The sequence below is a fragment of the Triticum aestivum genome, chromosome 6D (genome assembly GCF_018294505.1).
Source record: "Triticum aestivum cultivar Chinese Spring chromosome 6D, IWGSC CS RefSeq v2.1, whole genome shotgun sequence".
Taxonomy (NCBI): Eukaryota; Viridiplantae; Streptophyta; class Magnoliopsida; order Poales; family Poaceae; genus Triticum; species Triticum aestivum.
Window position 1 is genome coordinate 184,955,448 of NC_057811.1, and position 72,089 is coordinate 185,027,536.

Genomic DNA, 72,089 nt, shown 5'->3' on the forward strand with positions numbered 1-72,089 from the left:
TTGGCAACCAATAGATGTATCTTCTTTTATGCGTTTGCAAAACTATGTGAAACATTTTTATTTGTATCCGGCTTGTAAAACTATAATATTTTTATTCGGTAAAACTATGTTATTTGACAATATGTTTGAATGCAAATCAATGTAAATACTGGGCGGCCAGCCGGCCAAGCCGGCACATATGGGTCGGCGCGTTGGGCGCGCTGCCGACCCAAATCTAAAAGAGAGCGGACGCAGGGCGGGCGGCTGACCCAAACGGACAAAAAGCGGACGAAATCGCCGTCCGTTTGAGTCGGCCCGTTGAAGTTGCTCTAAACAAAAGGGAAAAAATGTGTGATGGCAGGCATGACGAGAGCATGTCATAACTGGGCCGGCCTACTACCGGCTAGCTGCAGGTGATGCTCGCGTACAGCTCGCTTCGAGCGGCGCATAGCCGCACCCGGTACCGGTAGCTCCTACCCGCCGCTCTCTGCGGCAGGTTGTCGCTCGCACGCACAGGGGGTCTACACCTGGGCCGGCTCGATTGAGAACTGTAGCTTGAAAATAAAGGCCTGATCAAGAACTGTAGCACAAAATAAAAGCACCGAGCGGGTATCGAACCGAGGATCTCATACTAGCGTCAATACGCTACTATGAGTGGACCTAGCAAGCTTTAATGCTCAGAATACAGCACAAACCTTTAAGAACGAACTACTGAGCGCAAATCCAATTTTTTTTTCGAAATTTCAAACGCATTTTTTGAAAGAAAAAAAGCCTGAATGTTTTGTGAAACGCAACTACTTTTGAATAACGTGAACAATTTTTTTCAAAAACTGCCACATTCTTGAAAATCATGAACAATATTTTGATATGTGAACAATTTTGTAATCCCAGAACAAAATTTGTAAAGGTAAAAAATTATGAAACCGTGAACATTTCTGAAATGTGAATAAATATTTAAACCGCACATTTTTCGAATTATGAACAAATTTTGAAACATGAACAAATACCAAATTCGCAACCAGAAATTGTGAAATATTTTTTGAACTATGAACAAATTTTGAAACCATAAACATTTTTTGAATTGTGAACAAATTTTAACACACGAATAAATTTCAAATTCGTGAACAAAATTATAGAACGGCAAGTATTTTTTAAATCTGCGAACAAATTTTGAAACTGCGAACATTTTTCTAATTGTGAACAAATTTGGAAACATGAACAAATTTCAAATTCGTGAACAAAATTATAATGTTGTGAACATTTTTCGAATTCTGAACAAATTTTGAAACTGCAGTTTTTTTCTAATTGTGAACAAATTTTAGAACATGAATAAATTTCAAATTCGTGAACAAAATTATAAAATGGTGAACATTTTTCAAATCTGAGAATAAATTTTGAAAAGTGTGAACATTTTTGAATTGTGAACAAATTTTGGAACACGAACAAATTTCAAATTCATGAACAAAATTGTAAAATTATGAACATTTTTCGTTAAACCGTGAACATTATGAAAATAGAAACAAATGAAAAAAACAGAAAAAGGAAAAAATAAAGAAAAAGAAAAAAAATAGAAAATAGAAAAAACAGAAAAAAGAAAAAACCAATTCATAGAACCTTCTAGAAGTTTCCCGAAACCGGGAGCGTTGGAACGGTTAAACGGGCTGGCCCGTTGCGTCGCTGCTCGGTCGCTCGCCTTTGCGAAGCGTCGGCAGTTTGACGCAGCAAGCGGTAAATAGGATTTTTCCCCAGTACCAGCGTCAGCACACGCTTTACGTCTCCGTACCACACCGGCCCATTAGGCTGGTCATAGTGGGGAGTATAATAGTAATGTATGATACTTCATCTATGGTGTATAGTATCATAAATTAATATCATATGTGATCTTATTTATTGCCATGCAAGATACATGGTAACATAACATTAATTATGATACAGTATCTACCTATGTTCTTAGAACCCTCTCTCTTTTCTTTAATTATTTGCGACATAAATATGTTTGTGAGTCCCAAATGCATGATACTGCTTATATTATCCCCATCATGGCCAGCCTTAGTCACCTGCTCGCGTTGCACTGCCAGTGCCTAATAACTAGTACTAGCACACGTTGTGATAAAGAAACTTGTACCAACACACACGCACGCACGCACGCACGCACGCACGCACGCACGCACCATTAAGAAAAAAAGGTAAAAATCTAATCAAGTATTGCAAGAACAAAAATGTTCGCGTATACAATCAGACCATTTTTATAAGTACATCATTAATATTTTTCTAAATAAATGATTTTTAAAAAGTACATGTTTAACCTTTTTTGAAATATTCACAATGAACAGTTTTTAAAATACATGTTGAACAATTTCTCAAAACATGATAAACATTCCTCAACAACAAAATGAACATTTTGTAAAAGTATGTGATTAAAATTTTCAATATGCACGACACACATTTTTGAAAAACACTATGAATTTTTTAATACATGTGATAAAAGAACTGAAATAACTAAAAAGGAAAATAAAAAACATTTTGCTGCAAATCAATAACATTTATTACAATATGCGTAAACATTTTTGTTGCAACACATGAACAATGTTTTCAGAAGAAAACACTTTTGAAAATACATGAAGTTTTTGTTATGCGTGTGGACAAATTATTTTTGCAATACATGAACATTTATTACAGTATGCGCGCACATTTTTGTTGCAACACATGAACAATTTTTTCACAAGGGAACATTTTTGAAAATGCATGAGCGGTGAGAACAGTTTTTAGCAGAAGTTGAATAATACGTAACCGATTTGAGAACAATTTCTAGTATTTTAGAGAGAAAAAATTACATGTTCCAAAAAACCTAGTTGGGATCCTTCATCTCGATCTTCCTGGCGGTCCATGATTCAATTGCCCTTGGATTGGATTTCAAACATGCCACGACTTTTGGCCCGCGAGGTCATCTTGTTCCTCCTCCGTGCGCCCCATGAAGGCGCTCCGGTCACTTCACCGGAGGATGTTTTGCCCTTGTGAAGGCGTCGACAAGGTCCTTCAACATGAAGTTCTCATGAATACTTCATGCAAAAAAGAAATTGCATTGAATACTCTTTTTTAGTTGAATGTATACTTTTCTTCTTGATAAGGACATATTGAGCATTAGGAGATCTCCAATGCCATATGCTTTGACATGCGTCAGGATCAATTTTTGATCGATTTCCCAGCTAATTAGCGGCTGGGCTGTGCCAATCGTGGCATCAACGCAAAGGCTGGCATCCGACGCTTGGCCCTTTTCTTCGCTGCACCAAGCACCCCTGGTTGCTTCTATACCTAATGATAAAGAACTGCGCATTTCTCCGATTTTTTGATCTATCTGGAAGTTGATATTAATTACCCACCAGACCACCCATAAGTGACGAAAATAACCCTTTGTTTCGTAGGTTTCATTGCACTCAACGTTTGGCCTCAAAAAAGAAATAGCAGAACAAGGACTTGAACCATGACCGCGTTGAAAGAGCCTGCATGCATGAAGTCATCTAGCCAACTTTGCTTGAGAAATAAAGGGAGGCACTCTTTTATTGGTTAAGTCAGTTTAAAAAAAACTTAGAAGCCACGTATCGATGTTGTAAATCTGTCGCTCGCGTTGGGACTTCCGTGCGCAACTCCCGTCCCGTCCGCGCCGCGCATGCACTCCTCGGCCTTTTCCTACACTACGTAGCAGCTCTGCTGGGCCTTTTTTGGGTGTCATCGAACTGGGCCACGCTGGGCCAAAACGAAAAAAATTGCTAGCGTGCAGGATCCAGTGAGTTCAACTAGCTTTTTATTGTGATAAAAGACATGCTTCACTTATTAATCAATAGCCCCACCTCGCTGTTTTACCTCGGATCTCACCAATTTATATATGTCCGTCGATAGACAATCAACAAGCCCTTTCAAAGGAAAGGAAAGAATTAAGATAAACAGGGTGATGTGTGGAACATATATGGTTGACTGACTCTAATTTAAGCGGGGTTATGGGGGAAAATATTTTGAGTAATGCTACATCCACGTAAAGAATTTTACGTGTTTTGCGTAACTTGCCACATGGACAATTCTGATTTGAGAAGGGGGCCCACCTGAAAATGGGGGGGGGGGGGGCAGAGAGAGTTATTCGCAAATGCCTACTTTGCTCGACCAGTTGTTGTCCGTCACCACGCACGACGAGAACTTGGTCGGAATCAAAATCAAAATCTAAAAGTCCCTGTTGCGCCTGACATAATTTTTTTTCAAATTTTGAAGGACTTATTTTTTTCCATTGGAACACACGGCCTCTTTTCCTATGAGAGTTAGTGCCTGACATGGGAGCTAGGGCGTTTAAACATTTTCTATTCATGATATTTATTTATTTCCTTTTATAAAGCGCCTCCTGAAGAGTCTAGCATTGGACATGCCCTTAGATATGCGGGCCAAGGCGTTGTAGTTGTCCTTTTTTATCATCAAATCTTTAGTCCTCAAACAATGGCCATATCATTTACAATTTGAGCCAAAATAAAGTTGGGTGCATTATAGTCCCAAGATTCAGATAAGCTAACTCTAAAGCAATGTTTTGCTAGACTATCAACAACTAGATTTGCTTCCCTACATAAATGAACATAATCAGCGCTTGAAAACTCAAACGATAGGAGAGTAGCATTTGTAATGATTAGCGTGTCCGGACCCATATATCCCCCCGGATTCGGAATTGCATCCAAGGCACTCCTACTGTCTGATTTGATGACAACTTTAGTGCAACTGATGTTAGCCGCTAGGATTAGTCCGTTGCGAATGGCGTTGATCTCTGCTGAGACCACAGTTGATACTGAAGGAAATATGCCCTAGAGGCAATAATAAAATTATTATTTATTTCCTTATTTCATGATAAATGTTTATTATTCATGCTAGAATTGTATTAACCGGAAACATGATACGTGTGTGAATACATAGACAAACAGAGTGTCACTAGTATGCCTCTACTTGACTAGCTCGTTGATCAAAGATGATTATGTTTCCTAGCCATGGACAAAGAGTTGTTTGATTAACGGGATCACATCATTAGGATTATGATGTGATTGACTTGACCCATTCCGTTAGCTTAGCACTTGATCGTTTAGTATGTTGTTATTGCTTTCTTCATGACTTATACATGTTCCTATGACTATGAGATTATGCAACTCCCGTTTACCGGAGGAACACTTTGTGTGCTACCAAACGTCACAACGTAACTGGGTGATTATAAAGGTGCTCTACAGGTGTCTCCGAAGGTACTTGTCGGGTTGGCGTATTTCGAGATTAGGATTTGTCACTCCGATTGTCGGAGAGGTATCTCTAGGCCCACTCGGTAATGCACATCACTTAAGCCTTGCAAGCATTGCAACTAATGAGTTAGTTGCAGGATGATGTATTACGGAACGAGTAAAGAGACTTGCCGGTAACGAGATTGAACTAGGTATTGAGATACCGACGATCGAATCTCGGGCAAGTAACATACCGATGACAAAGGGAACAACGTATGTTGTTATGCGGTCTGACCGATAAAGATCTTCGTAGAATATGTGGGAGCCAATATGAGCATCCAGGTTCCGCTATTGGTTATTGACCGGAGACGTGTCTCGGTCATGTCTACATAGTTCTCGAACCCGTAGGGTCCGCACGCTTAACGTTTCGATGACAATTATATTATGAGTTTATATGTTTTGATGTACCGAAGATTGTTCGGAGTCCCGAATGTGATCACAGACATGATGAGGAGTCTTGAAATGGTCGAGACATGAAGGTTGATATATTGTAAGCCTATATTTGGATATCGAAAGTGTTCCGGGTGAAATCGGGATTTTACCGGAGTACTGGAGGGGTTACCGGAACCCCCCCGGGGGGGGGGGGGGGTTAATGGGCCATAGTGGGCCTTAGTGGAGAAGAGGAGAGGCGGCCAGGGCCAGGGCCGCGCGCCCCTCCCCCTAGTCCGAATAGGACAAGGAGAGGGGGGCGGCGCCCCCTTTCCTTCTTCTCCTCCACCTCTTTCCCCCTCTTCTCCTAATCCAACAGGGAAAAGGGAGGGAGTCCTACTCCCGGTGGGAGTAGGACTCCTCCTGGCGCGCCCCCTCCTGGCCGGCCGCACCTCCCCCCTTGCTCCTTTATATACGGGGGCAGGGGGGCACCCCAGACACACAACAATTGATCGTTTGATCTTTTAGCCGTGTGCGGTGCCCCCCCTCCATCATAGTCCACCTCGATAATACTGTAGCGGTGCTTAGGCGAAGCCCTGCGTCGGTAGAACATCATCATCGTCACCACGCCGTCGTGCTGACGAAACTCTCCCTCAACACTCGGCTGGACCGGAGTTCGAGGGACGTCATCGGGCTGAACGTGTGCTGAACTCGGAGGTGCCGTGCGTTCGGTACTTGATCGGTCGGATCGTGAAGACGTACGACTACATCAACCGCGTTGTGCTAACGCTTCCGCTTTCGGTCGACGAGGGTACGTGGACATACTCTCCCCTCTCGTTGCTATGCATCACCATGATCTTGCGTGTGCGTAGGAAATTTTTGGAATCACTACGTTCCCCAATAGATACATGAGGTAAGGTCTGTGTTGCCGCTGCCATGAAGTTACCGTGATCGTCCCTAGCCGTAGCAGCACATGCCCCTGCCAATGTTTCTGCATAAATGACGCGCCAACGTTGATTTTAACGTACCCTGCATTTGGTTTCTTCCACATATGCTCAAATTTTCTATCAATAGACTGGTCTGGTGTGTATAGCTCTAAATAAAAATTATAGCTAGAACTCAGATGGTTATCATTGTTCTCTCTGGGTTCTTCTGGACGGTTTCACCTTTTGCTCCTTGGTGTCTTTGCCATCAAATATACCACATAGCTACAAGAATCAACTCCACTACCGGTAGTTCATGCACCACCGAACGTAGCCAGAGAAGAGCTTCCAGGTTGATAGAGCCCGAGTGGTCCTAGGCCACTGCATGATGGATTGCATCGACTAGATTTAGTTCAGTCAATACCCTCGTTCGCTCGAGCACAAGTCAATATACAATGTTGGATATCCTCCAATCCAGTCTTACACAATGGGCATTGAGGTATAACAAAGATGTGTCGTTCATCTAAGACAGCCAGACATGGTAACACACCCTTCAAAACCTTCCATCCAAAGTGTTTTTATTTTCCAAGAATCCTTAGCTGCCACAAATCTTTTCAAACTGGATTTATACGAGACATATCAGGACTATCTGCTCTAGAAAAGTGGTGTCCCAATTGATGGTTGAACGTCAAGACTATAATAACAAAGATTATATAACTAGTCTTCTATGCAACAAAACGTGAGGTTTCCAAGATGATGACGGGCGAGAGAGCGTCAAAACGTCAAGTCTCCGTAACCCAAACCGTCAGATCGGTCAGGTGCAGAGATATAGGCGTATTTAGAGGTAAAAGCACCCCAGATACCCCAACTTGCATGGAATGTGATGATTTAGTCCCAAACTTGCAAAATGCAACCCCATCATGCCTCAACTTGCATTGGATGTGATGATTGAGTCCCCGGCCTATCACAGCATGACAAGTGGCAGCCAGCTGGTCGGACCGGTCGTTGCCCGCACTTTTGCAAAAAACACCCTGCCATTTTTCATAATCAACCCGCAGTACATTCCACCTTAATCTGCCTCCAACATGATCATGCACACCGTGCAGCGCGTCCGGTTCGCCGAGGGCGGCCCGGATGACGAGGTAAGCATAGGGTGCTCCAGTGGTGGCGTCGGCGGCAGCGCGGAAGAAGAAGAATTGTGGGTGAGCGTCGACGGGAAGCGCGCGGTGCAGGCGCGTTGGCCGCGGCTGAACTTCAGGGGGAACCAGACCATGTTCGTGGACGGAGCGCCGGTGGACGTCATGCGGGACCTGCACGGCTGGTGGTTCCGGGAGCCTCCGTACGGCAGCGCCATGGTCATGCTCCGGGCGCGCAGCGCGCTGCAGAGCCGGCTGTGGCTAGAGGAGGAGGAGGTCGCCACCGCCGTGCCGGGGTTCTCGCTCGTCCTCCAGGCCTTCCAGTCCCGCACTGATGGGCTATCATTTGCCCCTGCCCATTGATCATACATGTAGCTACTCTATTCAAATGAGAAGATGGCGAACTTCATCGAATTAAGCAAACTGCTTGTTTCACTGAAGTCGAAGGGATAAGTTTACAAGCAACATGATCATGAACATAACAGGTGATATACATTGATGTGAGTGTGTAGTGTATGCAAATATCATCTCCCTTGCTAGTTGATTTTACTCTTCTCCGAATCATAACTTGTGATGTGTGCAAGTACAGAACAACAACAAAAAAGTGTGCAATAGTTTGGATCCTTCTGTGTTGAATGGTGAAATCATACTTTAGATCCTTCTGTGTTGAAAGATGAAATCTTACTTTGGATCCTTCTGTGTTGAATGATGAGGTGGTGTAGATATGGGGGCAATAGTTTCTGCTTGTTGCCACTTACCTTCACTACTGACTGTTCTTATGTAAATACACCAACAACAGTGGTACAGTTACAAGTGATTGTTGCAGCATAAATAATCTATCAACAGGTAATAGTAGATGTAAGTCTACTAACGCTGAGGGGTATTACTGTTTGATGGCCATTGACATTCACATGTTATCCTGGTGAGACCAGTCATGATATTTTAGTTACCAAAAGAAAAGAAAAAATGGATACATGATGCTTCACTAGACATACACTGTCTTCCCAGTCCCAAGTAGATGCAAACAGTTGATGTTCGTCTGAGTACTCGAGTGTGATAAACAGTCAACTGCTTGAGTGTGATCAACAAATAATGTGGTGCTTTAAGAAAAAACCTGAATGAATTCTCATATTTACATCAACTCTCTGTAAAACTAACATATAACAACCATCCTTGCACACATGAAAATGTTTCTGATTCTACAGGTCTGCTAAGACTGCAGGAGAAAACGTCAGCACAAAAAGAGGTAGATTCAACATCAAAATAGTAGTGAGTAGTTGATTTCCAAATACCTGGTAAAATAAGTCAGTGTCACATTTTCTCCATTTGGCTCGTGTTTTTTTGTCCATATACGAATGGTAATTCAGTTTAGTAGCATTTTCTAGCGCATGATTCTCTGTTCTGTCATTGTCATAGTTATCTCCAAAAGGATCAAAATCATCAGTATCTCCAAAATGGGAGCTGCTGTGAAAAGACATCAACAAATAACAGGACAGGGGAAAGTCAGCGAAATCATGATTAAAGCAGCATACCAACTCATCAAATTTAAGCATACAAATTTAGATGCCGAAACAAACAACTGCAGCAGCAACGCCAAGTTCTGATACCCTATCTGAAAAAGTGAAGTATCTACATGATAAAATAGAAAGCTTGAAATCAAACTGTAGCATTGTTGTCAATGACTGGTTATTTTACTACGGTTTAGGTAAAAATATCCAAACATAAAATGTGGAATGTCAGTTAAACATGATACAGAGAAAATATCCATAAATAATATTTTAAGTGGGAAAAAAGCCTACCTTTGATTAGAGGATCATGGTCCTGACGGTGTTTTACTCTAGGAAAGGCCAAAAAAAATCATGAGCAACAACATAATACTCTAATAAAAAAGGTAGACCCAACAAACTTGTCTCAACACAACTCACCTGAATACGCTCTCTGGCCTCTTGTAACAACCTGAGATGCGTCACACTTAGCTTCATGCGATATTTTTTTTTGAAAAGGAGGTCATCCCCCGGCCTCTGCATCGGAGAGATGCATACGGTTTGCAGTAACGTTTGCACTTCTAAAACTACAAAGGCCAAAAATGCAAGGTCAACAACTCATATCATGTTAAATGGATGCTTTGTTATTTGGGTACCGTTGCTATTTTAGCTAGATACCTTTTGCTCCCTTTTGATGAATTCTGTGAGTAAGCTTCTTCTCACGTTGTTCTGTCATTGTATCTTTCAAACAGATTTCAGACAGTGTGTTTTTTCTCAGGATTTCAGACAGATTTAATGCAGGTGCCATGTACTGCGGGTTAATTACATAAAACAACAGGGTGTTTCTTGCAAAAGTGCAGGCAACGACCAGTCCGGCCACCTGGCTGCCATTTGTCGTGCTGTGATAGGCCTAGGACCAAATCGTCACATCCAGTGCAAGTTGGGGGTATTTATCCAAGGGTCTCAAATCAAAGGACATCTAGCTTTTTTTCGAGAGTACGCCAATAGCGTACCATATTTTTATAGAAGGCAGAGAGTATAATTACAAGAAGCCAACCACCAATGCGAACATTATAGGTCGGCACCCACGCAACACCAGTAACCACTAGACTACTCTCTCACGAAAGGATCTAATCCTCCAGCTCCAATGCCTGCAAGCTTCCATTCTTTGATCTCGGCCAACACAATGTGAACTAACTCTGGTGGGGTTCTTTGCTGGTGAATTCTGTTGAAAACTCTCGCGTTTCTTTGTTTCCACAACGCCCAGGCAGTATGTAACGGCCCAGATCCGATGCGCCAGGTGTCTTCCAGCTATTCGTCGTTGTTGCCATGTCATTTGCTTGCGTGTTGCATTTTGCCATGTCATCATCTGCATTTCATCTGCATGTCTTTCAAAACTTGCGTCCGTTCGGGTTCCCCCGGTTCTCTCCGTTGTCCGTTCTGAGCCCAACCACACTCGCACGCGCCCGCGGCACCTCCGAAATATTATTTTATAAGTGACATAAAAATGTTCTCGGAATGGGTTGAAAATTGGCGTGCGGTCTTATTATAGTGTAGGTAGGCCGCCTGCCAAATTTCATCGCATTCGGAGTCCGTTTGATAGCCCAACCGTCATCCGTAGCGGCACCGTTGCCGGTTTAATCGTTGGACGTTTCGGTCTCCGAAACTGCCGCTGGGTTGCCCTTCTCTTCTCTCCCCATTGCCCGAGGCCTTCTACACAGCCCAAGTCCAGCCCATTAAACCCCCCTCCGACCGAAACCGTTCGATTGCGATCCGAGGGCTCCGAAACCCTCCTAACCCTAGCCTCTTCCATATATATACACCCCATGCCAAATTTGGCTAACCCTACCCTTCCCCTACCTCCCAGCCGCAGCAAATCCCTCTCCTTCCTCGGATCTGGCGCCGCCACCCGCGCCCGCCACTTGTCGCCACCAGAAACCGCCGCCACATCGCCCAGGCCAATCCCCAACCTCCACGTCGCCACCTGCGCGCTGCCGGACCAACCGGAAGCCGCCACGCGTCCTCCCCGCCGCCGAGGCCCGCAACCGGCCCGCCCCGGGCCGCATCTGGGCCCGGCGCGCCCGCTCCCCTGCAGCCGCGCCCCGATCCAGCGCCTCGCCCTGCGCCTCCCTCCGCGCCGTCCAGCTCCTTGCCGCCCGTCTCCGGCTGGCTCCGCCGTCACCGTCCCTCAGGCAAGTCGCCGTCGCCCCTTCCCCTTTCTCCTCCTTCTCTCCATCTCGCTGCCTCACTTTCTCTCTCCCGCAGGAGGTCCTCGCCGCCGGCCTTCCCCGCCTGCCAGACCCCGCCGCCGCCGGGAATGGGCTCCCGACGCCCGGATCTGGCCTCCCCTCGCCGGATCTGTCCTCCTCCGTCGCCTCCGCCGAGCTCCGTCGCTGGCGCTGCCATGGCCGATCGGGAGGAGCCCCGATCCGCCGCCGCGTTGACCGCGCGTGGTCTCCGCGTGGGCCCCGTGTCTGGCGCAGCCCCGGCCTTCCCGCGGCCCAGGCCCAGCTCCGGCCCAAGTCTCGCCGGCCTGCTGCGTCCTCTCCAAGCTGGGCCAAAGCCCATGGTGAGCGAGCCCGCCTAAACCCCGCCCTGTGCGCGAGATAACTATATGACGCTCATCCTGTTTTTTTGAAAAACGACCAAGTCCCTGGAAAATTGCATTATGTTGCTCTGTTTATCATGCCATAACTCTCTGTCCGTACATCCGTTTTGCATATATGATATGTCAAAATGTTCATTGCGAGATGCTCTTCATTTTGTTCCATTGTGACATGCTTGTTTGAGATGATCTTGATGCCCTAATCATCGTTGCAAGAGTGCTATATGATATTAACTGCTGTCTGTTATCATAACTTGGTGATTTGTCTTTTTCATTGCATTTTGTGTGTGCATCCTATGAGCATGAGCTCTACATGTGTTTTGGACTACTTCATACCATCTTTATAGGGGTGCTTGTCTTGTATTTTTAGGATCTGTGTGGTGATTAGCACAAGCATGCAAAGTAGCCTCCATGATGTTGCTGATTTCTGTGACTTAGTGATTTCTGCTAAGTCTGAGTCTGTTATGTTGTGATGCCATGTAAACCTGCTGCTACAAGTCATTCTATGCATGATCTGGAGATGTTCACTAAGGGTGTTTTGTTATACATGTTATGCTCTATCCATGCATGCCCTTTTTTGCATTTATGGCCTGCTGTAGCTTGTTGTTAGCTTGCTCTACTTTTGCTATAAAATATTCCTGGCAGATTGTTTACATGTTAATCAATTTTGCCATGGTTGTTACTAGTGACCCATGTACCTTATGACTATGCTATTGCCATTCTTAGCTTCATATTTATGCCATATTACTGTTGGCTACCTTGTCATGCCATGTATTGCTCTGTGGTGAGTGGTTCAAGCTCACCAACATACCTACTTATCGTTGTTTCTGCCATGTCCTGTTATTTTCACTAAGTCTGAATCTGTCATATAACTTGCTATGTTTACATGGGTGCCATCATATCTTCTGTGCCATTTTGGCTCGTGATCAGTAAGGGACTTTTGTTCTATGCAATTAGTAGATTCAAGCCATGCCTTTATTTGCTATGATATGTTCCTGTAGCATGTTGTTTGTTAGCTCTAAACTTTGCAACCTGATGTTACTTCTGCCATGTCCAGTATTTTCTGCCAAGTCTGTAAAACTGTTATTATTTGCAATCTTGCCATGTCCTTTTGAGCATGTTCTATTGATTTCTGGAGATAGCTCAGTGTTCATGTTTTGTCATGCTTTACCTGTACATCATGTCCATGCCTTTTGTTTTCATGTTGAGGTGCTGTAGCATATTGTTTTGTTGCTTGCAATATGCCTAGTTGCTGTTTTGGACAGATTATTGTTATATCTTGGTTGGAGTGTATGTGTTGCACCGTTGCTCCGTTTTGAGCATGATCTATATGAAACTTGCTTAGTTTTGCATGTAGTTTCAAGTTACCTTGTTGCATCCTTGTTTTTAGAGTGTTTGCTTGATGATTGAATGCATTTTGCATCAATGCCATGTTTAACTTGTTTTGCTCATATCTTCTAGGCCGTAGCTCCGAATCTAATGAACTTTATATGTAACTTGACTAGAATTTCGTGTAGATCATCTTGGTGCATCTTAACTTTATGTTTAACAACTTGAACATAAGGTTTATTCAGATCTGGACCAATTTCGAAATTTGTATATGAGGACTTACCGGAATTGTTATATGTTGGTTCCGGCCTCATTTAAACTTGCTTTGATGTGTTGATCTTGTATGCATCCTCTCTTGCCGTGTGTAGCTTCATGTAGCCTTGTCATGCATCATACTTGATTGAGCATCGTGCCTTGTTCATGTGTGGTGTGTTTACCATGTTGTGTGCTTCTTCTCGATAGTTCCCGTGTCGTTGCGATCGTGAGGATTCGTTCGTCTTCGTGGCTTCATCTTCTTCATGGACTCGTTCTTCTTCCTAGCGGGATTTCAGGCAAGATGACCGCCACCTTGGATCTCATTACTATCATTGCTATGCTAGCTATTTCGTTCTATCGCTTTGCTGCGCTACCTATCACTTGCTCTTCAAGCCTCCCAAATTGCCATGAACCTCTAACCTTTGTCACCCTTCCTAGCAAACCGTTGTTTGGCTATGTCACCGCTTTGCTCAGCCCCTCTTATAGCGTTGCTAGTTGCAGGTGAAGATGAAGTTTGCTCCATGTTGGTTTATGTTTAAGTTGGGATATCACAATATCTCTTATATTATTAATGCATCTATATTCTTGGTAAAGGGTGGAAGGCTCGGCCTTATGCCTGGTGTTTTGTTCCACTCTTGCCGCCCTAGTTTCCGTCATACCGGTGTTATGTTCCTTGATCTTGCGTCCCTTACGCGGTTGGGTGATTTATGGGACCCCCTTGACAGTTCGCTTTGAATAAAACTCCTCCAGCAAGGCCCAACCTTGGTTTTACATTTGCCTCACCTAGCCTTTTTCCCTTGGGTTTCCGGAGCCCGAGGGTCATCTTTATTTACCCCCCGGGCCAGTGCTCCTCCGAGTGTTGGTCCAAACTAGAGCCCTTTGCAGCGCCACCTCGGGGAAACTTGAGGGCTGGTTTTAGTTATACGGACTGCTCATCCGGTGTGCCCCGAGAACGAGATATGTGCAGCTCCTATCGGGATTTGTCGGCACATTCGGGCGGCTTTGCTGGTCTTGTTTTACCATTGTCGAAATGTCTTGTAGCCGGGATTCCGAGACTGATCGGGTCTTCCCGGGAGAAGGAATATCCTTCGTTGACCGTGAGAGCTTATAATGGGCTAAGTTGGGACACCCCTGCAGGGTTTTATCTTTCGAAAGCCGTGCCCGCGGTTATGTGGCAGATGGGAATTTGTTAATATCCGGTTGTAGAGAACTTGACACTTGACTTAATTAAAACACATCAACCGCGTGTGTAACCGTGATGGTCTCTTTTCGGCGGAGTCCGGGAAGTGAATACGGTTTCTGGGTTATGTTTGACGTAAGTAGGAGTTCAGGATCACTTCTTGATCATTGCTAGCTTCACGACGTTCCGTTGCTTCTCTTCTCGCTCTTATTTGCGTATGTTAGCCACCATACATGCTTAGTCGCTGCTGCAACCTCACCACTTTACCCCTTCCTTACCCATTAAGCTTTGCTAGTCTTGATACCCATGGTAATGGGATTGCTGAGTCCTCGTGGCTCACAGATTACTACAACACCAGTTGCAGGTACAGGTTTTGCGATGATCATGACGCGAGAGCGATGTTGCTTGTTTTGGAGTTCTTCTTCTGCTTCTTCTTCGATCAGGGGATAGGTTCCAGGTCGGCAGCCTGGGCTAGCAGGGTGGATGTCGTTTGAGTTTCTGTTTGTGTTTCATCCGTAGTCGGATGTTGATCTTATGTATGATGTATTGATGTATTATTGCGGCATTTGTATGCCTTGTATGTATCCCCATATGCTATGTAATGTTGATGTAATGATATCCACCTTGCAAAAGCGTGTCAATATGTGATTATATCCTTGGTGGGACCTTCGAGTCTCTTTAGGATAGTATCGCATATTGGGCGTGACACAGTAGCTATGATGAAGGAGTCAAATCCACGAAGAACTTTCCTCGAAAATCTTCCTCTTTGCCGCAGCCACCAGTTAGTGAACTTCTCCTCCGTGTTCGGCACCTGCACGTTAACCTGTAGAGCATCAAAGCATCAATGTCAGACCTCTCTGGCATAGGCACAGTGGGCAAGAATGTGGTCCACACAATCAATCTCCTGAAGACAGGTGAAGCAGGAGGAAGGCTCATCTTGGAGACCATGACGCGCGCGTCTATCACTTGTCCACAGCCGATACTGCACCATGAGCCAGGCAAAAATCTTGCAGCGCAAGGGGCCCAACTTTTCCAAATGCATCTTGTGGTGGGGGAAGCTAGGAGCCCTAGGCACAACCGGTTGTAAACAGATTTGGCAGTATAGCAACCGGAAGCGTCCACCAGCCAAATGAACTGATCTGGTGCAGTTGCAATGATCGGGACTGTGGCCACCGCTTGGCAGAGGTTGGCCACCTGCATATGGGCCATGAAGGAGAGGTCGCCCTGAACGTCGTGGATCCACGCATTATCCACAATAGCCTGTTGCACTGTCCTCACGTTCTTCTCTCAGGTCCGAACCATGGCGCTGATCAGCGGAGCAATCTCGCTTATCGTGAATCCATGTATCCATCTATCCTTCCAGAAGTAGACATTTTCACCATTGCCCACCACTATTTTGATCATGCTATTGAATACTAAACTGGCCTCATTATCTTTCGTCATCCCAATACCTTGCCATGGTCTCTCGCGATCGACGCGCCTCAGCCATTCCCATCTCACTCTCAAAGCTAGTGCTTGTTTCCTGATGTTCTTGATCCCAAGGCCCCCAAAGATCGTCGGGCGGCAAACCGTGTCCCAGGCAACTAGACACTGGCCACCGTTAGACTTTTCTTTTCCGGCCCAGAAGAAAGATCTCAAGCACTTATCAATTTCCTCGAAAACCCAATCTGGTGCATGAAGTACCATTAGCTGATGGATCGGACACGCCGCGAGCACGGACTTCACCAAGACAAGCCGCCCGGGTTTCTGCATGAGGCCGCGTTGCCAAGTTGGTAGCATTTTTTCGTTTGGTCGAGCAACGGTTGCCAATCAGCCCGAGTCAGTTTCCGGATCGCCAAATGGATGCCCGGGTACTTGCATGGGAAGTGTCCCATCTCGCAGTGTAGCAGATCCGTCACACGTTGTCTTTCTTCATCCGTTCCTCTGATAAGCACAACCATGGTCTTGTTGTAGTTAATGCGTAGCCCAGCGGCTTCCCCAAATAGCTCGAGTGCAGTCCGCACAAAGTTCAAATCTTGCACCGAAGGCTTAATGAATAAGACCACATCATCCGCGTAAAGAGAGAGCCTCTGGGTAGGTGATATTCCACGCAAGTTGCTGATGACTCCTAGCTCAGAAGCTTTGGCAAAAAGTCTCGAGAGTGCATCCATGGCCACCACAAATAGCAGCGGAGAGATTGGGTCTCCTTGTCTCAGCCCCTGAGCGTGATAGATGGTGCATCCAGGTACGCCGTTGACTATGACCTTGGTGCTGGAAGTGGCAAGGATTGTGGCTACCCAATGTAGCCAGCGAGGTCCAAAACCTTTTGCTCTCATGACTTCGAAGAGGAAAGGCCAAGAGAGCGAGTCAAACGCGCGAGAGATGTCGAGTTTGAGAAACAGTCCATGCTCCTTGCTTTTGAAAACTTTGCGTGCCACCTGCCGCACTAACAGGTAGTTATCATGGATGTTGCATCGACCTTTGATGAACGCCGACTGGTTAACGCTGACAATCTCAGGCATCCTTGCTCGAGCTCTAGTAGCAAGCACTTTGGTGAATAGCTTGGAGAAGCTGTGAGGTAGACTGATGGGGCGAAAATCTCCAACCGTTTTGGCATCAGCCTTTTTGGGAATGAGCACTATGTGTGCCTTGTTGAGCTTGCCAAATCCCCTGCTATCACCAACATAGAGCTTGAGCATCGCCGCCATGATATCCGGCTTGATCACCGCCCATGCCTTCTGGTAAAATGCGCCAATAAAGTCGTCAGGTCCCGGTGCACGATCCAGGGGGATGTCCTTAATGACCTTCCAAACTTCCTCCTCAGTGAAAATCTCCTCTAGTTGCGTAAGATCAGCAGCTTCCATATCTAAGGAATGCTCCCTATGATGTGCCACACCCAGCAAACTTTGGAAGGTATCGAAGAAGATCTGTTCCTTCCTCTGCTGGTCCGTTTCAATCACAGACTCATGCTCAATGCACGGGATGAAGTTCTTAGAGCGCCTACCATTTGCTGCCAGCTGAAAAAGTTTGGTGTTGGCATCTCCTTCCCGTAGTCACCTGATTCTAGATCGTTGCCTCTCGATGGTCCTTTCCAACGAGGCTAAACCCAGCAGCGCTAGCTTGAGCGTTCTGCGCAGCCATAGCTCGGCCAAGGATAACCTCCTGAATTCCTACACCTGATCTAGTCTGAAGATTACCCAGTTTGCAACAGACATCAAAACCTTAATGTTCCCAGTACGGCGCTGGCCCCAGGCTTGGAGGTAAACAACCGCATTACGAAACAGAGCATCCAGCCTCTTGAATGGATCAATGATCGTCTCATCGCACACCCAAGCATCCTTGATCGCTTCATCAAAGCCCTCTAACTTTGTCCAATAAAGCTCGAATCTGAATCTCTTCTTAGGGCAAAAATGCATGCTGGTTGTTAGGTGCAAAGGCGCGTGATCGGAGACATTTGAAGAAAGTGCTTGAAGCAACTTGTCCGGGTGACCCAGATCCCAATCAACCGACACAAGAATTCTGTCTATCTTAGTCATAGTCGGTGTATCTCTCTCATTCGACCAAGTGTACAAGCGGCCATGCATGTAGAGCTCCTTTAGTTCATGGTCGTCGACAAAACTCCTGAACTTGGACATCATCGCCTTGTTGATGTTGGCATTGTTCTTCTCACACGCGCGCAATATCATGTTAAAATCACCCATAATGAGCCACGGGCCAGGGCAAAGTGATCGCCGATTGGCCAGCTCCTGCAAGAACTGAGTTTTAGGCCCATCACCTTGAGGGGCATACACCGCAGTGATCCACCATGTGGAACCATCCTTAGCATGCACGAGTGCCGTCAGAAAGTTAGTGTCATACTGCACATTGTCCACCGAAAGGATGGTGGTATCCCACGCCAGAAGAATCCCTCCACGAGTTTCCATCGCCGGCAAATACACGAAGGCGTCAAATGACCGGCCTAGGCATCCAATTAACATAAAGTGATCGATTACATCTAATTTAGTCTCCTGAAAGCACACTAGGTTAACTTTCACCGTGGCAACAAAGTCCTTCACCGCCTTTCTCTTGGTCGGGTTGTTTAGGCCGCGCACGTTCCAACTGAGGATTTCGGGGTTGTATTCCATCTAAAGTGTGTCCACCACCAACACCAGCACCGAACGTCCACTGCTTAGACCGCAGCGATTGCTCTGCCCACTCTACCTTCCAACTCTGCAGCCGACGGCAAGGTCTTGCCAAACAGCACATCAATCACCCGAACGTGTTGCTCTCTGAGCGGGGAGTCGAACAACATCCTGAGCTCTTGAACTGCCTCCTCATCCGGCACCATATCCTCGGGAACTAGACCCAGCATCTTTAGGAGCACATTTTCTGCAGGTTTAGGCTTGGCCGGACCGCTGCTAGCTGTACCGCACTTTGCTGTGCGAGTCGTGCGCTTTGGGGTGAATGGTTCAGCTTCAGGTCGGAGCGTCGACGCCTGAACCTCTTTCAGCAGTGGCGGCGCGAGCTTCTTCACTATGTTGGCACAAAAAGTCTTCAGCCTGTCGAATGCCACTGCATCTTGGCCAGTTAAGCCCTCCGTTGTGCCTCCTCTCTCACTGCTTAACTCTGTAGCCACTATCGCAACCTGCCTGTCCGGCTCCACCGCCTGCTGCACGGACGCAGAAAACTGCTCCTTAGCAACAGTAGCCCCGAGGGGAGGGGACGTGCGCTGTCCATTGTCGCGATCTGCATGGTACCCATCAATCAGTCCCGTCTGTGCATGCGGGCATTCATGCAGCACCCTCTCATTGGGGCAGACCATCCCGCCAGGCCCCACCACATCCGGTGCCAGCAGCTCTCCCACCGAGTCGCCTTGTGCCGCCTTCGTGCAAGTAGCGGCACATGGCTGGACGCCCACGCACCCACTGCCCGCCTCGTTGCGCGCCAAATCAGTAGTGGGGGCAATCATTGGCCCCTCGATCCCCGCAGCCTCAATAGTTTTGTCTGTAGTAGGTGTCTCATTTCCCGTGGCTTCCACCTCTGCCTTGTCACTGATTGGTGACTCGAACTCCTGTTCCCTCACACTAGTAGACGACACGATCACCAAAGCCATCTCGGTCGCCATGTTTGTCCTCTCCACTGCAGTCCTAGAAACCGTCCCCGCCTGTGTTGCAGCGGTTCCGGTTGTAACTGGGACAGGTGGGTCCTCTCTTGTCGCGCTTGTCGCCACTCGCGCACTTTCAGGCACAACAATCATTGCCGAGTTTTCCTGCCTTGTGATTGGGGATTGCAAAACCACGGCCTCCGGGACCAATTGCACCGCCAAGTTACCGCCCAAGGGATTTGAAACTTGCCTCAGGATGGCCTGAGATGCTTCCATGGGCCCCGCCGAAGTGGTCAAACGGTCAAAAGCTGACAGTCTTCTGGTGATCCTGTCCCTGATCGTCACGCGCGAGGCCCCATCCATGACAGGATCAGCATGGCCCATCGGTGGCAACTTCCAATCAGCGCCCGCCGCCCGCGCACCCTGACCGTTAGGGGCACGGCCACCGGCACCGGAGCCACCGGCGGCGAAGCCAGAATCGCCGGCACGGTTGTCGCACACACCAAATCTCCACGGCAGCCGAGTGCTGCTGTGATCCGGGCCACCAAAATCGTCGTCAGGGATACCACTCTGCCGCTGCCGACGAGCCACCAAGAAACCATGGCTCCCCCGCTTCGCGCAAATCCTTGACAGCATCGAGATGAATCAGCGTCTTATATTGCAGCAACGTAGGAGGCGCCTCCTCTCCAGGCTCTGGCACGGCGAGCCACCGCAGCGTGGGGATTCCCTGGGGGTGAGCTGTCCATGCCGACAGCTTGAACGAGGACAAGTCCGCGCGAGAGGAGGTTTCCGGCGCGACCGAATCCACTTTGCAAGACGAACCCAACGGCTCCTCCACAACTGATATGTCCCAAGCGTGGGGAGGGATGTCCTCAATCTCAAGCCATACCTTGAACCCGAACTGGCGTGCACCGCTTGTGACTGGCGGTTCCACGGCCGGAAAAACAGCCTGTCTCCTTCAAACTCCACTATCGGACATGCAGAAACCCTGTTCCTCAACTCCGCAGAAGCAAAAACTACCAAGAAATCTTCTGGTCGATGACGATGGACGGACACCAGGTCAGGCGGGATGTCCAGCTTGCCGGCTAGCACCTCAAGAACGCGCGCCGCAGGGATCACCCGCCTCGCCCCTTCAACGTACGCCACCATGGCGAACTGGAGGCGGCGCTCAAGATCCTCCACCGCCTGCGAATGACGGACGATGCAGATCTCTGTGGGGTCTTCCTCGACGTTGATGAGTGTTTGCAACCGCGGCGGTGCCAGCGGTGGCCAAACCAGGCACGCATCCTGGCTCGTGCGCTGCTGGGGGGGAGGGGGCGGCGGTGCAACCGGCGGCGCGCCGCGCGACGCCGCGGGGGGCACGGGGCTGGCACGACGAGCCACCTTGGCCACCACGTCGCGCCTCAGCTCATCCATCGAAGACGGGCTACAGGGCCTCTTGCAGTCCTTGGAGCCATGGCCGGGAAGCCCGCAGCGGAAGCAGACGATCTCATTGATGCAGTCGACCCGGAAGTTGCCCTTCTCCAAGCAACGGAAACACTTGTCCCTCATCTCCGGCGACACCGCCGGCCTGCCCGACGCGTGTCCCGGATCTCTGCTCTGCTCACCCATGGCATGGCGCTTCCTCCAAAGCTCCTTCTTTGAGGGGGGCGGATGCACCCATGGCGCCGAAGGCGGCACGGGAACAGGCTGCGTCTCCGCCTCCGCTCGCGGGCCACGGACCTCCGAGCCCTCCGAATCCGAGGAGATCCCCAACCCCGAGACCACCGGTCTCTCACCAGGTGGCCTGAAGGTGGAGGTCACAGATCTCGGGCTCGAGGCCATGGCGTGGGAGCGGCGTGAGCGCGGGCACAGAGGAAGGAGAGGAGAGGTGGCCGCCGCGGTCGGAGTGACCCATGGCGTGAGCGCAGGGCGCGGTGGACGCCGGCACCGGAGTGGCGCTCGACGGGGGTGGGAGGGGGAGGGGGACCTGCCAAACTCACTAGCTACGCGGCCTCCGGCTGCTCATAAGACAACAAGGTTCACACAGGATATTTTTACCAGAGTAGTAGGACATCTAGCTTTAGACGGTGAAAATTGTTTCCGGTATTTTTAGAATTTTTTTATATTTTATTAGGATTTTTCTTCGGGCGAAATTTTATTTAAAAAAAACTTCTTCCCGCCCGACTGGGCCGAATGCCCAGCCGAGCATGCCGGCCCGCGTCGCCCGCCGCCTCCCTCTCTGACTCGGGACATGAGTCCCGAGCTTCGCCGTCGCCGCCGTGTCCGGCTCGGACACGTGCCGCCGCGCCCCCTCGCCCAAGGCACCGCCCCCTGGCCCTTTAAATACTGGAGCCCCCCTCTTCTCCTCAACCACCGCCGCCGCCACAGCCCGCCACCTCGCCGAGTCGCCGCAAGCCGCCGCGCCACCCGCCTCCGCGCCACTCGCCGCTGCTGCTGCCGCTGTTTGCGCGCCACACCACCGCCGTTCTCCGCCGCTCCGCCGCCTCGCCCGCGCCGCCGCCGCCGTTCGCCATCGCCGTCCCACACCGCGACCGCCGTTTTGCCTCGCCGGAGCTGCCGGACCCGTCGCCGTCGTTGACCGGTATAAAACCGTCCCGGTTCGCCGGTATATTTTCGGTTCTTCGGTTTAGATCGATTTATTTTTAGGGTTAGGGTTTTTCTTGGTTTATTTTCGATCTATTCTAAATAGCGAATGCTCTCTGTTTAGTTTGTTTTAATGAACATGTTCGTTCGTTTGGTTCTGTTAGCTAACGTTCGTTCGTTAGGTTTTTCTTTTTATTTTATTTTTCGGCCAGGGACCTATTCATGATTTCTTTTATCACAGATTAGTCCCTGATCTTCAAACCCTTGCAACTTTTTGCTCGTTCGTCCAAATCCAGTGAAACCAATGCCAATATCTTCGTCTTGTTCCCTTCTTTCCAGTTAACCAACTTCAACATGATTTTGACAAGCAGATTTGAATTTGAACTTCTTTTGACCGCAGTTTGAGTTTCATAGCTCCGATTCGATTGATTCTTTTTGCAAATCGAAGCTCTTCTCTTGTACTTTCAGTTTGGATCCTTTCTCTTGAGTTTTACCCTTGCATCTTATGGTTGAGTGCTTATGTATGTTATTTTTTGTTTATGATAGAGTTTCCGGAGTGTGAAGCGTGCTACTACGAGTCACTAGGGTTTTCAAATCGTCAGCAAGGCAAGTAACACTTTGATCATATCCCTTAATACCCAGTTTTTTTATGCATTAGTCTCAATCCTCAAACATTGCATGAGTAGGATCTGTATAACATGTGGGAATTTGGGAAGTAGTTGTTGAGGTAGTACCTATTGCCCTTATATTCAAACCTCGGGAGTTACTACATTACGCTTATTATACTTTGCTATGCTATGCTCTACTTTGCTATGTTATGCTCCTAGACGTGGTTTGTGTCGGTGTCAAAACCGGCGGATCTCGGGTAGGGGGTCCCGAACTGTGCGTCTAAGGCGGATTGTAACAGGAGGCGGGGGAGACGATGTTTACCCAGGTTCGGGCCCTCTCGATGGAGGTAATACCCTACTTCCTACTTGATTGATCTTGATGATATGAGTATTACAAGAGTTGATCTACCACGAGATCGTAGAGGCTAAACCCTAGAAGCTAGCCTATGGTATGATTGTTGTTGTCCTGCGGACTAAACCCTCCGGTTTATATAGACACCGGAGGGGGCTAGGGTTACACAGAGTCGGTTACAAGGGAGGAGATCTACATATCCGTATTGCCAAGCTTGCCTTCCACGCCAAGGAGAGTCCCATCTAGACACGGGACGAAGTCTTCAATCTTGTATCTTCATAGTCCAATAGTCCGGCTAAAGTATATAGTCCGGCTGTCCGAGGACCCCCTAATCCAGGACTCCCTCAGTAGACCCTGAACCAGGCTTCAATGACGATGATTCCGGCGTGCAGATTGTCTTCGGCATTGCAAGGCGGGTTCCTCCTCCGAATATTCCGTAGAAGATTTTGAACACAAAGATAGTGTCTGGCTCTGCAAAACAAATTCCACATACCACCGTAGAGAGAATAATATTTCCACAAATCTAATCTGGTGACAACTTTTCATAACGTGACATCACACCACGGTCTGGTCATTATCCAAACCGTTTCTCCCAGCCTGCCACTTCACGTTTCGCGAGGCGATTTTATTGGCATGTCTTGTCGAAGCAAAGATCGTGTCCCCCTTATCACGGGATTCTCATCAATACGGGTATGGGTAACCCAATCGTGCCTGTTGGTATGACTCCGCAATTTTAGGCAAGTTCCAAACGGCCATGCGGAGGACGCTTGATATTCACCCTCTTTATAAAGAGGCCAAGGCATGCCCTCTTCTTCTCGCACTCAATCGAATCCTTCCCCCACCTTGAGCTCCAACACCCAAGGCTCGGGCTAGGCGCTTCGGACCTTCAATCATGTCCGGATCCAACCTTCAAGGTCGGTGGATGCCCTCCTCCGTTACAGAGGAGGACATCAAGAAGCTAAGAGAAGCCAGGTATCTGACCGCCGAAATCTCGCACAGGCTGCCTGCTCGAGGGCAGGTCGTCCCCACTCCCGAGCCCAACGAGAGTGTCGTATTCGTCTCCCACTTCCTCCGAGGGCTAGGCTTTAGTCTAGATCCCTTTGTTAGAGGGCTCATGTTCTATTACAGGCTTGATTTCCATGATCTGGCCCCGGATTCCATCCTTCACATCTCGTCGTTCATTGTCGTGTGTGAGGCCTTCCTCCACGTCACCCCACGCTTTGGCTTATGGCTCAAGACCTTTAATGTGAAGCCGAAGATGATTAATGGGTGACACGTAGAGTGCGGAGGTGCCATAATAAGCAAAGGCGCCGATGTTCCATGGCCAAAGGGTTCCTTCCCGGAGGTGTCCAGCTTGTGGCAACGGGAGTGGTTTTACACCACAACTCCCCGAGGTACTAAGTGGGTAGCCGCCCCTGCCTTCCGCTCGGGCCCCCCGCCACAACTGGCGTCATGGGTCAATAAGGGGCTGGATTGGGGGCCAGTAAATGATGTGCCGACATTGCAGAGTCGCATCCGAGATCTCCTCGAGAGAGATGTCAGCCTTGTCAAGGTAATGCAAGTCATGCTAGTTCGTCGAGTCCTGCCCTGCAAACGTCGACCTCTCCGTATGTGGGAGTTTAAACCGGAAGGACCGCGAACTATTCAGCAATTCTTCGGCATGACGCACGAAGAGATGTATGGATTGTACTTCGGATCACGAATAAAGTGTCCGGACAACACCGAGGATGCGGGTCTGAGCTGCAAGCGTCCAGATACCCAAGTAAGTGGTCCTTCGGCCGAACATGCTGTCTCTTTATTTATCACAACATCATTATGAAAAGTCGCTCTTTGACCAGGACTGGGTAAAAAAGGTGAAGATGATCAGGTGTTCGGCCCCCCCTTCCCGAAGGCTCAACAGATCCAGTACTGGCCAGAATGCTTGAGCTCGCACCTTATCAAGCGCCCTCAGGGGAAGATAAAGGGGGGAATAAAGAAGCCGAAAGCGGGCCTCACTCATTACTCATCCAGACCGGGGGAATTAGTGCCTCCGCGAAGGAGGATAACCGGGGAGAGGAATCTAAAATTCCCTCTCCCCAGGGAAGGAAGAGGACCGCCTCTGAAGACTTGGAAACAATGGTTTCCAAACAAGGGAAGAAATCTCCGCCAGAGGGTCCTACCCCGGACGGTATCCTTACCGCACGGTGCCCACAAGGGGATCAGCCCCCACCGAGCTGTAAGTAGACAAAAGTACTTTATAGTAAACATATCCTACTTTATTTCCGAGGACAATAACCGAGACGTATGTCCTGTAGTTCGGATTGTAGCCCTTCTCGATAGAGTTCGTCATCGGGGGATCTTCTTCCAGAGATGATGGAGAGAGAAACACCTCCCCATGCCTCCCCGCCTCATGAGGCGGGCGACCCTGAGGTGTCATCACGAAGGGTTTCTCCTGATCCTCCAAGGCCAGAAGGTAACCCTTCGGCCACCCGGAGTCCGGAGTATTCGGCTCCTAAGGGGAGCGATAAAAAGAGTCCGGGACTATCCGGTGCACGACCAGACTCACTGCAGAATCTTCTGGAGCAAGCGGCTATCTCAGAAGCACACCGTACGTTAATGGGTATGGTAGTTGAGAAGATTTCATCTGCCGAAAGCGGGTTGCATGAAGCTTTTATGAGCCTGCTGAGAGGCTTTGAGGTACGCAAAGTAATATGTATATTTTTGACGGTACCGCACATGCCAGGTGTGCCCTATGTAGATAGTAGCCCCTGAGACTCTAGTTGCTGTCGAAAACGGCGGCAAACAGAGGATCATAGTCCCAAGTAATAATCATGCCGCCTTCATGTGCAGGTGGCTGAAGGTCCGGTGGCTAGCCGGACTGGTGAGTTTGCCGAACTGAAGCGGCAACTTGATGCGGCAGATGCCGACATCGTGCTTGTAAACAGGCGGCTTGACGAGGCACAGTGTATGTATTCTCCGATGGTCAACATTTATTAAGAGGAGCATAATGCTAGTATCTATAATATGCTGTGACTGCAGATGGAGCTGCCGCCGTGGAGACCCTCCGGGCGAAACTTGCCCAAGCCAAGGAACAAGCTAGGAGGAGTGATGCGGCCGCCCTAAAGGCGGTCGAAGAGTTAAAAGCCGAACAGGCTGCGCATTGCGAGAGCAAAGAGAAAATAGTCAAGATGGCTGTTGAGCTGAAAGACGCCGCCAACCGTTATGAGCTTCTCGAAAGGGAAAGTCAAACGAAGATGGTGGACCCGGAGAAAGCCATGGTAGCAGCTAAGGAAACCCGCTCTAAAATCAGAGCGGCGAAGGAGGAGCTACGCCAAGCCAGAAATATCACGGCTGGGAAGCCCTTTTTGTTGCGGACGAAGTTCGGAGATCCTAAGTATGCCCTTCTGGATCAATTATGGAGTTCTGCGGACGCGTACCTGGATTTGGCAGCGAGTGCTGCTGATGCGACCAAGTTTTTCGAAGATAAAAAAGATCACGAAGTGGAAAAGTTATTCTGGTCACAGTTCCATGCTCCAGCGCGTCCGCTGCTGTTACATGAGCAAATGGCCGAGTGGACCGAGCTCCATAGGTTGTCCGGGCTTGCCATGAGGTCTGTTGTGGATCGTCTCTGGCCGGAAGGACCAAGGCTGAATAGTTATTTTGGTCTTGTGCAACAATTCCTTGGTGCTGTGCCGCATATTGACGCTGTAAAGAGGTTGGCGTGCATAGAGGGTGCGCGGATGGCTCTTGCCCGTGTCAAGACATACTGGGCGGAGATGGAGGCCACCACGATTGCAACCCAGAATCCGGCCGTAGGCCAGGTTTCTATCGAGCACTATTTTGAAGAAGTCCTGGAAGGTGCTCGTTTGATAGAGGCTCAGTGCTCGAAGAGTGTCATGTTCGAGTGACATGTATCTCGATTGTAATAACAATGCTATTTGAATTATAAAGGCTGTGTTTATACTTTTGCCTGAAAGTATTATAGTGCCTCCTTTGCGGCCGTTTATGTATATATGTATATAACCTGAAAGTTTGCAGTCGTCGGCTTCAGCCCCCACGCATATAATGCGGGGGTGTTCGCAAGAGCGCGTGTTCACACTTGATCCAACGTCTTGGTCCATTAAGGAGGTGGTAGCGTGGCGAACGAGGCAATCAGACTATATTACTTTAACACTTTCACTTAACCATAGGAGTTTGACAGTGGGGCTACTATATAGCCCCTGGTACTTCCGCGCTCATCCGAGTACGGGGCGCGTACGTACATGACCGGGAAAACCGGCCCTTCGTTAATGCGGAGGAATCCCGAAGATTCCGCTAAGTCATCGAGTGGTTGACCAGTCTCGCGCTTTATCATGACAGTCAGTTTTCGGCTTTCTCTACTGAGGTGCTCATCCGGATGAACCAGTGCACAATCGCAGTAGTTCTCCCGGTGCCACCTTAGCCGATAGAGCGGAACGTAAGGTAGCAAAACGCGGGAGCCGGGAAAACCCAACATTTGACCAAAGACATGATTCGGAGCTGACGCATATAAGGCCAAACTCGCGACGCCGAACACTCCCGAAGGTATTCGGTCTTTGTAACATATACTGGGCTGAGTAACGCCCTTGATAATGAACCCCGAGTGTCCAGGTACGTGCATTATTCTGACGTGGCGAAATGCCAATAACGTCAGCATCCTTCTCGGTTATAGTGAGTATCCGGAGGATGTGAAGCAACAAAAGACAGTAAAAAAGGTTTACACAGGGTCTTAATCTAAAAAGAAACCTTTGAGCGAGGCCCTGCTGCACGTCTGCGTCTGTGTCTCCATTGTGCCGTATCCTGGAAGGGTGTAGCACGATTATCATCTATAAAAGAGAAGAACTTAGGTGAAAGTTGTCGTGCGAAAAATTGGTTATTCTCAATAATCCATTAAAATTCAAGATAAGTAAGGTCGGGCCGAACTAGTCCTTTTTACATGCGGGAAGCCCCTGGTACCGCCTATGGGGGTATATCCATCGAACCAATCTCAGGTTTATCTAAGCTATTACAGCTAGTGATGCACCGGACTCGTGTAGCCGTGTCCGCGGTCTTGACGACCGATCATTTATTCTAGTTGGAGAGGTCGTTTAGTGTTCGGCTGCTAAAGCCGCCACACGTTCTTCCGCACGTAAGGAACGCTCAACATTTCCGCTAACTGTGATGATGCCATGTGGACCGGGCATCTTAAGCTTAAGAGAAGCGTAATGCGGTACTGCGTTAAAATGAGCAAACGCTGCTCTTCCGAGTAGTGCTTGATAGCCGCTTCGGAATGGAGCAATGTCGAAGTTTAACTTTTCACTTCGGAAGTTGTTGGGAGAACCGAATACAACCTCTAGTACTAGAGAGCCCGTACAGCGGGCCTCTGTGCCTGGTATTACTCCTTTAAAGGTAGTATTGCTTTGGCTGATTCTTGTCGGGTCTATCCCCATTTTGCGGACCGTGTCCTGATATATCAGATTAAGACCACTGCCGCCGTCCATGAGGACTTGGGTGAGATGGTATCCGTCGATAATTGGGTCTAGCACCAAGGCAACCAATCCTCCGTGTCGGATACTTCTCAGGTCATCCATGCGATCAAAAGTGATCGGGCAGGCCGACCAAGGGTTGAACTTAGGGGTGACGGGCTCTATGGTGCATATGTCTCGGAGTGCATGTTTGCTCCTTCTTTTTGTTACGTGAATCATGTTCACTGTTTTGACCTCTGGTGGGAAATTTTTTCTGTCCCCCAGTGTTTTGCTGGCGAGGCTCATCCTCGTCTTCACTTGGTGTATCCCTCCCCTTGTGTTCGGCGTTTAGCTTGCCGGCCTGCTTGAAGACCCAACATTCTTTGTGGGTGTGATTTGCAGGTTTATCGGAGGTGCGATGAATCTGACATAATTTGTCTAGAATCTTGTTTAGGCTGGACGGTCCATCTCTGTTGCCTTTGAAAGGCTTTTTCCACTGACCGGGTCGAGAGCCCCTAAATCCGGCGTTTACCGCCGTGTTGTCTGGGTTGTCTTCGTTATTTCGACACTTGCTTTTACTGCGTCGTGGTTTTCCATTGCTGTCCCTGACTTCAGATGTGCCTGGGTCGCTGGTGCTACTACGGGCCAGCCATCTATCTTCGCCCGCGCAAAAGCGGGTCATGAGGCTTGTTAGGGCTGCCATTGTCCTTGGCTTTTCTTGGCCGAGGTGTCTGGCGAGCCATTCGTCTCGGATGCTGTGTTTGAAAGCTGCTAAGGCTTCAGCGTCCGGGAAATCGATGATTTGATTATTCTTAGTAAGAAATCTGTTCCAAAGCTTTCGGGCTGACTCTCCGGGCTGTTGAATTATATGACTTAAATCGTCTGCGTCCGGAGGTCGGACATAGGTCCCTTGAAAGCTAGCCCTAAAAGCATCCTCAAGCTCCTCCCAACTTCCAATTGAATTTTCGGGGAGGCTCTTCAGCCAGTGCCGAGCTGGTCCTTTCAACTTGAGGGGCAAATATTTGATGGCGTGGAGGTCGTCTCCACGAGCCATATGGATGTGAAGGATAAAGTCCTCAATCTAGACCCCAGGGTCTGTTGTTCTATCGTACGCCTCTATGTTCACGGGTTTGAATCCCTCTGGGAATTCATGATCCAGTACCTCATCGGTGAAGCATAGGGGGTGTGCGGCACCCCTGTATTTGGATATGTCGTGGCATTCTGATGGTTGTAGTGTTTGGTTTTGATTCTGCGCTGGAGCACGTTTCCTAGATCCGTAGATGGATCTGGTCATGCCGGCTTTTTTATGCAAGTCCTCACGTGAATCGTGTGCTGACTTATGTGCGGCCTCGTTAGCTGCTCTATCGAGGCCACGAGGTGGTCGATCCGACCGGTCGGCCGTTTTATTCTTCGGTTGTGTAGGCTCTAAGGCCTCGTCATCGAATTCAGGCAGTAGCTTGCGCTTTGGGTAACTCTTTGTGTGGCGACTGCCACCGTACTTTTTAGCAGTGTCCAGCACTTTGTTCCATCTACTGATGAGTGTATTTTGCGCGGCCTTAAGCCTTTGTTTCTGCTTCTTGAGACTCCTCGCGGTGGCAATAAGCCTTCTGTGGAGGTTCTCTTGTTCCAAGTTCCTTTCTGGGATGATATGTATATCGTCATCCGGACTATTCTCCTCTCCGGAGACAGGTTGATGATTTCTACCCTCAGCGTCGCTGTGGTCGGACAGTGGCTCCGTACTGTGTTCGCCGTCCGCGAGCTCGTCCTGCTCTGTTGCCTTGGAATCGGCCGGGGTCTCATTCTTTCTTGCGCTGTTATCGCTGTTTTTGCCGAGGCGGGATTTGGAGCGGCGTCTGTGTCGTCGCTTTGGTTGCTTCTCGAGGGGGTTATCCTTCGCTGCCTCCTCCCGTTCCTCATCACTGTCTTCTTTGGGTGTATCCACCATGTATATATCATGTGATGAAGTGGCTGTCCAGCGCCCTGTGGGCGATGGCTCCTGTTCGTCTCCTGCATCGTCGTCCATTCCGTCGATGTCTTCGGAGCCGAAGTCGAGCATGTCGGTTAAATCGTCGACAGTGGCTACCAAGTGGGTGGTGGGTGGGGAGCGAATTTCTTTGTCGTCCATATCCCAATCTAGCCGGACATAGTTCGGCCAAGGGTCTCCTGACAGGGAGAGAGACCTCATCGAGTTTAACACATCGCCAAAGGGCGAGTGCTGAAAGATATCCGCGGAGGTAAACTCCATGATCGGTGCCCAATCAGATTCGATAGGCACGGACGCAGGCGGCTCGGGGCCCGTGGCCGGGGACGAATCCAACGGTTCGGCAACACGGGTCTCGTAGGAGGTGAAGTCAGTATTCGGCCCTATCGCCACTGAGTGTGCGGCCTCCGAGGCGGGGTCCATCCACCCGTCCTCGGATGACGCGATCTGCTCCGGTTTGAGGGCCGGAGTAGTCACAGGTGTGATCTCCCGAGCACTGTCCGACGGCAGAGCTAAGTCGTGCTCGTCGTGACTATGTGGCGCACCTGACATGGGCTCGAATCCGTCAAAGATCAAGTCTCCGCGGATGTAGGCAGTATAGTTCAAGTTTCCAAATCTGACCTGATGGCCAGGGGCGTAGCTTTCGATCTGCTCCAGATGGCCAAGCGAGTTGGCCCGCAGTACGAAGCCGCTGAATACGAAGATCTGTCCGGGGAGGAAAACCTCACCCTGGATCGCATCGTTGCCGATGATCGAAGGGGCCATCTAGCCTTATGGTGACGGCACAGTGGAACTCTCAATGAAAGCACCAATGTCGGTGTCAAAACCGGCGGATCTCGGGTAGGGGGTCCCGAACTGTGCGTCTAAGGCGGATGGTAACAGGAGGAGGGGGACACGATGTTTACCTAGGTTCGGGCCCTCTCGATGGAGGTAATACCCTACTTCCTGCTTGATTGATCTTGATGATATGAGTATTACAAGAGTTGATCTACCACGAGATCGTAGAGGCTAAACCCTAGAAGCTAGCCTATGGTATGATTGTTATTGTCCTACGGACTAAACCCTCCGGTTTATATAGACACCGGAGGGGGCTAGGGTTACACAGAGTCGGTTACAAGGGAGGAGATCTACATATCCATATTGCCAAGCTTGCCTTCCACGCCAAGGAGAGTCCCATCCGGACACGGGACGAAGTCTTCAATCTTGTATCTTCATAGTCCAATAGTCCGGCTAAAGTATATAGTTCGGCTGTCCGAGGACCCCCTAATCCAGGACTCCCTCAGTTTGGTTTGAGAGATTCATGACAGTTGTGAGGATTATTATGAACTAAGGGTTTATTTAAGGTGGCTACTTTAACACACATCTGGGTGGATTGGTTTGTGGGCACCTGGGGAATCCAGTGCTGTCCAAAGGATAATCCCGGGGTATCCGTGTGATTTATCCTATGGTTTGCCACCCAGGCTCAAAGGGATCATAAGATTGTTCATGCTAGAACTTCTGTGTGCAGCCACAAGCCATTATGGGCTCTGGCATAGTTGAGTAAGTTGTGGGAAACCTTTCCAGGATGGGCTAGCAGATGTAGGGGATTGTAGGTGTACCGGCCTATCTATCGGTTAAGGGGACCTCTTCGGAAAGACTGTGTGTCGGTCATCCGATTCTCAAACATCATGCAGTGCGAGAAATGAAACGGAGGAGATCGAGTCTTGCGGGGAAAAGTGCGCAAACCTCTGCAGAGTGTACAAACTAATCATGGTTAGTCGTGTCCCCGGTTATGGACATCTTGAATATCTGGTGCTTGAATTATTATGTTGATCTCATCGCTTTACTCTAATTAATTTGTTGGGTTATGAATTATTATTTTGGGATTGAGATGGGGTTACCATTCTCAATGTTTACCAACCAACTTTGTAGTTAAATAAAATACATTCCTTTGTTGTAGGGAAAAACTAGCTTTCTGCAAATGTTAACCATAGAGCCTCCACCAGCCAAATATGCATATAGTTATAGCTGTTACATGTTCATTGCTCTACAGTGTTATTTTGCCAGCATATTCCATGTGTTGACCTACACAGGCTGCAACGTATTATGTTGCAGAGTTTCCAGACGAGGAGTAAGGTGCGCTAGGTCATTGTCATGCACTCAACTATGCCGTTGGAGTTGATGGACTCATTTACCTTCGAAGCTTCCGCTATTATCTTATTTAGATGGCCTTCAGCCATATAATTGTAATGGGTTCTCTTTTGAGACATTCGATGTAATAAGTGTGTGATTGAACTCTGTTATAAATCCTCGAGTACTGTGTGTGTCAGCATTACCGATCCAGGGATGACACTTATACATAGAGATTTGACCGTCTGAGGTCGGATCGCTACATGCTTTGTGCGCATGCCTTTCGGGTTAAAGAGTGTTGGGTCCACTTTTACAAGAGTAGTCCAAATTGGTTTTGAACCACAATTGCACAGAAACATTGAAGCTTATATGGATGATATTGTGGTCAAGACCAAGGACAGATCAACCCTTATCCAAGATTTGGAGGAAACATTTGCTAATCTGTGCTTGATCAACTTGAAGCTAAATCCAGAGAAGTGTGTGTTTGGCGTTCCCTCCGGCAAGCTGATAACCCACAAGTATAGGGGATCGCAACAATTTTTGAGGGTAGATTATTCAACCCAAATTCATAGATTCGACACAAGGGGAGGCAAAGAATATTTGAAGGTATTAGCAGCTGAGTTGTCAATTCAACCACACCTGGAGATTACTTATCTGCAGCAAAGTGATCAGTAGCACAGTAATATGATAGTTTTGACAATAGTAGCAGCAACAACGGTAACAGTAACAGTGATAGCAGTAATTTTGTAGCAAGTGTAACAGTGATAGCAGCAGTAGTAACTTAGCAAGAACAATATAGGATAAATTCGCAGGCATTGGATCGATGACTTGTTGGATGATATTCATCATGAGACAGTTATAACCTAGGGCGATACGGCACTAGCTCTAGTTCATCAATATAATGTAGGCATGTATTCCGTAAATAGTCATACGTGCTTACGGAAAGAACTTGCATGATATCTTTTGTCCTACCCTCCCGTGGCAGTGGGGTCCTATTGGAAACTAAGGGATATTAAGGCCTCCTTTTAATAGAGAACCGGAACAAAGCACTAACACATAGTGAATACATGGACTCCTCAAACTACGGTCATCACCGGGAGTGGTCCTGGTTGCTGTCACTCCGGGGTTGCTGGAGCATAACATGTAGTAGGTGACTACAACTTGCAAGATAAGATCTAGAACATGGATATAATGGTGATAACATAAACGGTTCAGGTCTGAAATCATGGCACCCGGGCCCAAAGTGACAAGCATTAAGCATGGCAAAGTCGTAGCAACATCTTCTTAGAACATAGTGGATAGTAGGGATCAAGCCCTAACAAAACTAACTCAATTATATGAAGAATCTCATCCAACTCCTCTCCGACCAGCGAGCATACGAAGGAATTACTCACTCCCGGTGGGGAGCATCATGGAATTGGCGATGGAGAAGGGTTGGTGATGATGAAGAACGAAGATCCCCATCTCCGGAGCCCCAAACGGACTCCGGATCTGGCCTCCCGATGAAGAACAGGAGGTGACGGCAGCTCCGTCTCGTGGATCGCGATAATTCTTTCTCCCTAATTTTTTCTGGAATAATGTGATTTTATAGTGTCGGTTTCAGGGTCCGCGGGGCCACCAGGTGGGGATAACCCACCTGGGCGCGCCAGGAGAGGGGGGCGCGCCCTGGTGGGTTGTGCCCACCCAGAGGCACCTCTCCGGTAGGTCTTGGCTCCAGAAATTCTTATTTATTATATAAAAAATCCTCGCAAAGTTTCGTTCCATTCCGAGAACTTTTGTTTCTGCACAAAATCAACACCATGGTAGTTCTGCTGAAAACAGCGTCAGTCCGGGGTTAGTTTCATTCAAATCATGCAAATTAGAGTCCAAAACAAGAGGAAAAGCGTTAGGAAAAGTAGATACGTTGGAGACGTATCAAATCCCCAAGCTTAAACCTTTGCTTGTCCTCAAGCAATTCAGTTGATAAACTGAAAGTGAAAAAGAAAACTTTTACGAACTCTTTTGCTCTTGTTTGCATAAATAAGCTTAAACAACACCCAGGTTTTCAGCCAACATTATAACTAACCATGCCGACAATAACCATTAAAGATTATATTAACTCATATCAATGACATAATCAGCTAGCGAGCAATAATAAGATATCTCAAATGCCAACACGTTGTCAAAACAACCATGACATAATATGACAATAGTGGTATCTCGCTAGCCCTTGATAACCCACAAGTATAGGGGATCGCAACAGTTTTCGAGGGTAGAGTATTCAACCCAAATTTATTGATTCGACACAAGGGGAGCCAAAGAATATTCTCAAGTATTAGTAGCTGAGTTGTCAATTCAACCACACCTGGATAACTTAATATCTGCAACAAAGTATTTAGTAGAAAAGTAGTATGGAAGTAACGATAACGGTGGCAAAAGTAAAGGTAGCAGTTTTGTAGTAATTGTAACAGTGGCAACGGAAAAGTAACTAAGCAAAGAGCAATATGTGAAAATCTCATAGGCATTGGATCGGTGATGGAGAATTATGTCGGATGCGATTCCTCATGCAATAGTTATAACATAGGGTGACATAGAACTAGCTCCAGTTCATCAATGTAATGTAGGCATGTATTCCGAATATAGTCATACGTGCTTATGGAAAAGAACTTGCATGACATCTTTTGTCCTACCCTCCCGTGGCAGCGGGGTCCTATTGGAAACTAAGGGATATTAAGGCCTCCTTTTAATAGAGTATCGGACCGAAGCATTAACACTTAGTGAATACATGAACTCCTCAAACTACGGTCATCACCGGTAAGTATCCCGATTATTGTCACTTCGGGGTTAACGGGTCATAACACATAATAGGTGACTATAGACTTGCAAGATAGGATCAAGAACTCACATATATTCATGAAAACATAATAGGTTCAAATCTGAAATCATGGCACTCGGGCCCTAGTGACAAGCACTAAGCATAGCAAAGTCATAGCAACATCAATCTCAGAACATAGTGGATACTAGGGATCAAACCCTAACAAAACTAACTCGATTACATGGTAAATCTCATCCAACCCATCACCGTCCAGCAACCCTACGATGGAATTACTCACGCACGGCAGTGAGCATCATGAAATTGGTGATGGAGGAAGGTTGATGATGACGATGGCGACGGATTCCCCTCTCCGGAGCCCCGAACGGACTCCAGATCAGCCCTCCCGAGAGAGATTAGGGCTTGGCGGCGGCTCCGTATCGTAAAACGCGATGAATCCTTCTCCCTGATTTTTTTCTCGCCGAACGTGAATATATAGAGTTGGAGTTGAGGTCGGTGGAGCACCAGGGGGCCCATGAGGCAGGGGGCGCGCCCAGGGGGGTAGGCGCACCCCCCACCCTCGTGGACAGGGTGTGGGCCCCCTGGCCTTGATTCTTTCACCAGTATTTTTTATTAATTCCAAAAATATTCTCCGTGAAGTTTCAGGTCATTTCGAGAACTTTTATTTCTGCACAAAAATAACACCATGGCAATTCTGCTGAAAACAGCGTCAGTCCGGGTTAGTTCCATTCAAATCATGCAAGTTAGAGTCCAAAACAAGGGCAAAGGTGTTTGGAAAAGTAGATATGATGGAGACGTATCAACTCCCCCAAGCTTAAACCTTTGCTTGTCCTCAAGCAATTCAGTTGACAAACTGAAAGTGATAAAGAAAAACTTTTACAAACTCTGTTTGCTCTTGTTGTTGTAAATATGTAAAGCCAGCATTCAAGTTTTCAGCAAAGATTATGAACTAACCATATTCACAATAACATTTAGGTATCATGTTTACTCATATCAATGGCATGAACAACTAGCGAGCGATAATAGTAAATCTCGGATGACAACACTTTCTTTAAACAATCATAATATGATATAACAAGATGGTATCTCGCTAGCTCATTCTGAGACAGCAAAACATAAATGCAGAGCACCTCTGAAGATCAAGGACTGACTAAACATTGTAATTCATGGTAAAAGAGATCCAATCATAGTCATACTCAATATAAATTAATAATAATGGATGCAAATGACAGCTGTGCTCTCCAACTGGTGCTTTTTAGTAAGAGGATGATGACTCAACATGAAAGTAAGTAGGTAAGCCCTTCGCAGAGGGAAGCAGGGATATGTAGAGGTGCCAGAGCTCGATTTTGAAATAGGGATAAATAATATTTTGAGCGGCATACTTTCATTGTCAACATAACAACCGAGAAATCTTGATATCTTCCATGATACACACATTATAGGCGGTTCCCAAACAGAATGGTAAAGTTTATACTCCCCCACCACCAACAAGCATCAATCCATGGCTGGCCCGAAACAACGGGTGCCTCCAACTAGCAACAGTCCTGGGGGAGTTTTGTTTGCAATTATTTTGATTTGATTTGAGCATGGGACTGGGCATCCCGGTGACCTGCCATTTTCTCATGAGTGAGGAGCGGAGTTAGGGATGGCACCCGTAGGGTTTGGGTACGGGTGGAACCACTCCATACCCTTACCCATCTCATTTAAGCTTACCCATCATCCGTACCCATACCCATTAGTGGGTATAATTTTTTTCCCATACCCGTCACCCGACAGGGTAAATGGGTACCCGCGGATAAAAATACCCATGTTTGAATAACATTAATTTGAGCATTACATTATTATAAACAACAACATACAATCTTATTTTATAAATAACAACACATAATGACATCAATACATACTTATAAACAACAACACATCCTAAACAACAACACTTTCTTGTAAACAACGACACGTCAAAACATCAACACATAGTCATAAATAGTAGCACACAGTCATAAGTTTTAAGTTGACAAACTCACGACAAAGTGTAGAGGTAATTTATCCATATTTGTTAGATCTTATAAGGGTACATGGGTACGCGGGTATGGGTTATGTGATCCCGTACCCATACCTGCTCTACCCGATGGGTTTGAGATTTTCCTATTTATATACCCATGGGTAACGTTTTGTTTCATACCCTTACCCTAATAGGGTTTTTACCCGCAGGGTACGTGGGTAATGGGTACCCATTGACATCCCTAAGCAGAGTCCACTCCTCTTGAGAATAACCCGCCTAGCATGGAAGATACAGACAACCCTAGTTGATACATGAGCTATTCGAGCATACAAAACAGAATTTCATTTGAAGGTTTAAAGTTTGGCACATACAAATTTACTTGGAACGGCAGGTAGATACCGCGTAAATAGGAAGGTATGGTGGACTCATATGGAATAACTTTGGGGTTTATGGAAGTGGATGCACAAGCAGTATTCCCGCTTAGTATAAGTGAAGGCTAGAAAAAGACTGGGAAGCGACCAACTAGAGAGCGACAGCAGTCATGAACATGCATTAAAATTAATAAACATTGAGTGCAAGCATGAGTAGGATATAATCCACCAGGAACATAAATATTGTGGAGGCTATGTTGATTTTGTTTCAACTACATGCGTGAACATGTGCCAAGTCAAGTCACTCGAATCATTCAAAGGAGGATACCACCCTATCATACCTCATCACAACCATTTTAATAGCATGTTGGCACGCAAGGTAAACCATTATAAACTCCTAGCTAATTAAGCATGGCATAAGAAACTATAACCTCTAATTGTCATTGCAAACATGTTTCATTCATAATAGGCTGAATCAGGAATGATGAACTCATCATATTTACAAAAACAAGAGAGGTCGAGTTCATACCAGCTTTTCTCATCTCAATCAGTCCATCATATATCGCCATTATTGCCTTTCAATTGCACGACCGAACGGTGTGGATAATAATAATAGTGCACGTGCATTGGACTAAGCTAGAATCTGTAAGCATTCAATACACAGGAGAAGACAAGATAGCATGGGCTCTTTGTTAAATCAACAATAATGCATATAAGAGCCACTTCAACATTTTCATCATGGTCTTCTCCTCTCAACCCCCAAAGAAAAGAAAAAAGAAATAAAACTATTTACACGGGAAAGCTCCCAACAAGCAAAAGAAGAACAAGAGATCTTTTTGGGTTTTCTTTTAATTATTACTACTACAGGCACGGAAAGTAAACTAGATAAAAGCTACAACTAATTTTTTTGGTTTTTCTTAAGGTTATTCAAACACACAAGAAGAAAGCGAGAAAAAGAAAATAAACTAGCATGGATATTACAATGAAAAAGTATGAGCACCGACAACTAGCATGAGTGTGTGAACATGAATGTAATGTCGGTGAGAAATACGTACTCCCCCAAGCTTAGGCTTTTGGCCTAAGTTGGTTTATGCCCATGGATCAAAGCTACTCTCTCCGGTGTACTGAGAAGAATCCTCGGGGTGCCACTGCTTGGCGATCTCCTCCGGATCCCACCGATAAACAGACTGATGGTGAGGATCAAGTGGTGGCTCGGGCTCGGGCTCTGGAGCTGGTGTTAGGTTCCGGTAGGCATGAATGGCCTCCGGTAGAACAAGTTACTTTCCTGAAGATAAGTTGAACAAAGAAGGAGCAGGCAAAGTAATAGTCTCAAAGTAATTTTTATCAAATATCAGTCTATAGTTGAGCATCTTTTTCTTATTCTTAAAAATAAAATCATGTGCTACCATACTCTTATAGTCTAGAAAAACAGGTGGCAGCAACTTTTCTTCTGTCTCATAATGCCTAATAGGTATGTTAAAGTGTGTAGCGAGGCGCGAGGCAAAGATACCTCCCAAGATGGGACCCTTCGTACGGTTCAGATTTAACCGCTTGGCAACAATAGCGCCTAGACTAAAGGTGTTATCACGAAACAAGGCATGGCACAAAATAACAATATCAGGGGCACTAAGGTTTCCACAGTTCCCGCGACCAATTAAACATCTACTAGCAAATATTGCAAAGTAATGTAGAACAAGAAAGTGTATGCTAGTAATTCTTGCATCGGAAACCTTCCTCGTCTCCCCTACAGCGATCATATCAATAAACCCTTCCACATCGTTATGATGTGGTTCCTCTATGCTGCCCGCAAAGGGTAACTTGCAAACCTCACAAAAATCATAAAGGGACATCTCCTTATACTCATCATATAAATAAAAATCCACCGAAGGTGGTGATCTCCTAGCATGGAAATGAAAATTTTGCACAAAAATATTAGTGAGCAGGAGATACTGTTCGCACTAGTCACGGAGGAAGTCGGTGAGGCCTGCATTCTCAGCTAAATAATAAAAATCATCATGAATCCCGGCTGCCCTCAAGAAATCATCACAGGGCCATTCACACGGCCGAACCTCCATGGTGCGAGGGAGATTATATTTGGGCTTCTTATCCTCTTCACTTGGCTTGTCCTTCGAGCTTCGGCTCGAAGAGCCCCTCAATAATCTCTTCATCATTTTTTGAAAATTTCTGAAATTTTTAGTAACTTAAAATAAAAGTGAACAAAACTCAACAAAATTGATAGCAACTACTCCCACAAGTGTCTAGAGACTATATCATGCAATAGAACTACTTGGGACCATATAAATTTGACATGCAAGCTCAAGAACAGGGTCACCTAGGCAGCAGAAATTTGCAATGAATGAAGCACTAGAACAAAAACTAATTGGACCATTGGAGGAGTCACATACCGAAGAACAATCCCCCAGAGCAGTTTTGTGAGTGGAGCTTTGAGCAAGGAGATCGAAAATCGCAGCAAGATGAGCTAGAACTCGTGCTTGAGATGGTTGGTGATTTTTTTGGGAGGAAGAAGGAGTGTGTGGGTGCAGGAATAAGTGGAGGGGGGCCACCAGGGGCCCATGAGGCAGGGGCGCGCTCTAGGGGGGTGGGCGTGCCCTGGACTCTCGTGGCCAAGTGCTTGCTCCCCCTGATGTGTTCTCAGTGCCAAATATTCTCAAATATTCTAAAAAATCATATTTCATTTTCAGGGCATTTGGAGAACTTTTATTTTCGGGGTATTTTTTATTGCAAGGATAATTCAGAAAACTGACAGAAAAAATACTATTTTTGCTTTATTTAATCTAAATAACAGAAAGTAAAAGGAGGGTACAGAGATTTGTTCTTTCTAAATTCATCCATCTCATGCTCATCAAAAGGAATCCACTAACAAGGTTGATCAAGTCTTGTTAACAAACTCTTTTCGAATAACATGGAACCGGAGAAATTTCGAATAACACTAGGTTACCTCAACGGGGATATGCACATCCCCAACAATAAGAATATCATATCTCTTCTTGACAGTAGGAAGAGGAAATTCAAAACCTCCAATAGTAATAGTTGAACTTTTTTCCAATAGAATTGATACTGTGGACTTGAGGTTGTTTCCTCGGAAAGTGTACCGTATGCTCATTACCAATAACATGAAAAGTGACATTGCCTTTGTTGCAATCAATAACAGCCCCTGCAGTATTCAATAAGGGTCTACCAAGGATAATCGACATACCATCGTCCTCGGGAATATCAAGAATAACAAAGTCCGTTAAAATAGTAACGTTTGCAACCACAACAGGCACATCCTCACAAATACCGACAGGTATAGCAGTTGATTTATCAGCCATTGCAAAGATATTTTAGTAGGTATCAACTTATTCAAATCAACTCCATGATATAAAGATAGAGGCATAACACTAACACCGGCTCCAAGATCACATAAAGCAGTTTTAACATAGTTTCTTTTAATGGAGCAAGGTATAGTTGGTACTCCTGGATCTCCAAGTTTCTTTAGTATTCCACCTTTAAAAGTATAATTAGCAAGCATGGTGGAAATTTCAGCCTCCGGTATCTTTCTTTTATTTGTAACTATATCCTTCATATACTTAGCATAAGGATTCATTTTAAGCATATCAGTCAAACGCATACGCAAAAAGATAGGTCTAATCATTTCAGCAAAGCGCTCAAAATCCTCACCATCCTTTTTCTTGGATGGTTTAGGAGGAAAAGGCATGGGTTTATGAACCCATGGTTCTCTTTCTTTACCGTGCTTCCTAGCAACGAAGTCTCTCTTATCATAACGTTGATTCTTTGATTGTGGGTTATCAAGATCAACAGCAGGTTCAATCTCAACATCATTGTTATTGCTAGGTTGAGCATCAACATGAACATCATCATTAACATTATCACTAGGTTCATGTTCATCACCAGATTGTGTTTCAGCATCAGAAATATAAATATCATTGGGATTCTCAGGTTTGTCAACAACAGGTTCACTAGAAGCATGCAAAGTCCTATCATTTTACTTTTTCTTCCTTTTAGAAGGACTAGGTGCACTCCTGCTCAATTCTCTTAGGGTGGCCCTCAGGATACAAAGGTTCCTGAGTCATTTTACCCCCTCCAGTCATAACTCTAACATCATTATCATTTTTCTTATTATTTAATTCATTGAGCAAATCATTTTGAGCTTTAAGCACTTGTTCTACTTGAGTGGTAACCATAGAAGCATGTTTACTAATGAGTTTAAGTTCACCTTTAACTCTGGACATATAATCACTCAAGTGTTCATTCATATAAGCATTACATTTCAATTTTCTACCAACATAAGCATTGAAGTTTTCTTGTTTAACAATAAAATTATCAAACTCATCTAAGCATTGGCTAGCAGACTTATAACGAGGAATATCACCTTCATCAAATCTATAGAGAGAATTTACCTTTACTACCTGTGTCGGGTTATCAAGACCATGTATTTCTTCAACAGGCCGCAAATTAAGACCATGTATTTCTTCAATAGGAGGTAAATTCTTAACATCTTCAGCTTTAATACCTTTTTCTTTCATAGATTTCTTTGCCTCTTGCATATCTTTAGGACTGAGAAATAGAATACCCCTTTTCTTCGGAGTTGGCTTAGGAGTTGGTTCAGGAAGTGTCCAATTATTTTCATTAGTCAACATATTATTCAATAGCAATTCAGCTTGATCAACTGTTCTTTCCCTGAAAACACAACCAGCGGAACTATCCAGGTGGTCTCTGGAAGCATTGATTAGTCCATTATAAAAGATATCAAGTATTTCATTTTTCTTGAGAGGATGATCAGGCAAAGCATTAAGTAATTGGAGAAGCCTCCCCCAAGCTTGTGGGAGACTCTCTTCTTCCATTTGCACAAAATTGTATATTTCCCTTAAAGCAGCTTGTTTCTTATGAGCGGGGAAATATTTAGCAGAGAAGTAATAAATCATATCCTGGGGACTACGCACACAACCAGGATCAAGAGAATTAAACCATGTTTTAGCATCACCCTTTAATGAGAACGGAAATAATTTAAGGATATAGTAGTAAAGAGTTTTCTCATCATTAGTGAACATGGTGGCTATATCATTTAATTTAGTAAGATGTGCCACAACAATTTCAGATTCATAGCCATAAAAAGGATCAGATTCAACCAAAGTAATTATGTCAGGATCAACAGAGAAATCGTAATCCTTATCAGTAACACAGATAGATGAAGTAGCAAAAGCAGGGTCATATTTCATTCTAGCATTCAAAGATTTTTCTTTAAGCTTAGCTAATAATTTCTTAATATCATATCTATCATTGCAAGCAAGGAAGTCTCTAGCAGTTTCTTCATCCATAACATAACCCTCAGGCACAACGGCAATTCATATCCAGGGGGAGAATCTTCATCATCACTTTCATCAATATTATGAGTTTCAATAATTTCATTCTCTCTAGCCCTAGCAAGTTGTTCATCAAGAAATTCACCCAATGGCACATTAGTATCAAGCATAGAAGTAGTTTCATCATAAGTATCATGCAAAGCAGAAGTGGCATCATCAATAACATGCGACATATCAGAATTAATAACAGAAGTAGGTTTAGGTGTCGCAAGCTTACTCAAAACAGAAGGTGAATCAAGTGCAGAGCTAGATGGCAGTTCCTTACCTCCCCTCGTAGTTGAGGGAAAAATCTTAGTTCTTTCGTCTTTCAAGTTCCTCATAGTGACCAGCAGATATAAATCCCAAGTGACTCAAAGAATAGAGCTATGCTCCCTGCCAGAAAATAGTCTTGATAACCCACAAGTATAGGGGATCGCAACAGTTTTCGAGGGTAGAGTATTCAACCCAAATTTATTGATTTGACACAAGGGGAGCCAAAGAATATTCTCAAGTATTAGCAGTTGAGTTGTCAATTCAACCACACCTAGATAACTTAATATCTGTAGCAAAGTATTTAGTAGCAAAGTAGCATGGAAGTAACGATAACGGTGGCAAAAGTAACGGTAATAGTTTTGTAGTAATTGTAACAGTGGCAACGGAAAAGTAACTAAGCAAAGAGAAATATGTGAAAAGCTCGTAGGCATTGGATCGGTGATGGAGAATTATGTCGGATGCGATTCCTCATGCAATAGTTATAACATAGGGTGACACAGAACTAGCTCCAGTTCATCAATGTAATGTAGGCATGTATTCCGAATATAGTCATACGTGCTTATGGAAAAGAACTGGCATGACATCTTTTGTCCTACCCTCCCGTGGCAGCAGGGTCTTATTGGAAACTAAGGGATATTAAGGCCTCCTTTTAATAGAGTACCGGACCGAAGCATTAACACTTAGTGAATACATGAACTCCTCAAACTACGGTCATCACCGGTAAGTATCCCGATTATTGTCACTTCGGGGTTAACGGATCATAACACATAATAGGTGACTATAGACTTGCAAGATAGGATCAAGAACTGACATATATTCATGAAAACATAATAGGTTCAGATCCGAAATCGTGGCACTCGGGCCCTAGTGACAAGCATTAAGCATAGCAAAGTCACAGCAACATCAAACTCAGAACATAGTGGATACTAGGGATCAAACCCTAACAAGACTAACTCGATTACATGGTAAATCTCATCCAACCCATCACCGTCCAGCAAGCCTACGATGGAGTTACTCACACACGGCGATGAGCATCATGAAATTGGTGATGGAGTAAGGTTGATGATGACGATGGCGACAGATTCCCCTCTCTGGAGCCCCGAACGGACTCCAGATCAGCCCTCCCGAGAGAGATTAGGGCTTGGCGGCGGCTCCGTATCGTAAAACACGATGAATCCTTCTCCCTGATTTTTTTCTCCCCGAACGTGAATATATAGAGTTGGAGTTGAGGTCGGTGGAGCACCAGGGGGCCCACGAGGCAGGGGGTGAGCCCAGGGGGTAGGCGCGCCCCCACCCTCGTGGACAGGGTGTGGGCCCACTGGCCTTGATTCTTTCGCCAGTATTTTTTATTAATTCCAAAAATATTCTCCCTGAAGTTTCAGGTCATTCTGAGAACTTTTATTTGTGCACAAAAATAACACCATGGCAATTCTGCTGAAAACAGTGTCAGTCCAGGTTAGTTCCATTCAAATCATGCAAGTTAGAGTCCAAAACAAGGGCAAAAGTGTTTGGAAAAGTAGATACGCTGGAGACGTATCAGCCCTTTCTGAGACCGCAAAACATAAATGCAGAGCACCTCCAAAGTTCAAGCAGCGACTAAACATTGTAATTCATGGTAGAAAAGATCCAGTCATGATGCACCCAACATTAGCTACACACAGTGTATAAGTCATGACAACTGTGCTCTCATGTTCTAGCGCTTGTTTTAGAAGGTGATGACACAACATAAAGTAAATAGATAGTCCCTTCGCAGAGGGAAGCAGTGATCTGCAGAGGTGCCAGAGCTCAAGTTTTTAAAACAGAGGTAAATGATATTTTGAGACATGCACCCTTCTCATTTACTTCGCCACTACCAGTTATCAATATCTTCCATGCTAAGCACGCTAGTGGCGGTTCCCAAGCGATAAAAGTAAAGGTTTTGACTCCATTGGGAGTTTTTATCTGATTATTTGAGAGATTAACTCTTTTCTGTTTGTAGTTTGGGACTGGGCATCCCTATTACCACCCTTTTATCGTGTGATGGCGAGCGAATAAACACTCGACCTGAGAATAGCCCGCTTAGCATGGAAGATACCGACCACCTCCTGTCGTTCCATGAGCGATCCAGGCACACAAAAAAGGATATTTATTTAGAAGTTTTTAGAGGTGGCACATGCAAATTTACTTAGGACGACAGGGTAATACCGCATATAGGTAGGTATGGTGGACTCATCTGGAATAACTTTGGGTTCAAGGTTTTTGATGTACAAGCAGAATTACCACTTAGTATAGGCGAAGGCTAGGAATTAGATAGAGAAGCGGCCAGCTAGAGAGCAACAACGGTCATAAACATGCATTATGCATAAGTAACATTGGACACTAGCATAAGTAGGATATGAACACCATGAACATAAATATCATAGAGGCTATGTTGGTTTTGATTCAACTATATGCATGAACATGTACCAAATCAAGCCACTTCAACATTCAGAGGAGGATACCATATAATCATACTACATCACAATCATTTTAACGCAATGTTGATATCCAAGAGAAATCATTATCCACTCCCAGCTACTTATGCATGGCATGAGAAACTATAATCACTAATTGTCATTGCAAAGATGTTTAATCATAATGGGCTGAATCATGGATACTAGGTTAAACATATTTACACAAACAGAACAAGTCGAGATCATACCCGTTTCTCTCTACCACGACCTGTTCATCGAATGTCGTCATTATTGCCTTTCACTTGCATGACCAAATGATGTGAAAATAATAATAGCAAGAGTGCCGTGGACTAGCTGGAATCTGCAAACATTTTATTCAACAGGAGAACACAAGGTAAAATGTGCTCTTTATTAGATCAACAATTATTCATATGAGAGCCACTCAACATTTTCATCATGGTCTTCTCCTCGGTAAGACTCGAATAAAAAGAAAAGAAATTCAGAGAAACACACTGGAATATTTTTGGAGTTTTTTGTTTTCTTGAACAAGCAAATAAAAGGGAAAAGCAAAAACGAGAAAAACTATTTACACGGGAAAGCTCCCAACAAGCAAAAGAAGAATGAGGAAATCTTTTTAGATTTTATTTTTAGTATTACTACTAAGCATGCATAGAAAGTAAACTAACTACAACTAATTTTTTTGGTTTTTCTAAAGTTTTTCAAACAGACAAGAAGAAAGCAAGAAAATAAATCTAAGCATGGATGATACAATGAAAAAGTGTGAACACCGACTAATGGAATAAGTGGACATGAATGTAATGTCGGTGGGAAACATGTACTCCCCCAAGCTTAGGCTTTAGGCCTAACTTGATAGTCGATCAGTAGCCTGGATAGTAGTTGGCGTGGTAGCTCACAGAGGCTCTCAGTGTGGATGCCTCGGCCTACCGTTCTGCCTCCGCTGCTGCGTTGTGAGCTCGGGCCTCGCTCTCAAGAACAAAATATCTTCCTTTGCTGTGATAGTCAAAAAGAGCAGGCGCAGGCAAATATGTGTGCACAAAAAAATTTGGTTAAACAGTAGATTATAAGTGAAGTTATCAATCTTTCCTTTGAGGATCTTATGATATTTTAAGGTGTCAAAATCTAAATACTGCGTGGGTAGGATAGGATCAAAGGGCAAAGGCGAAACACCCAACCCTCGTGCTAAACGCGTGGCATATATTCCACCATAGAAGTAGCCATTGTTTGCATTGTGCTGAAGTCTGCGTGCAACGATCGCTCCAAGGTTATAATTCCTTTCACCAGTGAGAGCAGTGCGTATGAGGCTCAAGTCTGGAGCACAGAGTGTACTACAGTCTTGCTTGCCTACTATACATTTCCCGATAAATAATGCGAAGTACTGAATTGCAGGAAAATGAATGCTCTTTATTCTACCTTGTGTCACTCCTCTCGTCTCACCGCAGGAAAGACTAGTTAGGAAAGATTGGTACTCAGCCCTTGGCGGTTCGTCAAGCGAACCCCGGAACGGGAGTTTACAGTGGTAAGAAAAATTCTCTAGTGAGATGGTGAATGGATTATCATAAAGCATAAACGACACCCTAGACTCACGGGGAAGGAATTTAAATCCTTTGACAAATGATTCAGTGAGAAGGTGGCATTGTTCACACTTATCTGAAATGTAGGGATCGAGACCGGCATTGTGAACATATTGCTCAAATTCCTCTTTAGTACCACACGCATCATATACTCATCGCAAGGCCATAAGCATGTTTTGGTGGCGGCATCTCGAGTGGAACTTTCACTTGGTTCAACATATGACCGGCTAGCAGAGCTGTCACTAGAAGATGCCCACGAGGATCGCCTCCTCAAGTAACCCCTTCCAAAAAGTTTCATCATGTTCGCGTACAATTCTCTAAAAAAAATTTGAGTGACAAAAAATACCAACAAAACTTTGAAAAACTAATACCAACTACTCATAGGGATACATAGAGGCCATAACAAGCATTCAAACTACTTAGAACTCTAAGAATTCAACATGCAAGCTCATCTATAGCAGCACCAAGAGTAGATACTTATTCAAAATATAAACCACTAAAACAAAAACTAATTGGACAAACAGTGGAGTCACATACCAAGCAACAATTCCCCGAAACAGTTTCGGAAATGGAGCTTAGAGCAAAGAGATCAAAATCCACGGGTTTGGGAGCAAGAACACGGGAGAGAGAGCAATGGGGATTTTTTCTAGAGGTGAGTGATGGTGTGGTGTGAAGAGATATGTGAGGGGGCCCACGTGGGGACCACAACCCACCAGGGCGCGTCGGGGGGTCCTGGCGCGCCCAGGTGGGTTGTGCCCACCTGGTGCACCTCCCTCTGATATTATTTGCACCAGAAATTTAGAAATATTCAGAAAAAATCATATTAAATTTTCAGGGCATTCTGAGTACTTCTATTTTTGGGTCATTTTTTATTGCACAGGAAATTCAGAAAACAGACAAAACATGGCATTTTATTTTATTTAACTAATAAAAACAGAAAACAAAAAGAAGGGATAGAAGGTAGTGCTTACTAAATTCATCAACTTCATACCGCTCAAAAATGATCCATTAATAAGGTTGATCAAGTCTTATTAACAACCACTTTCGATTAGCATGAAATCGAAGAACTTTCGCAAATCACTAAGTTACCTCAATGGGGATATGAATGCCCCCAATAATAAGCATTTCATTTTTCTTTTTGACAGTAGGTAGAGGTATTTGAAAAGTTCCAATAGTGATTGTCGGAGATTTTTCAATAACATTAATACCATTAACTTGGAATTGTTTCTTCGGAAAGTGCACCATATGCTCATTAACATTGATATGAAAAGCGACCTTGCTTTTATTGCAATCAATAATAGCCCTTGCAGTAGTCAAGAAGGGTCTACCATGGATAATCGACATGTTGTCGTCCTCAGGCATCTCAAGTATAACAACGTCAGTCAAAATAGTAACATTAGCAACAACAACGGGCACATCCTCACAGATAACGATAGGTATGGCAGTTGATTTGTTAGCCATTTGCAAAGATATTTCAGTAGGTGTGAGTTTATTCAAATCAAGTCTTTTATATAAAGAGACTAACATCAGCTCCTAAATCACATAAAGCAGTTTTCACATAATTCTTTTTGATAGAGCAAGATATAGTTGGTATTCCCGGTTCTCCAAGTTTTTTCGGTACTCCATCTTTAAAAGTATAATTAGCAAGCATATTGGAGATTTCAGCTTCCGGTATTTGTCTCTTATTAGTGATGATGTCTTTCATATACTTTGCATAAGGAGGCATTTTCAAGATATCAGTCAAGCGAGTACGCAAAAAGACTGGCCTCAACATTTCAGCAAAGCGTTCAAATTCTTCATCATCGTTATTTTTAGTTGACTTGGGTGGAAAAGGCATAAGTTTTTGAATCCACGGTTCTCTTTCTTTACCAGGTTTTCTAGCAATGAAGTCTCTTTTGTCATATCTTTTATTCTTATGTTGTGGGTTATCAAGATCAATAGGTGGTTCTATATCGACATCATTATCTGGTTCTTTTTCATTATTTGTTTGAGTATCTTCATGAACCTCATCATTATCTTTTTCATTATCACTAGGTGAGTGTTCATTACCAGATTGAGTTTCAGCATCAGAGATAGAAGTTTCATTATCATTATTAGGAGTTTTTTCTATTTCAGGTTCGCTAGAAGTATGCAAAGTCCTATCATTTTTCTTTTTCTTTTTAGAAGGACTAGGTGCATCAGTGTTAACTCTTTGTGAATCTTGTTCAATTCTTTTTGGGTGTCCCTCGGGATAAAGTGGTTCCTGAGTCATTTTACCTCCTCTAGTTGCAACTCTAACAACAAAGTCATGTATATGATGATTCATTTCATCAAGCAACTCTCTTTGTGATTTAGCAACTTGTTCTAACTGAGTTTGATCCATAGAAGCATGCTTTCCAACACCTCTAACATCATTTGAGATTCTAAATAATAAGTCACTCAAGCGAGCACTCATATCAGAATTGTATTTCAATTGTTTCGTAACATTTGCATTAATGTGATGTTGTTTTCTAATATAGTTTTCAAACTCATAAAGACATTGGCTAGGGTGCATATTGTGAGGATTGTCATTATCATTGAACTTCATTAGAGAATTTACCTCTACCACCTTTGGCAGTGGTGGTGTATTAAGCCCATGTATTTCTTCAATAGGAGGTAAATTTTTAACATCCTCAACTTTAATACCTTTTTCCTTCATAGATTTCTTTGCCTCTTGCATATCTTCAGGACTGAGATATAATATCCCCTCTTCTTCGGAGTGGGTTTAAGCGGTGGTTCAGGAATATTCCAATCATTATAATTTTTCAATATATTATTCAATAATTCTTCAGCTTGCCCAACAGTTCGTTCCATGAAAACACAACCAGCACAACTATCTAGGAAGTCCCTAGAAGCATCGGTTAGTCCATTATAGAAGATATCAAGTATTTCATTTTTCTTAAGAGGATGATCAGGCAAAGCATTAAGTAACTGGCAAAGCCTCCCCCAAGCTTGTGGGAGACTCTCTTCTTTAATTTGCACAAAGTTAAATATTTCCTGTAAAGCAGCTTGTTTCTTATGAGCGGTGAAATATTTTTAGAGAAATAATAAATCATATCCTGGGGACTACGGACACAACTAGGAGTAAGAGTATTGTACCAAGCTTTAGCATAACCCTTTAATGAGAACGGAAATAATTTGAGAATAAAGTAATAGCGAGTTTTCTCATCATGAGTAAAAAGGGTGGCTATGTCATTCAACTTAGTAAGATGTGCCACAACAGTTTCAGTTTCATAACCATGGAAAGGATCAAATTCAACCAAAGTAATTAACTCTGGGTCGATAGAGAATTCATAATCCTTATCATCAATAAAGATAGGTGAAGTAGCAAACTTAGGATCATATTTCATTCTATCAAATATTTTTGTTTATACTTGCATAATAATTTCTCTAGATCATCTCTATCCTTACAAGCAAGAATATCTCTAGTTGTCTCCTCATTCATAACATAACCTTCCGGTACCTTAGGCAATTCATATCTAGGAGGGCTAGTTCTAGTAGGTGTTTCAGGAGTTTTAGTTTCAAGCTAATCATCAGATTCAACAACATCATGTTGTACTACTCTAGCAATTTGTTCATAACGAAATTCACCAAGTGGCACATCATCATTATCAAGCAAGGTATTAGCATCATTGATGTGGAGCATCCCAAGGTCATACCCATGGACCTACCATCGTCTCACCAAGGTCTTCCCCAACAACAACAATGCTTACAAGATCGACCTCCCACGCGACAAGTACAACGTGAGCGACGTCTTCAACGTCAAAGATCTCTCGCCCTACCATGGTGATGAAGATTTTGATCCGAGGTCGGATCTTTCCGAAGGGAGGGGAGATGATGCGGAGCATCCCAAGGTCATCCCCATGGACCTACCATCGTCTCACCAAGTGCCTAGTGGACCCATTACACGAGCACGTGCAAGAGCTCTCGAAACCGAGGTGACATCTCTCCTCTCACAATTCCACTTCGATGAACATGAGACATGGCTACTACCTCAAACGGAGACATTGTGCATACTCAGGTATCAAGGAGTTAGCCATGTAGACGCTAAGGAGCAAGGAGAATCAGAAGAGGAAGATGGACGTGAAGATGGAGAGGAAGAAGGGCAAGATCAGCAGAATCCCGGACGATCCGGACCCCGGCCCGGACGATCCGGCTAACCAGCCCGAGGACACCTGAAGCTTCACCACGAAGCCGGATCATCCGGACCCAGCCCCGGATCATCCGGCCACACCCGGACGTCCGGACCAGGACCCGGACATCTGGACCTCCCGCGGCGCCCATGACATAGCCGGACCATCCGGACGCCGCCTCGGATCATCCGGACCCCCGAAGCCCGGATCATCCGGACCAACATCCGGATCATCCGGACAGTGCCTGCGTGCATGATGTTGGGCCGAGGCCCATGTACCCCTTCTCCCCCAACTTCTATATATACTACTCCACCACCTCTTTCTAGGGTTAGCATTGGTTTAGCTCATATGTGAGATAGAGCACTTGCTCATCCATACGGATCTACTCCTCGAGAGAGACCGTGGCCCCTCTTCGGAGAAGATCCACGTTGGATTCAAGACCCCCTCTCCGGTGGCCCCATCAAGACCTCCTCACGGAGAAGAACCGGTTACCCTATGTATCGTCCCTTGTTGGTTTTGGACCATGTGATCTCTATGTGTGCTCGGATCTACCATATGTGTGACTATATCTTGTTGGTTAGAGAGTTCCTCTTGTGTTTTCCCTCGTCTTCCCCTCGTGTTCTTCGTGTTCTTAGTCGGGATCCGCTCCTTTCGTGAAAGATCGGCCGTTTAGGGTTCCACCCTATATCAATCATCATAAGCATTGTCCATAGCAGAAGTAGCATCATCAATAACTTGCGACATATTAGAATTGATAGCATGTGGTGGTGTTGCAAGTTTACTTATAACAGAAGGTGAATACAAAACAGAACTGGATGGAAGTTCCTTACCTCCCCTCGTCTTTGAGGGAAATATCTTAGTCTTAGCATCCTTCAGATTCTTGATAGTGATAATATGATAATAATCCCAAGTGACTCAACAAATATAGCTATGCTCCCCGGCAATGGCGCCAAAAAAGGTCTTGATAACCCACAAGTATAGGGGATCGCAACAATTTTCGAGGGTAGAGTATTCAACCCAAATTTATAGATCCGACACAAGGGGAGCCAAAGAATATTTGAAGGTATTAGCATCTGAGTTGTCAATTCAACCACACTTGGAGATTAATTATTTGCAGCAAAGTGATCAGTAGCATAGTATTATGATAGTGTTGATAATAGTAGCAGCAGCAATGGTAACAATGATAGCAGTAATTTTGTAGCAAGTGTAACAATGATAGCAGCAGTAGTAACTTAGCGAGAACAATATAGGATAAATTCGTAGGCATTGGATCGGTGACTTGTTGGATGATATTCATCATGAGACAGTTATAACCTAGGGCGATACGGCACGAGCTCAGTTCGTCAATATAATGTAGGCATGTATTCCATAAATAGTCATACGTGCTTATGGAAAGAACTTGCATGACATCTTTTGTCCTACCCTCCCGTGGCAGCGGGGTCCTATTGGAAACTAAGGGATATTAAGGCCTCCTTTAATAGAGAACCGGAACAAAGCATTAACACATAGTGAATACATGAACTCCTCAAACTACGGTCATCACCGGGAGTGGTCCCGGTTGCTATCACTCCGGGGTTGTCGGATCCTAACACGTAGTAGGTGACCATAACTTGCAAGATCGGATCTAGAACATGGATATAATGGTGATAACATAAATGTTTTTGATCTGAAATCATGGCACCAGGGCCCAAAGTGACAAGCATTAAGCATGGCAAAGTCATAGCAAACATCAATATTAGAACATAGTGGATACTAGGGATCAAGCCCTAACAAAACTAACTCGATTACATGATGAATCTCATCCAACTCCTCACTGACCAGGCGAGCCTACAATGGAATTACTCACTCCCGGTGGGGAGCATCATGGAATTGGCGATGGAGAAGGGTTGGTGATGATGAAGAACGAAGATCCCCCTCTCCGGAGCCCCAAACGGACTCCAAATCTGGCCTCCCGATGAAGAACAGGAGGTGACAGAGGCTCCGTCTCATGGATCGCGATAATTCTTTCTCCCTGTTTTTTTTCTGGAATAATGTGATTTTATAGCGTCGATTTCAGGGTCTGCGGGCCACCAGGTGGGGACAACCCACCTGAGCGCGCTAGGAGAGGGGGGCGCGCCCTGGTGGGTTGTGCCCACCCAGGTGCCCCTCTCCGGTAGGTCTTGGCTCCAGAATTTCTTATTTATTATATAAAAATTCCTCGCAAAGTTTCATTCCATTCCGAGAAATTTTATTTCTGCACAAAAACAACACCATGGTAGTTCTGCTGAAAACAGCGTTAGTCCGGGGTTAGTTTCATTCAAATCATGCAAATTAGAGTCCAAAACAAGAGGAAAAGCGTTAGGAAAAGTAGATACGTTGGAGACGTATCACAAGCTACTTGGGTTCTTCATGTCTCATTGTGGGATCGAAGCCATCCCCGACAAGATCAATGCGATCGAGCAGATCCAGGCACCCAGGACAGTCAAGGACGTGAGGCGGTTGACAAAGTGCGTTGCCGCGCTTAGCAGATTCATCTCCAAGTCTGCCGAGCGCGCCCTGTCGTTCTTCAAAATTTTGAAGAAGGCAGGGCCCATGAAGTGGACCCCGGAAGCTGATGCAGCCCTGCAAGACTTGAAGGCCTACTTATCCTCTGTGCCACTTTGGTTGCCCCTAAGCCACAAGAGCCGTTGCTACTATACCTAGCGGCGACCAATCAAGTGGTTAGTGCAGCCCTAGTGGCACAATGGGAAGTAGAGGAAGCAGAGAGTGTGCAAAGCTCGGCAGGACTGGATAAGGATCAAGATAGAGAAGAGCACGGCAGCAGGGGCAACCCCAAGGACGTGGCAAGGAAGAAAGTGGTGCAGCGCCCAGTGTACTTCGTTAGTTCCCTGTTACAGGGGGCTAGATCAAGGTACTCTGGTGTGCAAAAGTTGATTTTTGGCCTCATCATCGCCTCAAGGAAACCGCACGGTTGTCACCCGCTTCCCGTTGCAAAGGATACTCCGGAACCCTGAGGCTACCGGCAGAATAGTGGAGTGGAATTTGGAGTTATCCAGCTTTGGCCTAAACTATGAGAGCACATCAACGATTCAGAGCAGGGCATTGGGAGATTTAATTGCAGAATGGACGCCAACCCCTGATGAGGAAGTGCTGGAGACAGTTACCCCCGGCAAGGAAGCGCCCCAAGAATGGATCATGTATTTTGATGGTGCCTTCTCTCTACAAGGTGCAGGAGCTGGCATGCTTCTTGTTTCTCCCACGGGAGAGCATTTGAAGTACGTCGTCCATATGCATTTTCCCAGGGAAGAGGCAACCAACAATACAACAGAGTATGAAGGGCTCCTTGCTGGGCTCAGGATTGCCACGGAATTGGGAATTAAGAAGCTGATCATTCGAGGAGATGCACAACTTGTGGTGAGACAAGTCAACAAGGATTACCAAAGTCCATTGATGGAGGCATACGTTGAGGAAGTGAGAAGATTGGAGGAGCACTTTGACGGATTGCAAACAGAGCATGTACCCCGTGTGGAAAACAACATAGCTGATCATCTATGAAAGTGTGCTGCGCAAAAACTTCCTGTGGAACCAGGAACTTTTGTTCTCCATCTTACTTAGCTCTCCATATCCCCGGCAACAATGGCAAGAAAGAGGAGGAAGTTGGACTCCGGTAAGCCTCTTCCGGTAGAGCCCCTTGGGGCTCCTAGTAGGGACCCTGCCGGAAATGACTCCCCATCAACTGCCGGGGTGCGCTCTCCTGCCGGGCCATTGGCCCCGCGGTCGAGAAACACGTTCCCGTAGATGAGGAGGTGCCACTAGTCCTTGTTGCCGAGGCCCAGGCTCCAACTTGGGCAAGGCACATAGTCCATTTCCTCCAAACTGGAGAACTTCTCGATGAGCAAGAGGAAGCTGAAAGAGTAGCCCGGAGGGCTAGTGTGTATCAGTTTGTCGATGACACTCTATACATAAGAAGGCCCAATAGTGTGAAATTGAAGTGCATCTGCCGGGAAGAAGGAAAGGAACTGCTAGCTGAGATACACAAAGGCATGTGCGGCTCCCACATTGGATCAAGGGTTTTGTTGGGAAAGCATTCCGGCAAGGATTCTATTGGCCCACAGCCCTCCAAGATGCGGTCGAGCTAGTCACAAAGTGTGAAGCCTGCCAGTTCCATTCCAAGAACATCCATCTGCCTGCACAAGCACTTCAAACAATCCCTTTGTCATGGCCGTTTTCGGTCTGGGGGCTCGATATCGTCGGCCCTTTCCCCCGAGCTGTCGGGGGCTTTAAATTCTTGTTCGTTGCCATCGACAAGTTTACAAAGTGGCCAGAAATAGCTGCCGTGAGAAAGGTGACTGCTCAGTCGGCTATCAAGTTCTTAAAAGAATTGGTGTGGCGCTTCGGGGTCCCTGCCCGGATCATCACCGACAACGGCACCCAATTCACGAGCCGCGCCTTCATGCAATATGTTCATGCCCTCGGAAGCAAGATCTCATTTGCTTCTGTGGCACATCCCAGAAGCAATGGACAAGCTGAGAGGGTGAACGCTGAAGTGCTGTGAGGACTCAAGATGAGAACATTTGATACGCTGCAAAAGTGCGGCAGGCGATGGATCGATGAGCTGCCGGTATTTCTCTGGTCCCTCAGAACGACAGCAAATCGAACTACCGGGTAGACTCCCTTCTCCCTAGTCTATGTGGCAGAAGCAGTTATCCCCACAAAACTCATTTACGGGTCACCTCGAGTGCTTGCCTACGATGAAGTAGCGCAAGATCTGCACCGGTGTGATGACGCTGTGCTTCTAGAGGAGAACTGTCTTTGGGCTGCTATGCGTGATGCACACTATCAGTAGGCCCTACATCGCTATCATAGCCGCAGGGTTCATGCCCGGTGTTTTGGGAAGGCGACCTTGTCCTTAGGCGCGTTCAGTCCGCCAAGGGTAAAAACAAGTTGACCCTGAAGTGGGAAGGCCCTTACCGGGTAGTTCGAGTCACCAGACCTGGCGCAGTCCGTCTGGAGACCGGAGATGGCATTCAATTGCAAAACTCATGGAATATTGAGCATCTCCGTAAGTTCTACCCGTAAGGCGCGGCTGTCGGGCCCTGCCCAACAGCCACCCTTTTGTACAGACCTTGCCACAATTGCATGTAACCCCTTGTACGAAGCCAGGCGCAGACCGTGAGCAATAGAGAAATGAATGAAGCACTGGGGGCGCCCGACAAGTTGCATGCATGCATAAGCATATCATCAGCATTCCATGATCATATCACGTGCATTGCATAAACATTTCATGAGCATTCCATACTCATGTACATAGGATTGCATCTGGCATCATTTCCATCTGTATAAAACTTCAGGCTCCTATCGTGGATTCGGTCCCCAAGAGGAGAAAAGGAGATAAGCCAGCGCTGCAATCTCCGGCAAGCCAAACAGATAAGTTCTATCTCTTGTCCATACGTGTTTTGTAAGCAAAAACTTGTGAATAAGAAAACCTCGCCGCCTTTTGAAACTTAGGTGCTCCCATCCCTCGACTTGAACGTTGCTTCGGTCAGGGTGGTCGCAGTGGCCTTTGCTGAGAAAAGATTGGCGGGGGGCTGGGCCCTCATCACAATTGGTGCCCGGTAGGCTTTGTTCTCCGGCAACAAAATAGAGGGCACCGGCAGGACAGCCTGCCGGGGGAAACTCTCTTATCTAAAATATAGAGGCATTCCACCTCTGCATGGACATATAAATGCATGAGTCCCCAGCAAGGTTCATCTTTTTCATTAATATGTAGATCAAACAAGTACATGCCTTACAGGACACAAACATGGACTCGAGAGGTTACATTATTTGAACTAATATTTGGCAAGTGCCTACAGATTTAAGATTGAAAAAAGATAAGTGCCCCATAAACTCCTCTCCCTGTTTCTCTTATCCCAGGTAGTGCGGTGAGAAGAGAAAGGGACAGGGGTGGCACCCAACAGGAGCCCATCCCGGTCCCGTCGTGGCCTGTCGGACGTAGCCTGACAAGATCGGGAGTGGCGAGGCTACGAAGGAGGAGGACGGAGGGAGCACTTCGGCGGTCCCCTGGTCGCCACCTCTAGGACTAGTCAGAGGCCCCAACACAAGCACCGGCAGAGAAGGCCGTCGAAGCTCAGCTGGAAGACTGCTGGAGGAGGCGAAGGCACCAGAAGAACGACCCCTTCCTTGGTAACCGAAAAAATGGTGATGACGGTGCTGGGAAAGGGAAGGGAAAGACAGAAAGACGAGGCAGCAGGTCACCAGTACGAGACGAACGCGTTGATGCTATCGTACTCCGACTTGGCGGCCTGCCTCCCGCCTTCTCTGTCTTCACTGGCTTCATCTTCATCAACACCGCTCCAGGGAAACGCCGACCTCACGGTCTGACACCTCCCCTGAAGAAATGGCGGATGACCAAGACAGTCAGGGAGCTCAGGGCCCGCCGCTCCTCGCCTTGGCAGGCAGGAAGGCGCACCTCCCCTCAGCATCGTCCCCATATCCACCGGAAGGGGCAATGTTGGGATTGCCAATGATCCCCAGCACTGCACCCGGATGGACGTCAAGGGCACCAGGAACCTGGTCGCCGGGCCAACAAACGACAGCAGCTCAAGGTGAGATGCCCCGTTTCCTAATGAATGACCGGCCGTGGTAGAGGAGATAAGCATTTCGCCACAATGGGGGAGCTTGACGTCTTCCACACCACGTACAGCTCGTCCGCTGCGCTTTCTCCAGGCTTGGACCAGACTCACTCCCCAAGCACCAGCACGAGCATTAGGCGTCGCCAACCTCAAGCTACTACCTGGGCCTGGCCCCAGGTCCTTCTCCTTCTTAGCATAATAGCACAAAGCAGAGGATGAAGGAGAAGAAATGCAAGGACGGATGCCTTTGCTCTTCCTCCGCCCCTCCTTTTATAGGCGGGTCGAGGGAGAGGGCTGATTCTTCAATCTGTAACCGCCGCCCTCCTCCACCAATTCGAGAAGGCCGGGCCCCCGCCTTGATGCTCTCCCACACCACGCACCTTCGTTACCTACCCCGCGCAATGCATGCGACATACGTGGATGAGAATAAGGACATGGTGGGAAGAGTGAATTGGCAGTTTCTCCCCCATGCATTAAAGTCATTCAAGGGCCGTTACAAAAATGGCCCCACCTTGATTGGCTTTACACGACGCGCGGGAAAACCAGAAACTGGCCCGGATTCAAGATTAATGAAGAAGCAAAGAAGATCTCAAGGGACCGGCCTCTTCCACGCCCCTACCTATGAACTTATTAGGGCCTACCCCGACGACGCCCGACAGCGCGATCGGGGCAGGCCCGGGGGCTTCTGTCGGTGCAACAAACCCTGGGTCCGTTGCAGACTATGCACAGGCACGGGAGCAAGGCCACAACACCAAGCTCAGATTGGGGCACAAAATATCAGTTCTTCGAAGGACCAACATGCAGCACAAGAAGACCAAGACTAGCCAGAGAAGTAAGATACTACTAAGGAAGAAACCTCTTTTGTCGGGCAGGCGAGCCTCGCGAGGATGGGGTTACCCCCGGAAGCAAACCTTTGGGTCGTCCCGGCAGGCCTGCCGGGGCTCACGGAGGCAGAACCGCCTCACCCCACCACCTCATCGCAACGCACGTCATCGCTCGGTGCGGTGTCGAGCTCCAAGGTGACTAAGTGGCTACCATTCGCCACATGGTAGCCACTTCCTACAAGAAATACCTCCAGATGACACCCGTCTTGCGACGGGTCGAGCGAGCAGGCGTGAAGCTGGCAAAATAGCCAGGCAGGGCTTCCCGGGCAAGCTACGATGTGATGTTGAGCGGCGCATTTAATGCGCCCTGTCAGCCTGCAGAGTTAGGTATGATAGCATTGTTTTCTATCTAATCGGTGCATATTGACTAATTTTCCACTGTGGTGACCCTTTATCTATAAAAGGAGGCCAAGGAAACCATAGAAAGGGTTAGTGGATCCACCCCTCACTCATTCATACGCGCGTAGCCATTTCTATCAGGCCAACCCTGTCGGGCAAGCGTGTTAAGCCCACCACCACTTTTCCACCATCAATCCACCAAAGCATGAGTAGGGTTTTACACCTCACGGCGGCTCAAACCTGGGTAAAGACTGCCCGTGTGATCTTGGCCGTGCTGTCTCATGCTGCTCTGCTCTTTGTGCAACATGCCATTCCCCCCGCCGAACTAGCAAGGGACTCTTGGTCCCATAGGTGGCCGTGGTTTCCCGCGACACAGGTACTCCTCCAGCGCACCACCACATGTGGTCCTATAAAAATAACAGTCGACTGAAAATAAATAGGTCAGTCGATTTTTTATGAACCGTCTGATCTACAAGGAACGGGCAGATGGCCTTCGTCTACCTCCTGCCAGTCACTATTGACGATCTTTCCCGAACCTCCAGCGACCACCAGCCTAGACTGAGGGAGTCCTGGATTAAGGGGTCCTCGGGCGTACGGACTATGGTACGTGGGCTGGACTAATGGGCTGTGAAGATACAAGATCAAAGACTCTCTCCCATGTCCGGATGGGACTCTCCTTGGTGTGGAAGGCAAGCTTGGTGCCCTGATATGAAGATTCCTTTCTCTGTAACCGACTTTGTACAAACCTAGTCCCCTCCGGTGTCTATATAAACCGGAGGGCTTAGTCCGTAGAGATAATCATAATCATAGTGATACATGCTAGACTTTTAGGGTTTTAGCCATTACGATCTCGAGGTAGATCAACTCTTGTAATACTCATATTCATCAAGATCAATCAAGCAGGAAGTAGGGTATTACCTCCATAGAGAGGGCCCGAACCTAGGTAAACATTGTGTCCCCCGTCTCCTATTACCATCAACCTTAGACGCACAGTTCGGGACCCCCTACCCGAGATCCGCCAGTTTTGACACCGACATTGGTGCTTTCATTGAGAGTTCCACTACGTCGTCTTCAAGAGGTTCGATGGCCCCGTCAATCATCTACAACAATGCTGTCCGGGGGGGGGGGAATCTTCCTCCCCAGATAGATCTTCGTATTCGGCGGCTTCGCACTGCGGGCCAACCCGCTTGGCCATCTAGAGCAGATCGACAGCTACGCCCTGGCCATCAGGTCAGATTTGGAAGCTTGAACTACGTCGCTGATATCCGCGGAGACTTGAACTTCGATGGATTCGAGCCCACGGCAGCCGCTCCCTGCCATCGCGATGAACATGACTTAAATCTGTCATCGGACCACACCCAGGAGATAGCACCTGTAACTGCTCTGGACCTAGATCCGGAGCAGATCGCGCCATCCGAGGGCGGGAAGCTCAAGCCCACCACAGAAGCCGCAGACTCAGCGGCGTTGGAGCCGCACACAGACCCAACCTCGGGTGGAATCTGCGCCACCGGAGCCTCAGACTCGTTTCCGGCTACAGGTTCCGAACCACGTGCGTCTGCGCATGTCGAGCTTGATCGGACATCGATCGTCGAATTCAGCTCCGAAGACATCTTCTGGCACTCACCTTTAGGCGATGTGCTAAACTCATAAAAAACACTCTCCTTAGTGGGGGACTCACAGCCGAATTATATCCGGTTCGAAACGGAGACTGATGATGGAAAATTTCGCTTTCCACCCACCGCCCACTTCATAGCCACTGTCGAAGACTTAACCGACACGCTCGATTATGGCTCCGAAGACATCGACGGTATGGACGACGATGCCGAAGAGGAGCAGGGCCAAAACCCGCCGTTTACCGGGCGCTGGACGACCACTTCTTCATACGGCGTGTACATGGTGGACACACCTAAAGATAACGCGATAACAAGGAACATCCAGTCGAGGATGAACCTCCTAAGATACAACCAAAGCGCCGACATCAGCGGCGCCGCTCTAAATCACGCCACAGAAAAACAGCAATACCGGCACAGGAGAAGATAACACTCCGGACAGTGCCGAAGACAGAGAAGACCCCCACAAGCAAACTGCCGAACAGGACGATCGGGAAGATGGGCAAGTTAGCCCTGATGAACAGGCCATAAACGAAGACTCGGAGGACAACAATTATTTACTACTCTCCGAGGATGAGGTGAGCCTCGGTTACGAAGACTTCATCGTACCTGAGGAACCTCTCGAGCAGGAGCGCTTTAAGCGCCGGCTAATCGCCACTGCAAGGAGCCTAAAAAAGAGGCAGCAGCAGCTTCAAGATGATCAGGATCTGCTCAATGACAGGTGGACTAATGTCCTGGCAGCCGAGGAATACGGCCTCGAGCGCCCAACCAAAAGTTATCCGAAGCGCAAATTGCTACCTCAGTTTGATGACAAGGCGCTGGAGCCCGTACCATCATCGCGCAACGCGGCTGACCGACCACCACGTGGCCAGGACAAAGCGGCAACTCAAGCTGAACACCAGCCCACACCACCTCACCGTAAAGGCAGAGATAAAATAGCTCGGGGACTTACATATGACCTGCGGCAGAACTTGGACAGTAGAGCAGGGCAGAACAGATCGATCTATGGATCACGGGGGCGTCCCCCGACACGCGACAATGGCTACCTAGCCGGACGCAACAATCATAATCACGCCCGGGCGAGAACCGCAGACGGACTCCATCCGAGCTACGTCGCGACGTGGCCCGATATAGAGGCGCCGCACACCCCCTTTGCTTCACCGACGAGGTAATGGAGCATGAATTCCCAGAAGGGTTTAAACCCATAAATATCGAATCATACGATGGAACAACAGATCCCGCGGTATGGATTGAAGATTTTCTTCTCCATATCCACATGGCCCGCGGTGATGATCTCCATGCCATCAGATACCGCCCACTAAAACTAAAGGGACAAGCGCGACACTGGCTAAACAGCCTTCCAGAGAACTCCGTTGGCAGATGGGAAGACCTGGAAGACGCCTTTTGCGATAACTTCCAAGGTACATATGTCCGGCCACCAGATGCCAATGACTTAATTCACATCATCCAGCAGCCCAGAGAGTCGGCCAGGAAGCTCTAGACTAGGTTCTTAATTAAAAAGAACCAAATTGTGGATTGTCCGGACGCTGAAGCCCTCGCGGCCTTCAAACACAGCGTTTGCGAAGAGTGGCTCCCCCGCCACCTCGGTTAAGAAAAACCAAAATCCATGGTAGCCCTTACTGCTCTAATGACCCGCTTTTGCGCGGGAGAAGATAGCTGGCTCGCTCGTAGAAGCAACAGCGCCAGCGATCCGGGCACTTCCGAAGTCCGAGACGGCAATGGCAAGCCATGATGCAATAAACACAAGCGTCGCAATAATAATGAAAGAACGGAAGACACAGCAGTCAACGCCGGATTCAGCGGCTCCAAACCCGGTCAACAGAAAAAGCCATTCAAGGCAAATAGAGATGGACCATCCAATCTAGACAAGATGCTAGATCGGCCCTGCCAGATTCATGGCACCCCCGATAAACCAGCTACTCACACCAATAGAAGTTGTTAGGTCTTCAAACAAGCCGGCAAACTTAATGCCGAACACAAGGGTAAGGGCCGCCCACGAAGAGACTCGCCAGCCAAATACCGGGGGTCAGAAGCAATTTCCCTCCGAAGTGAAAACCGTAAACATGGTATACGTGATGCACACCCCTACAGGGGAGCGCAGGCGCGCACTACGGGACGCATACGCCATAGAGCCGTTACCCCAAAAATTTAGCCATATCTGTCCCAATGGTTCGGCGGCTCTAATCATCGATCCAATTATCGATGGGTTCCATCTCACGAAAGTCCTTGTGGACGGCGGCAGTAGCCTTAATCTACTTTACCAAGACACTGTCCGCAAAATGGGCATCGATCCTTCAAGAATCAAGCCCACCACAACTACCCTCAAGGGAGCAGTACCTGGCGTAGAAGCTCACTGCACGGGCTCCATCACATTGGAAGTCATTTTTGGTTCGCCGAACTACTTCCGAAGCGAAGGCTTGACCTTTGATATTGTCCCGTTCCGCAGTAGCTACCATGAACTTCTGGGGCGTACCGCTTCTGCTCGTTTTAATGCTGTCCCACTCTACGCCCGCGCAAAATTTAAGATGCCCGGTCCACGCGGCGTCATAACAATAAATGGAAATACAGAACACTCCCTCCGTACAGAGGATCAGACTACGGCTACTACAGCCGAAGTACAAAGCGGCCTCATCAAGCCGCATATCTCATCGGCCATTAAGCCATCGGTCTCTATTAAATGGAACCGAACAATCTCAGAGCTGGATTAGCAGTTCGGCCTCCGTCGTTCGCCTCATATACCCACAAAGTTTGTACCGCACATACATAATTATGTACTTAAAATATCCTGGTCATCGGCGGAGGCACAATACGGACAGGCCTACAAACACTCCCATAGCCTCCTTTTCTTTTCTAACTATTTTTTATCTTTTACCACAGGTGGCTCAAAGACTGGTCATCTTACGGACTCTTTGGAGTTCGGCTTTGTAAATTTACCCAAAGGCTATTCCTGTTAAGGAGTCCTTTCACCGAGGCAAGGCGGCGCAGACGTGCGACAGGAGGTCCAATAATTTTTCGTAGACCGCACTCTCTATTTCGAGCCTGTAAAGTGCCTTCTCCCTCAGCCTTCGACCACCGGCATGTCAAATAGCCTGGGCCGCGGCGTTATTATCTGTAAAATGGCAATGGACATATCAATCAGGTTCCAGTGAATGTAATCCGTATTAAGTATTCGTTTTTTCTAAGGAACTGAATTTTGCTTCTTCGGTCGTTTCACACGCACCTCAGCACAAATCGCCAGGGGCTCAATATAGGAACAAATGAATTGTCGGCAAGTCCAAACAGCTTTATAAAACACTTCGGCGTCACGAGTTTGGCCTTATATGCATCAGCTCCGAATCATGTCTTTGGTCAATAGTTGGGTTGCCCGGCTCCTGTGCTTACTGCCTTACGTTCCGCTCTATCGGCTAGGGTAGTAAAGGGAGATCTACTATGATTGTGTCCTGGTTTATCCGGATGAGCACCTTAGTAGAGAAAGCCGAAAACTAACTGTCATGATGCGGCGAGAGCTGGTCAACCACTCGATGACTTATCAGAATCTTTCGCGATAACTTCTGTATTGCACGAAGGACCGTTCTTCTAGTCACCTATTTAACACACCGTATTTGGATAACTGCGTGCATACCAGGGGCTATATCATAGACCCACCGTCAAACTCCTTTGGCTAAGTGAAAGTATAAAAGCCCTATAGTCCAATTGCCTAGTTCGCCACATTGACACCTCCTTCACGGACCAATACGTTGGGTCAAGAGTGATCAAGTGCTTTTCCGAACACCCCTGTATTTTATGCGAGGAGGCTGAAGCCGACGACTGGAAAACTTTCAGATTATACAAAAACGGCCGCACAAGAGGAGCCAAAACTTTTAGGCATAGCCTTAAAATATCATAACACTGTTTTTACAATTTCAATACATCTCACTCGAATATCATATCTTTCGAGCACTGACCCTCTATCAAGCGGGCACCCTCTAGGACATCCTCAAAATAATGCTATGCCGTGTGATGGTCCTTACCCTTGGGTGGACTTTTCGCTGCAATATCGGTGGCCTTCATCTTCGCCCAGTACGTCTTGACGCGGGCAAAGGCCATCCATGCACCTTCAATGCACGTTGACCACTTAATGGCATCGATACGCAACACCGCATCAACAAGTCGCTGCACCAAACCGAAATAACTATTCAGAATTGGCTCAGTCGGCCACAGCCGGACCACGACGTCCTTCATGGCAGAACCGGATATCTTATGGAGCTCGGCCCACTAGGCCATCTGTTCGTTCAGCAACAGCGGGCGCTTTGGCGTGCCGAATTGTGACCAGAAAAGCTTCTCCGTTGCATACCCTTCTTGCGCTTGGTAAAATTGCGCCACATCGGAGGCGCTCTTTGGCAAGTCCAATAATGTGTTTGGTGAGCTCCACATTTGATTAAGCGGGGCATACTTCGGATCGCCGGATTTAGTCTGTAATAAGAAAGGCTTACCGGCCGCTATCTCCCCAGCTTGCCGGATCTCCTCCCGAGCCGCTCTAGACTCGGATCGTGCTTCTCTCGCCTCTTGTAAGGCCTTGTCGAGATCGGCCGCTTTGGCTTTGTTATCCCTCTCGAGGAATTCGCACCGGACAGTGGCTTCCTTTAGCTCGCGCGCCATAGTAGACATTCTCTCCTCGCACTGGCACCGAGCAGCCTATTCAGATTTTAACTCATTAGCTGCCATCTTGGCAGCCACATTACTCATCCGGGCTTGCTCCTTGGCACGGGCAAGTTCAGCCCGAAGGGTCTCCACCGCGGCAGCACTATCTGCAGTTACGCATGTCTCAGTATATAATTCTAGCTTCGTGCTCATGTTATTATACATACATACACTGACCGCCCCAAAACATACCTTGCGCCTCGTCGAGCCGCCTGTTAATAAGCGTGATGTTGTCATCCACCACATCAAGTTTTTGCTTCAGACCTGCAACCTCTGTAGCGTGGGCAGTCGTCATGGAGGTAACAACATGTGTTCCAATTAATTAGATTATTTCCTGGGCATATCTTTTTGGATCCTTTGATTTCCTCCCTTTGGACGCCAACTAGAGTCTCAGGGGCTACTATCTATACACAGGTGCATTTTGCGTATAGAGCACAATCGAAAATATAACATTACGTACCTCGAAGCCTCTTAGTAGGCCCATGAAGGCTTCATTCAATCCGCTTTTCACGGACAGAATCCTCTCAACCACCGTACCCATCAAGGTACGATGTTCCTCTGAGATGGACGAATATCGCAACATGTCCATCAGTGTATCCGGCGCCTCCGGATTCCTGGAAGCAGCTGGAGGAGTACGGACTCCCTTTGAAAGGATATGTTTGCTCGACCCTAGAGTCGTCTCCGGCTATAAACCGGATAGTCCGGGGCCTTCATTGTTGGTCCCCGAAGGGACCGCACACCCCGGACCCTGGGCGGCCGAAGTTTCACCTTGGGGCGTTGTCTTCATTATCCTCTGTTGATCGGGAGAGATCCTCCGGGACGACACCTCGAAGTTGTCCGCCCTATTGGGCAAAAGCCTGTGGAGGCGTCTCGCTTTCCATCATCTCCGGAAGAAGATCCCCCGCGGAAGAGGATTGTTGAGGAAGACTGTGTGCCGGACTGCAAAACATATATTCTAGATGTTACCCTTGTAATAGGAAAAGGAACGGGATATGTTTAAAACACGTTTGTTCACTTACGATTTGGCTAAAGGCTTGTCCTTATGGAGGAACTGTGCGAAAACGACGCCTTCCGAGCCTGAACCGCCTAACAGGGGCGTCTTACCTCGCTTAGGAGCCTTTACCTCCCAACCTTGAGAGGCGACCCTTTTCTTACCATGGGGAGAAAGGATGTCGGCTTCTCCTTCTCTTTTGTCTTCGGAGGAGGGAGCCTTAATCTCCTCGGACACAGTGTTTGGTGTACCTTCAGAATGGAGGCTACCTTTGGCCTTCCTGCTCTCCTCATTGTCCTCTTTCACTGGCACCTGGTATGGTTCCGGGACCAGCATCCTTGTTAGCACAGGACTAGCTAAGTCTTCAGGAAGAGGGGCCGAACACCTAATTCGCTCCGCCTTCTTTATCCAGCCCTGGAAGAGGATGGTTTTCTCAGTATCTTATCACGGGATATTTAACTAAGCTATGTTCAGGAGTCAAGTGCTTACCGAGGTATCCGGATGGTTGCAGTCGAGGCCAATGTCCTCGGTGGTGTCCGGCCACTGTTTTCATGTCCCGAAAAATAACTTCCACATTCCTCTGTGCGTCGCACCGAAGAAGTGCTGAAGGGTTCGTGTGGTCCTTCTGGATTAAACTCCCACATACGGAGGGGCCATCGTTGGCACGGGAGGACCCGGCGGACTAACATTACTTGAATCACGTCGATGAGATCGGTGTCCTTCTCAAGGAGACTCCGGATGCAGCTCTGTAGAGTCTGCACCTCGTCGATTGATCCCCAGTCCAACCCCTTATTGATCCATGATGTGAGTTGAATTGGAGAGCCAGATCGGAACGCAGGTGTAGCTGCCCACTTGGTACCACGGGGTTCAGTGATGTAAAACCACTCCCGCTGCCATAAGTTGGAAGATTCTGTGAAGGATCCTTTTAGCCAAGAACATTGATGATTTTGCCCACTGTAGCACCACCGCACTCCGTTTGTTTCCGATCAACTACCTTTGGCTTCACATTAAAGGTCTTGAGCCACAAGCCGAAGTGTGGGGGAATACGGAGGAAGGCCTCGCACATGATAATGAACGCCGAGATGTGAAGAAAGGAGTCCGGAGCTAGATCGTGAAAATCTAGCCCGTAATAGAACATGAGCCCTCGAACAAAGGGGTGAAGAGAGAACCCTAGCCCCCGGAGGAAGTGGGAGATGAATATGACCCTCTCGCCAGATCTGGGTGTAAATAACCTGCCCTTGAGCAGGAAGCTTGTGGGGGATTTCCGCGGTCAGGTATCTTGCCGCCCGGAGCTTTGCAATATCCTCCTCTGTGACAGAGGAAACCACCCACCGACCTTGAGGGCTGGGTCCGGACATGACTAGGAAGCTCGAAGCAATTAAATTGAACCTTGGGTGCTGGAACTCGAGGTTGGAGAGGTTGAGGAAAGGGTTGGAATGAAGGAGCAAGACGGGTCTTAGCTCCTTTATAAAGGCAATGAATATCGAACGCCTCCTCCTAACCCTTAAAACCTGCCTATTCCCAAGGAATCATGTCAACAGAACGGTTGGGATATCCACGCCTGTATTGATGAGAATCCCGCAATAAGGGGACACGATCTCTGCTTCGACAAGACGTGCCAATAAAACCGCATCTCGAAACATGGAGTGACAGGCTAAAAAACAGTCCGAAATAATAACCGGGTGGTGACGTGATATCACGCTACAAAAAGTTGTCAGCGGATTAGACTCATGAAATATTATACTCTCTGCAGTGGTGTATGGTATTTGTTTTGCAGAGCCGGACACGTTCGTTGTGTTCGAAGACTGTGTTGGAGTATTGGGAGAAGGAACCCGCCTTGCAATGCCGAAGGCAATCTGCGCACCAGACACCTCGTCATTGAAGCCTGGTTCAAGGGCTACTGAGGGAGTCCTGGATTAAGGGGTCCTCGGGAGTCCGGACTATGGTACGTGGCCGGACTGATGGGCTGTGAAGATACAAGATCGAAGACTCTCTCCCATGTTCGTATGGGACTCTCCTTGGCGTGGAAGGCAAGCTTGGTGCCCTGATATGAAGATTCCTTTCTCTATAACCGACTTTGTACAAACCTAGTCCCCTCCGGTGTCTATATAAACCGGAGGGCTTAGTCCGTAGAGATAATCACAATCATAGTCATACAGGCTAGACTTTTAGGGTTTTAGCCATTACGATCTCGAGGTAGATCAACTCTTGTAATACTCATATTCATCAAGATCAATCAAGCAGGAAGTAGGATATTACCTCCATAGAGAGGGCCCGAACCTGGGTAAACATTATATCCCCCGTCTCCTGTTACCATCAACCTTAGACGCAAAGTTCGGGACCCCCTACCCGAGATCCGCCGGTTTTGACACCGACACAGACCCCTGGCTCCGCCGCCCCGCCCTCCCCTCGACCTCACACCACCGCCGTGCTTGGCAGCCCCCCAACCATCCCTGTAAGCCCGGCCGACCTCCAGATCAGGCGCCAGTAGCTACTAGGCCCCACACAACCCTAAGATAAACATCGAGCGCTGCTTCCCCAGCGTAATAGGCAGACTAGCGCCTGTTACGCTGGGGAATGCTTCCTTTAATTGGGAATCAACTGAACAGGAATTGAAATCCAGGGGGGCGACGGACCTGTAGCTAAGGTGAAATAGTATATGAGGAGAAACCTTATGGATCGCGAGTTACTAGGAACATCTAGTATCAGGAAGAAGGTGTAGGAAGAAGCGGTCAACTACCGTCTTCTGTGGGATGAATATCGTGGAAGCAGACACATAAGATTTGCACGAACAAGGGAAGAGGAGTACCATTTCCGGTTGCAAGTGATGTATCCTCCGGATATCGCGGCGATGTTCTTCTTTTTACAGGGGGGACCGATGTTTTGGAGAAGGGTGGAGCCTTGGACGAACCCATGGCCAAATTGTTGACTGTGTTGCGGTGGCCGTCTGTCGGCGAAGGGGAAGCAGATGCGAGGCGGTGAAGGACGGCGTAGCGGGAACAGCTCCAGTGCGGTGGACGGTGGCGACGTTGGAGCGGCAACGGTGAGGCGCAGGACGACATGGTGGAACTGGCTTGGGTACGGCACACGTTGGTGTCCTGGAGGCAGACCAGCCTCGGCTTCAACTACTAGCCGTGGAGGGCGTTGCGGTTGCGGTGGACGACGACGTCGGGGTATCGGCTCCGGCGTGATGGAGGAGGGTGGTGGTTGATGGGTGGGATGGGCTGGCGGACGGAGGACGCCGGGGTTTCGCGGCTTGTGGAGAGGTAGTTTTGGCGCCCACGGAGTACGAATGGGGAATCGGACCGGGGGCGTGAGGAGCTAAGGGGGGACCATGTTTCGGTGCGGGACACGCTTGTTTTTGGTTTTTTGAACAGATGGGACGCGCTTGTTTGAAATTTGGGGAAAGTACAAACTTTGCCCCCCTCTTAAATTTCAGACCTACTATGGGTCGGGGGTAGGACGGTAATCCCATGTGTCCCAAATAGTGGGCGGGAGCGATTTCGGCCGAGCGCGTGTGTGCTTAGGCGGCTATGGTGTATGAATGTTTTTCGGAGGCAGTTGCGTGGCGTCTAGATGAAGCTACAAACCTACCCCGGTTTAGACATTTGGACATTGGGCCAGTAAGTTTCATGGGTCGGAGTTAGAAAAGTAATTTCCTTCTACCAAACATTGGTCTCACGCGGTTTTGGGCGAGTAGAGGCTCTTTTGGCGCTTCGTTCGAAATTTTGAAACAGAAGCATTCACGTATAGAGTACTCTTGAACGTTGAGGATGGACCTAAATAGACAACGTTAAATTTGACCTTGTATGTTTGAAAACCTCATTAAATTATGCGCTTCTTTTCGAAATTTTGACACTTGAAAATCCTATGACTATGATTATTTTGGAATGGAGGAGGTAAATTTGAATCTATTTTGTACACGACTATATATGCTATTATCTACAAAAGCAGAGCAAAGATTGGTGCCCCCATAATTTAGGTATGATTTACAAATGCCATTATATCGAATTCAAATAATTGATTGGACTTCATGTTGAATTCGAATTTTTAAACCACCTTAAGTTGAATTCAAATGTATGCTAGTTCATAGCTAGCTATTTATAATGTTCATTGTGTAACTTTTGTATGTATAATGTGCTTTACACACACAACATGAACTATACTCACGTTTATATTTGATTGCTAAAGTGACGCATTGTCTGGAGTTCAAAATACTAACCCTGTGGATCAATTATGTCGAATAATAACATAGACATGCTCAAATTCAATAGAATATAGATGTCTGATGGATCAATGACCGTTCCTTACGCGCATTGCAAATATCATGATCCCATCCTAATATTTGGATACAATTTATATTTTTAATCAATGTGTACATCAGTCTTTTACGTGTAGTTTCACTCTCCATAGGCCCCTCCTCACACACACACTGACCTTCTCTCACACACATACGTGCACATGGTGTATATCCATCGGTGGTCTCTCACAAGTGCTCACACACTCTCTCCCGAGGTGTCTTTCTCGCAGACATGCTCTCGATATAACCCTCCCTCCCTCTCGTAACCATTTACGACAGTTTTCACTATCCTTTATCACAAGCACTCTTCCTCTCACAAGCATACACACGCACAATCCCCATCGATCCTTTCTATATACATAGACCTGCCAACGTGTCTCCCGCACGCACATTATCTTTAGGCATGTCTCTCACGCATTGCCTCCACCTCTCTTCCTAATTGACGAGTATGATTCTAGAAGAGCATTATGTAGGATGCCCCTTAAAGTTAGGTTGGATGAATAGTAATATCAAAGATAAGGGGTTACCTTAGTCCGAGGACCTAGGGTTACAAATCCTAGCCGGCTTTGTCAGTGGACACATAGTCCTTCACGACTCTTCTATCTTTGTCTTGTACGACTAGTCCTCCATGGGTCTCCCTAAATGCGTCACGGGCCGACCAATGTGGTGCAGGACGGAACTGAACCAAGGGCCTCACCTCAGCCCACAGGACCTCACGCGGTGACACACCCTCTACCCCAAGGTCACGTTATCTTATCACACCCACACATACCAACACAGACACCACACAAAATATTTTCTCCTCGTGCCTCTATCCCCCCCTTGCATATACACACTCAAGGGCATCTCTTGCCGTGAAATCCTATTCGTCTCTCTCTCTCTCTAGACCTCTATCATTTCTCATGCTATCTTTCCCACATCCCCCCCGCCGACCCCTTTATCCATGCGTCTCTCGAATACG